Below are 65,055 nucleotides of genomic sequence, written 5' to 3'. Positions count from 1 at the left end.
CACAGTGGACTTTTCTGGACCTTCCCCATCCCTCCCTGCTGGGCTTCAGCTCTGCCTCCAAAGCCCCTCCCTGCAGAGGAGGCTGTTATGCATGCGCAGGCTAACAACAGCAACGTGGCCAGGTAGACAATGGCGTCCACAACGGGACACGAAGGTAACACCACAGACCAATTCTTTAGACTCTTATTGCATTTGAAATGATATTTCACATCTTAAGAGCATCTTCTATACTGTGCTCTCAATTTTTGTGAGTGTGTGGGAGTCTTTTCCATAATGATGGAATTCTTAAAAGATTTAAGAATTCAACAAGTGCATTCGCTTAACATAAATTGTTCTTGTGAAGTTGATCTGGCAAACATGTTAGCAAACTACTCCTTGTTAACACACCCAGCAAACACAGAACAGCATTATCATTCAGTTGGAGTTGCGTTTCTGGCCAACTGGTAAATATAAGTCCAATATTCACTCTCCTTCTATCTCAGTTTTGGTCTCCACCAACTCCTTAGAAAATATATACGGCGAACACAGGCAGCCAGCCATCACTTTGCACAGTGAAGAGGTGGTCTGATGAGGCTTTTAAGGACTCTTCTGATACAACTGCGTGGGAAGACATTGACAGTCTCACACACTGTATGGTGGACCATATCAATTTCTGTGGAGAAGGTCAGGAAATGAGGAGGGGCTGAAGAATGTGCAGAAGGAGCTGAGGAGGAAGATGAGGGAGAAAAAAAAACAGCTAGAAGAGGGAGATGAAGGATCACAGTTGCAGCAGAATAATATCTGGGTAGCCTGGAGGGGACCTTAAGCGGGTGCATTATCTGACTTTTTCTTCGACAGATTTGATCAGTCATCTACCCCCCATCGTCCAGGCCTCCCTGCTGCAGCCTCCATCGTCTGCTCCCCATGAACACCCTGCCCAATCTGTTTCTCACAACAAACCAGGTGAGGAATGCGCTGGGTAGCTCCTTCAGTGACAGGCTGCTCCACCCACGATGCATGAAGGAAAGATGGCACAGGTCCTCCCTTTCTGCTGCTGTCAGACTTTACAACCAACGCTGCTCTCAGTAGACTGCACACATCAGGACCACATGCATCAAACTGACAAATTCACTCATGTGCAATATAAATATTTCCTATGTGAATAACGTCGTATTGGATCTAGCTGCTGAATGCTCCCTTATGCTCACCTGATAGCTGCTAACTTTGTTTTTCTGCTGTTTGTTGCTCAGCAGATTGTGTACAGCTGGTTTATGTTGTTTGGTTTTGTTAAACTGAACTTTGGGTTAAGTAAATGGATGACTGTCTAACTTCCTCAGTGCTATATAACCCTGCGGGTCTGTGAGTGTGTCCAAAAGCACTATTAAATGATACAGTAACATGTCAGAGACAACATCTACTTGAACGCAGATGTTACCGAGGCAGGTCACATAAGAAGGAACTGTTATTTGCAGGGATTGTTTAATACAGCATGAAACTCCTGCCCAATGTGACTGCACACAGCCCAGCAGGAAAACGATTGCTGTGCACCCGCACTACGTCATAAGCAATATGAAGTCCAGATCTGAAAGCACAGGGAATTGGGTAATTCCAATGTTCACACAGCACAGTTGATTTCACAGCATGCAATAACCGGCATTCACACCGCAGTGTTACACACAGGATTATTATTTTCAGGTTGAAGGGCGAGCTGTAAATAAGCTGGTATTTGTAATTCACCTTAGATGCAGCCTTAAATTGAGTTTCACGCCGTGTAGCTGTTGGCAGAGCCTTGTTTTGATTGTCACCATGGGAACAGGCAGTTTCTGACCCATGGTTACGAGAGCAAAGGGATTTGATCGATGAAGCAAGACAACAATACTCTTCTCTCAGTGATATAACAGTCTGCCAGGCTGGGCAGATGAAGATGTTAAACACAAACAATCTGGAAGCGTGGACCGGAAACTTTATTTGCTCTTCATGTGTTAAATTACCTGAATATTCATAAAATGTAACGACCAAAAAAAAAAAAAAAACACCCTTCTGATAGACGGGGAGACAAAACTGAATCGAAAAGTTGAGACAAGACAGAAGACGGCTATCATTTATAAACCCAACCTGTGAGAACGACTATGCACACAAACCATCTGCTTCAGGGTCCAGAGTTCAGTCAGTTGTTGCAGGTGAGCGTGCACAGGGACCACAGAGTGGCAACCACTGTAAATAACACTGGAAGAGCAAAGCAGGGCCAGGCAACTACAGCCACAGGCAGTGAGCCTCTACCTAAATATTGACTCTGTGTACATCCGAGCTCTTCAGCCCTTTTACACGTCAAAGCACAAGGAATGAGTGCATCAGGGCTCACTAAGACTGAAACCTAGTTTGAATGCTTGGTAATAAACAGTTATATGGTCAAGAAACTGTTGACCTTCATGTTGAATGGGCGCTGTTTATTTTTCAAGGTTGAGAAATATATTCAGAAGAATGTTGAAAAGCAGCTTTTAAGTAACATTGAAAGTTGGTTGTTAAGCGTTTGTGCTTCAACATTGGCAGTGTGAGTGAGGGGGAATTATGTATTTTCCACGGAGGATTCAGAGGTAAAAACATGTTTTTCAGCTTCAGCACTGAAGGCATCTGGAGGCAGATTCCCCATGGGAATGCTGCTGTCGGTGTGGCCTTCTGGCTGACCGTGGCTGCAGCAGACAGTAGCTGTTGTAAATACTAATGTCTCCAGATTAGTGCAGGTCTGATCGCAAATGGGAACTTTTTCATAATTGCCTGTACGTGTAACAATTAGTATTATACTCTTGTATTTTGCATTAGTTTTTATTTCTATTCAGTTTTTTCAACTTTTCCTTTTAATTCAATTTACTTTCAGGTAGTTTGCAGAGTGGGTTTGCTTGTTTTTATTGTATAAAATGTTCACTTTAGTTTTTTAGTATTGTCAGTTATTTTATCTATTTATTTACTTATCTATGTACATATTTATTTAGTTATTTAATTAGTTAGTTCCTGTATATTTCTTATTTCATTATTCTAACTAGTTTTGTAAGTACACAATACAGTTTCACTTAGTTTTTGCTTTTTCCTAAAGTCTAATTTTTATTTTTATGTCAGCTGAAAAAATGTTCATTCACACCTAGTTTTAGTTTTTAGATTAGTTTTGGTTAACTGGATTCGATTCTATTATTTGTATTATATTTTGATGATAAATTAAAAAATTGCCATTTTTATTTCTTTTTTCGTAAGTCTGATTAGTGTATTACACAGTGGAACAGAGGTCTTACATTCACCATCAATTTGATCAGTTTATATGTGAATTTCTTGAAGCTCTTCACAGGAAACGTGAATGAGACAGGAAATGAAGGAAGAGAGGGAGCAGGGATGGTGGCAGCTGATGGTGGCTCTGTGGTCGTCAGCAGGGGTTAAATTGGGATGTTTTTCTCCCTGCCTTGCCGTCCACCCATCGCTCTGCCGCCTGTGCTGACTGACAAGTGACTGAGGCCACTGATGTGCTGATGTAGCCTTTAAGGAAACACAGTAACTCCACACCCCCTCAGTTTCAAGCTCGTTGTCTTCAGCACTAACTGTTAATCAGATCTCTACATAAGACTTTCTTCCTCATATGCTGAGTTTCCAAGATCTGTAAACAGACTTTATTTATTGGAAAAAGCAGCGTTTCCTTTTAATATCCCTAAAAATGCACTGTACAATAAAAACATGTGCCTATTAGTATATGGTATGTACTAGTAATGCTGTCTGTGGTCATTTACAGTTTATAACAGAGCTCACTATTCTTTAAGATGTTAATTCAATGATCAAAACAAAACAAATGAAGAAATACACCTATGGCCTTCCATATAAATGTGTTAACACTAACAGAACGTTCCTGCGGGATTCGTTAAAGAGCAAAAATGAAACACAGCACTTAAACTTGGCACAGAAGACACACAAAAAAACAGCCTTGGGTGCTGTTTCTTACTCCTATTACAAAAGTCAGATTCAGTCCTTTATCAACACTTATTATAAGAATCAAAATAGATTCAGTGTCTCTTCCCCCTGTAGAAGGAATGTGCCCATGAGCTGAATGTGAGCTGAATGAGCTGAAATACTGAGGGAAGAGCTCTGAAAACCACGTACTGTCAAGGTCAGATAAAAAGAGGTCAGACGGAGCAGATTTAATTTAAATACTGATGGGAACACCTCAACCCACAACTGCATTTGTAACCTAACCTACTGTGTAAGATTGTTTTCTCTTAGGAGCCACTCGTGCAGAACAAAGGGGTTATTGTCATTTTTTAGAGGAGATTGCAGATAGATGCAGTGAATATTGTTTCAAGGACTGAAGGTTTTGGCCTTTTAATGTGACAATTTGAGAGCAGAGTTCTAGTCACACTGAATTTCCAGCAAGATACGACAAAAAATCCAAGTTAACGTGAAGCTTTTTTATGTTTATCAGACAACAACTTAAGCCATAGTGATGGTCTTTGCTAAAAAGCATCAGCTGTCTTCTCATCATTAAAAAAAAAACCCTTTGCATATGCCACTTTTGGATGACTGACTGTTGTGCTGTTAAACTCAGTTTGTATTCTGTCAAAAACTTGACAGTTTGGGAGACTGTGAGAGTTTATCTGCTTTTCAGCAATCACTGAAGTATTGGGCCAAGATGGCGTCAATGATTGAAAGACAAATTATTCCCAAGGCTGGAGGAAGATTGAAAAGTCTTGTTTTTTAACACAGAGGGTGAGTTTGGAAAAGCTGCAGCATATAAAAGGAGTGAATTTCCTCAATTAACTGCTGAATTGTTCGGTCTATAAAATGATATAAATGGGCAAAAATCACCATCGCAAAGTCTAGAACCCAAAGATATTTGCTTTATATCTTAAAAGAGTGAGGGGATAATCCAGCAAATACTCACATTTAAGAAGCTGGAAACCACCTTTCCAACCATACAAACTATCAGAACTGTTCTGCCATGACTTGTACTGCTGCGATGCCTCTAATTTTGTTTTATTTTTGAACCTTTATTAGTTATAAAGGTGTTTATTCAATTGTGTTTTAGGACATTGTTAATAAGTGTTGTACAGGACAGCATTATCTCCAGAGCTGTTTCTATTATTCTGACTTTTTAATGTCACCACAAACTGAGCATTATCAACTTTGTAATGACTGAATTCATTCAGAGCTGTTGTATTGGACTGCATTGGATTGTACAGGTGTACCTAATAAAACGGTAACGACCACCACAGAGCGTTTATTTCCTTTTTGATTGTGAAAATTAAAGGTCGAGGTGGAAGCACGGCAATTTCCACATAGCAGTTGTGCTTTTGTACATCCCATATTTACGGTGCTATTGCTATATTCTAAAATGAAAGCAATGCTTCCACCTTCCACTTCTAAACAGAGCGCCGAGTTATAACAATCAAAGAATTTCCTAATTATCATTTCACAAGCTGTTGACTCCCTGCTACAGGCACAATGGCATTGATAAAGAAGAAGGATGAAGGTTACAGTCAGCCTGAGCCTGAAGGCAGATAAGAGTAAACAGGACAACAAAAACACTTGTTACTCAGTCTTGACATGTACTGCTGTCACTACTAGAAGGCCAATTCAATAAGGTCTGATAAGAAAACTCAATAATGTTATCTCAGTAATAATCTCAGTAAATCTCTTTGTTATTCAGTAGCTTTAACCTCAATAACGGCCAAATCCTGGACAGGAAATGCAGACACAACACAGGAGCACCATAGACTTCTTTATTGGGATACACACAATGTTTTACAGGTAAGACTTAAATAACTTGCCGTTCTGTACATCATCATCACAGACAAAGTGCGACTTCAATCACCACACGTCACTTAGCCAAGAGGCCACAACACGAAGCACGACGGTAGAATCAAATAACATCGAGGATCAAGTTGGGGTGCGGGGGGGGGACGACACCGTTTCCGTTTACACCAAAACGAACGGCTGATTATTAAAATGGCAAAGACCAATGGACGCACAATGAAAGCTCATCCACGCAGTAATACACAAACACACATGCACAGGGGGAGTTCAGCTTCGGGCTGCCACGGCAGGAGCTTGCTGCTGATCGGTGGACTGGAGCTGTCGTCCCAGGTACTCCCTGTGAAAGAAAGGACAGCATTCAGACGTGAACAGTCCCAACTAAGACACACTTTATGATGGTTTAACTCCCATTCACCTTCCGGCCTTCAATATGCCTTGTTGAGAGGATTGTTAAGGAAATTTGCTTCTCTGCTTCTTTGCCACTCTAATGCCTACAGGCTAAACATGAAGCTACAGCTTGAAACCAATTAGCTTAGCTTAGCATAAAGGCTGGAAACGGGGGGAAACAGCTAGCGCGGCTCCATTCAAAGGTGACAAAATTCAACTATCAAAGCTGTTGAAGCTAATTACATCTCGTTTGTTTGATTCAAAAACTAAATGTAAAAACTTCAAGCAGTATTTCTGACTGTGTGGGCTTGTGCCACACTAGGACTGTGACTATTGATTATTTTCATCATTAATTCATTTGCAGAATCGTTTGTTAGGTTTGCTTAGAGCCAGTCCAGCCCTTTACCCTATTTCAGTTTTTATGCGAACGGACAGAGACGGGGTCAATCATTTCATCTATGTCTCAGCAAGGAAGCATATCAGCATATTTCTAGAAATGTCAAACCAATTTCTTTAATGAAATGCATAGTGGGGTGGAAAGCAGCGCCTTCAGTATCCTTTAAATTCACCGTAAGTGGTAGTTTTAACTGACTGCCTCATTTTTAGAACATAATGGGAGCTTCTTGCGCTCGTTCTGACCCAGACACTGTGTTAGTCTAAGAGTTGAAATATATCTTTTTTTTTTTTTTTTTTTTTTAAAGGTCACACACTCCTTGAGGTTTGCTCTAAGCAGTCATTTCCAGAGATGATATCATGACACTTGACTTCCTGCTAGCAGAAATATCAGATGCCTCTCACAACCTAGAAATGGAAAAGGCTGGCAAACACGGTCTGATGATTGAGATTAGATTCTCTTTGATATTCCTGCAAAGCAACAAAACAAAACTGGATTTCTTTCTGTAACCTTTTCCTACTACTATTTTTAAAGGCTGCCAATTTCCTATATTTACACTAATTTGATCATGACTCACAGTGGTGAGTTAATACAGCAAAATGTGCAGGAGTCACTGGAAGCAGCAAAACAGCCTGTACTAACAACAGTACTTTGACACATTTCCATTTTTGTTTCATGAGCGGTCATCTCATGGAAGCCTCCATGCCTGACCCCAACGTGATGAACAATGAAGCATTTTCCTAACTAATCAAGCAGGTGTACACGATGATTTGAGGGCCAAGAGTCTGTATCAGGATTTCACTGATTAGAATGCAGTGAATTAAAGACGGAAAAACAGCTTTTGTTTAAGGTAGAAATGAAAACCTGCAGACTGTCCACTTCCTCTCAGCTGCTCAATTCAAATCTATGAAACATAACACATTTTAAGCCTCCATCTCTTGATCAATACCCCCCTTTTCCCCACACGAATCTCATCACAGTGCTATAAAGTGCATCTTGAAAAATCTTTAAATTTTCCCCGAGGTTGTCAGTGATAACCTTTAGCTGGTCTGTAAGTGGCAGCTGTACGTTGATTCAGAGAACTGCATGAGGGCTGACAAAGGCAGATGGCAATAATTGGATGAATTATGAAGTCAGAGTCCTGCAGCCAGGGGTCTTTCTGATGTACGTATCTGCAGCTGCTGCATAAATGAATACAGACACAGCAAAATGAGTCCTGGAGGTTAAACAGCACGATACTGGTGGTGGCAGTGCAGGGAAATACAGAACAATCTACCCTAATTTACAGCACATCACACGTGTTGCCTCGTAACTGCAGAGGAAAACACATCTAAACTAGCACATCTAAAACCCCAATTTGTTCTGGTGATAAATTTGCACATACCGTTGTAATAACACAGGGTGCAATTTCAATCTGCTGACATTACGCATCGAGATCAGTTTTCTTGTGTTTCAGGCCTGTGACATTGTATTACACTCACTTCAGACAATAAGTATTGAAACGAGTGCATTCAAACTCAAAGGAACAGGAACACAATGCTGCTACAAGACAAAGTAACAACAATGGTAGAGCCTGTCAGCAGCTGTCGCTTGTCATACGCCTGTACCTAGAAATTGGCACTTTAAACCCAGTTAGCGGTGACATTAGACTGTGTTCTTATAAATTAACGCTAACACCAGTACAAAAGTCAACATGTGGCCTACAGTCTGTGGCGGCACGTGTTTTGCAGTATGGGGAGAGCCTTGTCCCCTCTGCCACAGCAGCACTGAACTGCCTCAGTGACAATGCTGTGTGGAATGAGTGTATTTACGGGAACTCTGTGTGCTGCTGTGTTGAACCCGCTGTGAAAACAAATGTCCCTCTGGGTCAATTAAGTCTTAATCTAAATCTATTTACATTGCCAAATACTCAAACAGCTGTGGGTTTCTGTCGGTGGGTCTTTCCTTTAAACACATCAACTTGCCATAACGTGTCTGACTAATGTCAAGAGTCACTCCTCTCAAATGTGGGACCAATGCTCAAACTGATATTCACCATCAGCTGGTGCTTTTGTAGTGTGAAACTACGTTCTCATTTAAATGTGCGTTGCTGTAATACAAATCATTTTGATGCAATGATTTCTTCACAATCATGAAGATTTATCCGGTTTGGAAATGAGACTCTACCTTCCTTATCTTTTTCACTTGTATTCTATCTATGTTGTTTATCGATCATTGCTGCTGTAATTGTCTCAGGTCCCTTTGGTGATAAACGGCATTTTCATGCCTGACACACAATGTAAAAAAAAAAGCCTCAAGAGTCTAATTTAGATTTTTTTAATCTACAAAGTCTTCACCTAACAAATAGAGCATGTTTTGCTCGTTTTTTAAGAAGCTAAAAAACGCCCGCCCCTGAGGGATAAGCGGTATAGATAATGAATGGATGGATGGATGGATGGATGTACTACAATGATAGAGCACGAAAAAGCAAAATTATATGGAAAATAGACAGCATTCGATCATTGGAGATCAACAAAGAGATTAATGAAATTTTCACTGTATAGAATATTCTATACAGTGAAAATTTCAGTAAAACAGGACTGAAGAGAGGAATATTAATGCAAGAGCTCCCTCCCTCCGGCTTTTTAAAAAGGGGTAAACAGAGGACACATTCGGGTATTTGGTTGAGCCTAATAGCCTTGCTAGTGTATGAAATGCAACCTAATAACATATCATGAAATGTCAACTATAGACTTGTGTAGAAAGGGTCGTGTTTCAGTCTAGACACTGAGTCCAGTAACAGCACATTAACAGAGTGACTGTCAATAGCTGATGGGTTTAAACAACAAATTGCCAATATGGGGCTGAGTGGCAAACATTTTCTATTTCACAGCTGATTCAAGTTCTGGAAACATGCAAAAGAAAACAAGTTTTCAAAGCACATTTAAGGGTACAGGGATAAATAACAATGGTGTCTCAGTTCACACATTCATCGGTGCTGTTGTCATGACAGCAGGGGCCTTCGCTGAGTGGGGACGAGAGGATCTTCGCATGAAAGCGAAAACGACGAGGCAACCCACTCAAGGTGACATGGGCGTGGTCAACATCTTCAACTTGTGCCTGAATGAGACCTCATCTCTTCAAATACATAAATAACGGCACCGCCCTCTGTATTTTCCTCATTCTGCAGCAGCATTCACACATTTCACAAAGTCAATGAGTGTAGGCAGGACATCATTCAATGTGGCGAAACATCCCCCCCCCCCCCCCCCCCCAACAAACACCACAAAGAAAACTGACACAAACAACAATGCTTGTGTCATCGCTCGCTTGTCATCATTCCCTCTTTCTAACCCATTACATTACTACAACACTAAAACAACATCGTGTTGCTACGTCACCACGGCTGAAGTGCAGCTGAAGTTCATCCGAGGGGAAGACGTGGGCAGATTACGTCTTATAAAGAGCAGAAATTGAAGACAACAACAGATGGGTGTCGGATGTGAGTGATGAAATATCCCTTTCCATATAAAATCAAATCAACTTCGTCTTGACTACAGAGGCGTGTGCTAAATTCTGCATCAGTTTTCAACTCCGACTTTAATTCGTATGCAGGTTAAATTCCTGCATTTCCGTTTTTGTAACTAGATATTTGTATGCAGCTCTCGGTTTTTCTTATCTCACCTGCATATTTCATTTTGGTACTTCTTGTTTCTCTTATTTATTTTCCCCTCATTTTTATTCATCAGCATCTCCTCTATGACTTTATCCCTGTTTGCTTATGTTCATTCATCATGGAAAATAAAAGAACACGAGATCCCATTTCTGTGATTCAACCTACGGTCAAATGCTGTACATATTATCTACAACAGGTGTCAAACGGTCAAAGAAATGTCTGGGCTTCAAGCAAACTTCTCAAAACTTCCAGATCATGTCATTTGCCTTTTTGCCGTCTTTCTGCACCGGTTATCAGACCTTTGAGCCTGTAAGATGTTATTATAGATAACAGTGTTCAGTTATCTATAATAACATCTGTTACAGTATTCAAGCTGAGGTGCGGAAAATGCATCTTATTTTCTATTGTATGTTGGATAATGAAAACCTGTTTTTTTTTAAATTCTCACTTCCTGAAGCAAGACTGAAACCTTTTGTGTTGGAGTGAATAAATAAACTTTTGCCCACACTCCAGTGAACATACAGTTTACACGGAACATTATGGTCACTTAGATGGGAAAACAGCCCAACGTTATGATATTAAACACAATACCTCCATCCACAGTTGCTTAGGGAGCAGAGTGTGTTTTAGATAGAGGCAGCAAAACAAACACATTTCCACTTGTTGCTTGTTGATTTTTTTTGTGTTTCCAAGCAGTCCAGCAGACAGAAAAAAAGACAAAAAGATGATGGGCACGTTGAGTGCAGAGAAAATGTGTGGACCAACGTTTCAGTAAAGTAAAGCATTCCGAGTTTGTATTGGTGCTGGAGTTTGAACAGAGGATTTTTAAGGCAGATGATCTGATATTTGGCGTTTTTTTTATAAACGAAAAAAAAAAATAACTCAGAAGAGATTTTTTAAATTGTCAAATATCAAATCAGCATCTGTTCAAACTCCAGCACCAGTACAAACTCTGAATGCTTTACTTTACTGAAGCACTTGTCCATTTTGTTATTAAGTAATTGTGACCAATTTTTTAATTTCTAAATTACTACAAACATATCTTTGGAATTCCTTCACTGACTGTACTTATTATTATTATTGGTCAATATATCGACACAGTCAGTTTGAATTAAAAATGCATGGAAGTTGATGCCAATATCCTTCTAGTTCTGAAAGCAATTTTGTTTGCTGAAATTAAAGTTCCACTATTTAAGGTTGAAACGTGGTCAATAAAGAACTAACCATAATGGAATGTACTCTGCATGGAGTCCACATGGTTCTCATTTCCCATTTTTTTGGAGCTTTTAATTTACTTGCCGACTGACATTTATGCTGCAGAATTATGATCGCCACTTCTAAAATCCTTCCTCCCCTAATTTTTCAGAGGCCATCTATGCAGCGACTGTGTACTTAAGCGAGAGTGAGAGAGCAAACAACAGAAAAGAGTGGAGCAGAGGAAAATGTTAGCAGTAATCTGGTAGTCAATGAACAGCACAGTCTTTTAATAAATGCTGCCGAATCTCAAGATCGACTTAAGTCTCGTCTGTTGTTTCCCCAGCAGCTGGAAAAGTGGAGGGGGTTTGCCTCAGCAAACATCTCCCCGGTGCATCTGACTACAGCCTGTTAGCTGAGCAGATAGAGCCAGTTTCATTGATTATAGTGGAAGTGCAGAGTTGCAGCAGCCACTCCATGTTATGTGTTGTTGATGTGGCTTAGCTGTAACAGTTTTGGCAGCTATGTAACATTAGCAGACAGGTGAAAATGACTTTGTTTTGAAGACACCAGACAAAATGTTTTTTGTTTGTTTGTGTATCAGAAAAAAAGGATAAGGCAGGTGATACTATATTTCTCTTATAGGCAACGCAAACAATGAAAAGACTCAGACTAAGTACAATATTGCCTCTGGAGCTAAAGCCTCTTCGAGCTCCATTGTTCGCCAACATTGTTTGTATCATTTCGAAAGGGTAAAGCTTTGGTTTCGTGTTGGTATTAGAAGTTCATAAGTTGTGTGATGTTGCACTGTGCTGAAATAAATCAATAAAATGTTATGTCTTCTTTTTGGTTTTTCCAACTCTTTCAGAATCATTACCACTTTTGTTGGAGTCATTAACAGACGGTTCACTTTGTGCTGCTGAAAGCCCATTATTTCAGTTTTGTATTTCTCTGTAATGTACCACAATGTTAATTTTAATGTTCTTTCTCAGCCCTGGAACTCAAACCATTTTCTGATGTCCCCCAAAAATACATATTTTAAGAATTAAATCAAAATCAAATATGTCAACGACTTGTCAACTTACTGCTTGATCTACTACTCTGGTTGGGGGCAGCCCAGATAAAGATTAACCAGCAAACAGTTGATTAACACCATCACATCAAAACTTGATGTGTGAAGAACACTAAACACACTAAAATATAAATCTTCAAATTCTTCACACAACCACAAAAAGTCTGTCTTCTACATTTCCCCTTTTGCTTTCTCCATGAACAACATAAAATAATCTGTCTCAAAGCAGCTGGCTAGTTGGTAAGTTGTGACCTGTCAGGTGTCACTTTAACCTTCGAATACCGATGTAATAAATAAATAGTTAAGTATCTCAGGTCATGTTTAAAGGCCTCACCATGGCCCAGCCACACAGGTGATTTCACTTATTTTACTTGATTTGACCTTTTTGGGTTTGACTGACATCTCTGTGAATCTCCTGTTGGAGCAAATTATAATTTTATTCCTCAGTCCTGCTCTTTTATTCTCATCAGTACACAGAGTCCTTTCACCTGTCATACTTCCCAGCATGTCTCCATCAAACTTCAACCCTAGTGGACATCTAATCAGACAAAATGAATGAAAATACCTGCTAGGGTGTGGGCCTTTAATCGTTTGTATGCAAATGCAGATGATGTTATGTCAAAAAGCCTGGTTCAACTAAAATAAACTAAGGGCTAGTTTTCCCTGTGACAACATCTGGGTGATAAATGGTTCACATCAAACAGAACTGCATAACTTCAACGTAGCTACAAATGAGTTTGTACCAGTTATGGACCATGAGCTTCTGTACAGCCAGCAGGGCGTTGTAACGGACTAGCTGGTCCTCGTGGTGCATGTGATTCATCACCAGCTGTTTTCCACCCAGCTGCTCGATCACCCTGAAATGGAAGGAACACAAGGAATAATGGGAGAAAGTCATTATCCACTCAGCCTACAGGTACTATTTTCATATTTAAGGTCATTCAGGGGTCCAGCACCAGGTAATCAAATCCAGACAACCAGACAGCAATTTTCTATGTATCATATAAAGGGTCACTAGCCTTGTAAAAGGATGTGATGCGTTAAAAAGGAAAACAGACCTGGATAATATGTGATAATACAGTGTGACCAGAGCAAACACAAAAGGAACTCTGGGTAAAGAGACCCTTGTGGCCTCTAACGACCAACTCCAAGTGAGAAATGGGTCATTTCAAACCCGAGATCTGACTGCAGGTTAAAGGGATTGATCGGAAAACCATTATTGATGTGCCAATCACACTGTGTATTTAGTGTGTTGAGGGGGACTTAAACAATAAATAAAGAGGAAGAGAACGCATCCACACAACAACTAGAAGCCTCAGAGGATTTAAGAAGTTGGAGGGGACAGACACCCTGAACTATCAGACAGAAACAGACAACGATCCGTCTTATTTCGTGGTGGTTGTGAGCTGGCGAAGCGCAGGCCAATCAGTGTGTTCACATATAAACAAACGTGGCCAACAGCAGTCACAGTATTTTCACCTGTAAATGTGAGCAGGAGTCAAATTCAAAAGCTAGCAAAAAAGTTAGCTCATTTGTTTATCTTGTCTTGTAGTTTGGCTTGTCTGTGCAGAAAACGTTAAAAAAAAAAAAACACATACAGCTTGCTAAACAACACAGCTAATCTCTAGGCCCACTTAAGAAAACATCATTAATTGGGCATATTTCCAAGGGCTGGAAGAAGAGACGCTGAAAAGTATGCTCAAAATGCTCAGGAGGATTGAACCTGTTGACACACATGCAAAAGATGTTGCACACTCTTCCCGTAATCATAAAACTACAAACATGAATTTACTTTAAGTAGATCCAAAACTGAGAAATGGTAAACAGCGAGCATTCTTCCTTTTATAAACCAGCCCCTTCAATAATTGGAACAAGCAGATGCAGATAAGCTACAGACACATCTTAAAGCCACTATGTGTTTAAGTTTCTACTATCTGACCATTAGTCTTTGTTTGTAGAAAAGTGACCTGATCCTGGTGGAATTTGGTGTTGCTTTCACGACATTCATCTGAAGGGCAAACCAACATGGGAAGTGTGGGACGTTTTTGACCTCTGTCAAAAGCCATCATCCCACACAGACTCTGAGATACATGCACGTGTTGTGGGTCACTATGGGACCACCTGTGCTTTTTTTTTTTTAAGTGCTAGTCTTTTTTTCTTCTCTGGCACGCTTACTGAAGCATAATCTCTACAGCAGGGGTGCCCACACTTTTCCCGCTCGTGAGCTACTTTTAAAATGACCAGGTCAAAATGATCTACCTACATTAAAAATGCTAAATTCATTTCTATATATACTGAGTATACTTTAAATATACAATATATGTTGGCATACACTGCAACTAATGTAACCCTTGGTGGTATTACACAGCAGTAATGCACATGGGTGCCAAACAGTGATGGAACCATCAATACTGCACACAAGTAACAAGAGTAATTGGAACATTCAATACATTTGTGGTCACTACCTTACTCTGATCACAGAGTTTTGCGGTAGCTAGCGCGTTTGACAGCGTGCAGGTCCCTGCCTGCGACCCGTAGCAGAGAAGAGATCTCAGACTGGCGTCAATCAAGTCGCAAACTCGACTTTTTTTTTTTTTTTGTTGATGTCACGCGATCTACCCGCACTACCTCCGCGATCGACCGGTAGATCGCGATCGACGTATTGGGCACCCCTGGTCTACAGACAGCTGTTCAAATCACACAAATCTCATGCTGTTTATGTGTTGTAAATGTATTAACTGCACTCAGTGGCCACTTCATTAAATACATCATCTTTATGCTCAGTAGGACCCCTCCTTTTTGTGCTCAGAACAGCCTGAACTCTCTGCTGGTACTCTTTGAGAATCTGGTCCATGTTGATGTGATGGCATCACACAGTCGCTGCAGATCTGTCAGCTGGATATCAATTCTATGAATCCCCTGTCCCACCGCTTCCCAAAGGTGCTCTATTAGTTTGAGATCTGGTGATTGTGGAGGCGCACACTGAACATGTTGACAACCAGCTCGAGATGACATGTGCTCTGTGACATCCTGCTGGTAGTAGCCATTAGAAGATGGTCAGACTGCGGCCATGAAGGAGTGCACATGGTCAGCAGCATTAATCAGGTGGGCTGTGGCATTTAAATGTGTCCCAGTTGGCATTAAGGGGCCTAATGTATGCCAAGAAAATATTCTCCACACCATTACACCATCAACACCAGCCTGGACTGTTGACACAAGGCAGGATGGATCCATGGATTCCCGTTACATCAAATTCTGACCATCTGTATGTCGCAGCAGAGATCAAATGTCAGACGAGGTAACATTTTTCCAATTTTCTACTGTCCAGTTTTGATGAGCCTGTGCCCACAGTGGCCTCAGTTTCCTGTTCTTAGCTGACAGGAGAGGATCCTGCTGTGGTCTTGTGTTGCTGTAGCCCATCCACCTCATTATTTAGTCATTTGAGCTACTATCACCTTCCTGCCAGCTTTAACCAGTCTGGCTGTTTTCTTCTCATTCCTCTCATTAACAAGGCTCACTGGATACTTTCAGTGTTTGGCGTTTCTCTCTCTCTCTATAGACTCTACAGAGTGTTGTGCATGAAAATCCAAGAAAATCTGCAGTTTCTGACATACTCAAAACTACCCTGTCTGGCACTGATAATCATTGTACTGTCAAAGTCATGTAGATCATATTTCTGTTGTCTGTGCAACAACTAAACTTCTTGACCTTGTCTGCATGTTTTTAAGTATTAGGTGATCTGCATGTTTCCCTGACCTGCTCCAGTGGGCAGTGAAAATAAATAGTAAAGAATCAACAAATGAAAACAATGCAGTTTCTTTCCTGTATACTCGAGGTGGAGCTGACTATTCTTATTAACTATGTTTCTGATGTTACTTGGACAGTGTGTTCTCCTGCCGTCCTTTGAGCTCCTCAGGAGCTGCTGCCGCTGACAGAAGAGCTACTTCTGAAGAGAAGGAGGTTGTAGGTGAACGTACTGGATGCTTTAGCAGTACTGACACGCCAGTGCTAGCTCACTTTTGATAGGCATGAAGTAGAATTACAATGAGGTGACAAAGTCAGAAATTCGACACATAGTGGCTATAAGCGTTGCTATGATTTGGTTTTCACATAAAAATGTCTTACCGTTTGCCACGTGGATAATGTCGCACATACTCTCCAATGTCATGAGCTGCCACTGCTATGACTTGAGGATCATCAGACACCTCCAACAGCCTCGTCAAGATCCTATTGAAGAAAGGCAGACAAAAGGGCAGGTATTCAAAAGGGTGATAAGGTGTCTCTGCATCAAAAGGCAGATTCTATCACACTTTATTCACTTTGAAAATCACACATTTCTCTCACATGCCTCTAGGGAAATAATTTTTCTAAGAATAGGGGAAGAAATGCACTGATCTCTCTGGAAGCCTAGTGTCGACTGTTACGAAATGTCAAAGATTTTTCTTTTTAAAATCAATTTGTTGAATGCCATGGAAAATAACACTGAAAATAAACAGTACAGTACATGATTCATCTTACTTCAGGAGCTCATAGTTCTTCTCGTTCAGGCGGACAGCGTTCTCACGCCAGAACTTCTCAGACTTGTGTACTGGACTCCATTCCAGGCGGCCGGACTTGAGTTCTGAGCTATATTCATCAAATGAGCTGTGGATAAAAAAAAAGAGCATAAAATGCTTTTTCACAACAAGTAAAGAGGACAGTCCAAGGATGAACACTATTATTTGTCCCTTGTTGAGGTTGAGGTATAACAAGTATCTGGAGATTACTCAGGTATGTCATAAATGGAGCATTCAACATGAACAGAAATATGCATTTAGAATAAAGACGAGCTTCGTAAAGATTTACCAGATTAATACTCTGCATAGCACTGAAATATCCTCAATTCTTTGAGAGACTCTATTTTCTAGAATATAATGTTCAGTCACTGCTCTCTGTAGCAGAGCTGAAAATGAATGATGGCAACTTATTCAAGAAACCAGTGGGTACCTGAGATCCTGCACACTTTCTCCCAACCTCTCCAGCAGGAACTTAATGTCCTCAGTGATGTCCTCGTCGTCGTACTTCTGCTGCTCGAGGTTCTCGAGTTGCTTCAGCACCTTGCACTGAATCATGGCCAAGGCGTACTCCTGACGAGTCTCCCTCTCTGCGGACTTCTCCAGAAGATTCTGTCAAACAGAACAACATCTGAGTGAGGGACAGATGTTGTGCATAAATTCATTCCACTCATATGTGAGCAATTCGTTTCAGAAATGAAATGTGAAACTGTGATGTGCATTTTTTTCAGAATCAGTATCAGAATTACTTTAATAACCCCCAGGGGGAAATTGCTTTTTGTTACACACAGCTCCAAAAGAATAAGAATAAGAATAAGAATAAACTTCAAACACAAAGTAAAATATAAATATATAAAAGTATGAATAAAAAAATAAAAAAACTATTAACTACAAGTATAAACTAAACCAATAATTCATTAATTAAAAAATGAAAATATACAACAGCAAGGACATCATCAATTGTTCTGACTGGACATGGCTGGATCTAAATAGTACTTTTTTGCAATAGCAACACAAATACTCCAGAGCCTCAGCCATGAATACATTAATCTGAGTAAATAAGAGCTAAGTGCATGGTTTGGCGACGGAGCAGAGGATACAGATATTTCTGTCCAATTATTTTATCCACTTTCATTTTAAATTTACAAAAAGTTGTTCATCATAATATAAAAATCAAACATACTGTGCTAGATAGATTTATCCAAATCACCCCACACATGATAAGAAATAACATAAATACAATTATGACTTTCTTCCAAGATAGATACCTCATTTCAAAATACACATTTTAAACACTGAGGTGTGAAGGGGATGAATGCAGAGCTGTGCAGGAACACGATATGAAGGAATACAAAAGCTCTTTCATGACCAAATTGGCGGACAAAGTTCCAGAAAGTCTGAAAGAAATTTGGTGGAGACATTTTGGAGTGACAGAAAAGAAATGTAACTTCCGCAGCGGGACTGCCTCCACACTCTGACTGAACCCTTTAAGGCGCCACTGAGGGCATCGCTACAGCTAACTAACAAGCATCTAACAAACGCTCTCCTACAAGAACCTGTGATGTGTGCACAACATCCCTCTTAAATCACAGCAAATTTTAGGGGCTTGGTTGCATTAGACTGAAAGAAATTCCATGTTCTCTGAATATGCTTTTAATACCATAGTTCAGTTAGAAAGAACACGTCACAGACACAGCAGTGCTGCCTTTAAGGATGTGTTCAAGGAGTTCCAGCTGGCTGGATAATTTAAGTCGCGCTGCTATTTCCATATGGTGAGCAGAATCATTTGCATAATTAGGACATTTGGGAAAATGCAGAGATATACAAAATATAGAGAACAATGCGGAGTACTTTTGTAAAAGGATTTTGTAGAGAGAGAATTCCTACAACATATAAGAATCACGACTTCCTCAAAATCTGCATGACACACTATAGAGAGTCCTTGGGACTCAACAAAAATATTCTCTATTTGTTGGTGAGGAACAATGTTTTCTCCTTGCTCTGCGTCAACCACACTCACTGTAAGGTAAGATGAATGACTCCAGGGAAAACCCACTCAACGGCAAGACGTTTCAGGGTCTCCCTTCACTGCCCAGCATTGCCATTAATTAGCTGTGATATTGCAGTCAAACTGAGCTACAAAACTTCTCTGACCAATTAAAAACGGAGCCCCCCTTTCCTTTATGTGCGCGTTCACAAGTGCTTGATGTGACAGCTTGGCTGGTATGGAGAGGTGTGATGAATGAGCTTTTGGGGAAATTCAAAGCAGGAACACATGCAGTCCACTGAGGCAAACATAACACAGAGCAGAATGTCCTCTGGAATTTGGTCTCAAACTTCTTTCTTTAAAAGACAACAGAAATGTAGTCCATCAGGAACACAGATGCTTTTTATGGAGATTATAATGACAGAAAAACTGATGAAAACTGGCTGAAAGAGATGTATAAGCTCCTTAAAGTCCGGCTTGAAAATCAGCTTTCCTCCACTGGCGTATGAGCTCATGTTTCAATCATGTAATCAATGCCATTTACCACTCCATTGTGCTCTGAGCAAGGTCGCTGTCTGGCGTTGATGGGTTGGACAAAGCCAGAATATCACTGAAGCTTTTTTTTTTTTTTTTTCTAAATCCAGATTTCTTCTGGGCCATAATTCCTTGACCTGACATGAATGTTTTGTTTGGTGTTTAATATGATGTATGCAGGGTCTGGCCAGGTACTGCAGGCTGTTGATTAGACAAGTGCACTGTGTTATTGCAGAGGATTATAACTGTTAGAATATTAGTTATTATACATACACTAAGTATGTTAACTATGGGAGGAGTGTTCATATAACATGCTTAATACTGGGAACCAAGCAACCATTTGAAACACAATAATGAGCCCTGTGAGGACCTGGATGTTACCACATTGATTTTCAATGTATTTCACAGATATTCCAAGACCTGTGTTAGTGCTGTGTCAGACTCAAGCTCCTCTAGTATAAAAAGCTGAATAATATGGGAAGATAAATTGGACCTCTACCATTAACTTAAGGGCTTAGTATGGGGAATTCATTACCTGGCATAAACAAAAAACAACAGAGCAAGTCCATAACGTAGCTCTTAGGACTACATTAAATATTCAATAGATGTTTTGAGCAATCGCAGCAGGGAGCTGAAAGGGCAGCATGATCATATATCTTATTTATGTATCTTTTATGGACTTGGTTGTTTTAGAAGCTTATCTGTTGCTGTCATTCCAGTTTGTGCTTGTTCTGATAGAGTATACAACCTAAGTAAAGAAAAAAGGTTCAAAGTGCTGTGCAAGATTTTAGGTAATGCACATGGACTGTCTTATACCACCTCAAAAGTTCTGGCGTTAAATTATGACCTGCAGACTTTTGCAAATAATAAATGGCTGATATCCAGCTACATGCAGCTGATGTAAATGTTACCTTGTTCTAGCTGCACCCACTGTTTTAAACAAAGGACCAAAATATGGTGTTTCTGGTATTCAGCCAGTGTGGTCAAAACATTTCAGCGAAGACTGGCATTTTAAAGACACACAATGTGCGAGAAATTCTCCACATACCCTGAAGGCAGCCAGGATGATTCGAGTGACCTTCTCCTTAACAGACTCCTGGAGGATGTCGGACAGGGCTGGCACCACGTTGTAGCGTCTCAATTGCTCACAGAGCTGCGGGCTGAAGGCCAGGAGCCAAACACAGAAGATCATCTGGTACTGGAGCTGGAAGCCACACTTGTTGCTCAGCACCGCTGTGATGCTTTAACAGAAAAAAAAAATCATATAAATGAATAAAAACTAAAATGGGGCATAGTGGTGGCAAAAGGACCCACATCTATATCTACCACCTGTTGACTAATAGAGTAGCTTTCACAGCTGTGTCCTACATGCTTCTCATCCATTATCTCTGATGACAGCTGAGAATGAAATGTTCAGAGAGTCTTCAGATAACAGAAGAGTTGCTCAAAATACAGAGCACTAATGACTGAAGCTACACACCGTGTAGTACATTTGCAGAAATAGCTGTTAAGTGCAAGGATGTGGTGCTCATAGATGTGTAATAATTATCTGAATCAAATCAAAGAGTAAGGCTTGTTTTACAATGCTGCATTAAGAGAGAGAGAGAGAGAGAGAGAGAGAGAGAGAGAGAGAGAGAGAGAGAGAGAGAGAGAGAGAGAGAGAGAGAGAGAGAGAGAGTGAGAGAGAGAAAATGGGAGAAATGGTGGGAATCATTGATAATTTGTACCATAAGAAGGGAATACTGAGCCCCCTATTAGTTTTTTGGACTATTATTCTTCACTCACTGTTCCATTTACATTCTCTCTTCAAAAATGTGGCTGCAGAATATTATGCATACATATAACAAGTGAGCATATGGTATGAATCTTTGAAATAGCAGATTTTCTTGGCCATCTGAACTGCAAACAAAAATTACTGTACATAAAATTCACATCCACAGGGGTATTGTTTGGGTCCACAACACTTTTCTTTTTTGATGTATTTTCAGATGGAGCGCAGTGAAGATATCTTTTCGTAAATTTAGGAAAGATGTGACACGTGAGGGAAAAAAAATCCAAATTTCACAAAAAGTGTTGATTTAATACAGTTTCAATGTTATGAAGCTTACAAGCACACAAAGGGTCATTATGTGTCATGTCAGAGGCAAAGAGAGAGCTCTGGTGATCTCACTGGACTCCCAGCACCCCTTACAAAGTGAGGCTAATCTGTGCCCATCAGGACGGAGGTTTCACCTCTCTAAAGATGGCACTAACAAGTACAAGGTCTTTTATTCCACCAGTAATTGGCTTTTTAAAGAAAATGTAATTTAGCCTGATACTAGCGACGGATCTGGCAGGGTGGTCCTCTAGTGCCTGGTTCTTCCTTTTAATGTCAAGTGATGATGGCAAAAGTGGCTTTGGCGTTGACCTGTTTAACTTCGGTAGTTTTGAGTATTTATTATTGTTTTTTCTTGTGCATGTGAGATGCAAGTTGTACGTTGTGGACATTACAACATTACTCCGTTCATGGCCGCCCACCTAGCTAAGATGCCAACCTTGAACCTCAAAGTCCCAGTTTGAGTTCAGCTCTCTTTCCCTCTTTCTCGCTCATGTCTGTAATAAAAGCACAACTCCCCGCTACAACTCTGTATATAAATTATGACCAACTTACACAGATACTACTGCCTTGCATATATACAATATGCTATAAATGCTGTCAATGAATTACCACAGTTCCCTTCAACATGTCATAATATACCAGATATAAAACAATATGAGCAGCAGGAAATAAGAGGTATAACATAAACGTAATGTAACATAAACATAAACAATTCTAGTCTTTTTGAATCATTTGCCTGGAAAGTATTACATTTTTCTACAAAGTGAAAAATTGTGGGAACCCTGTTTTTAAGGAGTCATTACTCACCAATTGACTCCATCAGCCTCCACCCAGGCAAACCTATACTCATTGACCCTCAGCATGAGCTGAAGGCACCCAGCCACGCACTGGACATACTGAGAGCTCTGCAAAGGACAGGGGCAAACATTTACTCAAACAGAAGCATGAGCCTTAGCGGTGTAATCAGGAAAACAAATAAATTGCTAGAAGGTCAAGTACAATTAGTGCAGTTCTGAAACATGGAGTAGTTGACAAATAGATACAGCACATAGAAGAAGGCCAGTCCAAAACTTGCATTATCGTCACCGATCAAACCTGCGGCATTGCACATGCAGTCTATAGTATTATACTGCACATCAACACATGCTAGATCACAGAAACCAATAGTACAATACAGAGCAATAGCAAGGAAAAGTGTCCCATCACACCTGAGCAGAATAATGTAAATTGAGATTAGAGTGGAGGAAGCTGAGAAGAGGAAATAGATCACACATTAATCTGTTAATTAAAAGGAGGTTGAAGAGAAGCAAAGAAGTCCAGCAGAAAGAACAGGCAGCAGTGACGACAGGAGTGGAGAAGTGAAGGTTACCTGGTTGAAAATGCGGAGGAAAAGATGATGTTCTGTTATTAGATAGCGCTCGTGTCAATAAAATTCTGAGCACACTTCTCAGAATAATGGCGCTATGCTTGATAAATTATGGGATATAAAATGGTAGGATGCTGCTGCTGTGCAAATGCTAATCCAATTTTCTCTTGTTATCCTAATGTACAGGTAAAGCTGTGTTTGTCATGCGGTTTCAGCATTAAGGACAAGTGGCTTACTGCATGCAATTTCCACTTGCACAGTTAAAACCAACCAGTGGCAGCAATCACCATGCTGTCTATATGGACAATTCTTGCTCTAAACACGCTCAGGTCTCCAAAAATCTGCAACTGTCAATGAACAACTGGAGTGCAAGAACAGGATGGGAGAGAAAAAGAGGGGAGAGATAAGATGTGAAAGTCCAGTGACAGCTGACAAACGCCTGCTTGCACATACTCTGCCATTTTCTGTTTTTATTTTGGAAGCGCCATGGTGACCAGAGATGCACTTCACTCATACTCACTTCACTGGGGGAAATAGTTCCTGCTCCAGAGCCTGTTTCTGGACCTGTACCATGTAGGTTCTAATGAGAGATAACACACAAGAAACAGGTGCACAGTTGTTCACAATCCATCGTTTCGAGATAAGTTACAGTGGCACTCGGCTACACAGTTTGTAAGCTTGACCACAATGACAGTGACAGTGGAAGCTCATTGATTTGTTGATTGGCTGTTGAGGAGAGAAATGAATATCAAACACACTTTCAAGACAACAGTTTTAGGAGATATTTTGCAAAGGCTGACAAATCATGGTTCTGGAGGAGCTGGCTATACCTGCATTGAAGAACACCTCCAGGTATTTTAGAAAATACTGGTGTGCAATGCAAAAAGCACAAAAGAAGCTAGGAATCAATATTCAGCTGTTTTATCAGCCCACTCTTCAGTGCATACATCTGCCAAGGCAAAGCCAGCACCTACAGTGCAGCTTTCATCAGACCATCTCAAGGTCTGAACAGTCTGCTCAAACCCAATATGAATAAATACATCACATTCATTCAGACAGGGCTTTCACAATAAGCCCAAACAATAGAATTGAATTAAAGCAATAAGAAACGAGACAAAAAGTAGAAATTACTGGCATTTTAGATGATTAGACTGTCTGAAAAAGGGAATAAATTAAACTCCACGGGAGAAAAAAAGAAGGCAATATCTCTAGAAGCTGATGTCCTAGTATCTAAGAAATGAATGACCCATGGCATGATAGATTTAAAGAAACAGAAAAGTTAATATATTTCAAAACTCAATTACACAGTATAGTGTATATTCACAGACAGACAATTCGATTTGCACATCCATGCTGCCCTCCTACAGCATAACCATCATTATAGACTTTCAATCATATAAATGAGGATCTCAAAACTTTAAAAAAATTAACATGCAATATTTATCTTGAAAATTAATGACCTTGACAAGAACAAATTAAATGATTTTGGTGACAACCCCCCCATCCGCTCATCTTTCTATTACTGCCACTATGAGGTTGTTTCCCCTCACCTTACAGCATAGTACTGTAGTCTGTTAGTCACATAAAACAATCCAAAAAAAGACACACAAAAAATACACTGTAAAATGGCAAAATATTTAAGTCTCTATTTCACATGCAGTTTTTTTATACCCTCAAAAGCAAAGACAAAAATCACTGAAACCCCCTCTGTAATTCAGACATTGAGATAGATAGACTTTTAAATATCACAAGATATTTTAGCAACAAAAGGCTGATTTACATACCTGTGAACTGAGTTGGCTTTTGATCCAGTTGAAGTAGTAGTTCAGATCACTTCCCTCCATCAGATCACGGCCCCAGGCAGCCAGCTTAGCAATGATCCTCGCCGCCTAATAAAGGGAGAGGGACACGACTGAAAGATCACAGTGCAGAATTTATTACCTATTGCTATAGTGGCAGCAATGGCAATTATGTAGACGTTATGAAGCATTTCTTTTAAAACCATAATTTTTAAATCTGCTTTGCTTTCTAAAAGGAGTACTAAGGTAAGGAGGAGCAACAACAAAGCTACAGCTTTATCTATTTGTAGCACTGGCTACGTGATGCATTACAGCACCTTTAGTTTAAATTCAAGGGAAAGGGAGAAATAAATAAGAGAATAAGAGAATTAGGGAAAAGTCTGAGCACAGGGGAATGACAAGTCCTTTGATTTAAAATATCTCATCCTGACACCCCAGCTAACACTGACTGAGTTAAAGTGCTGTGTCACAATTTTGGGGTCACATTCTGCCCACCCGCTGGACACCATCTGGTTGGTACTTTCAATTAAGCTGTAGGTGTCCTATAATGGTACTCAGTTGGGTGGTCAGTGCTGATTTGAAAAGGGTGGCAGGTCGAAATCATTAAATTAATTGCCTCGTTTTTGTGGAACAAGGGTAAGGTTGCTTTGTGAGGAATTATTGATGCCCTGCTATGCTTAGAAGCGAGTCTGTGAAAAAATCGTGGCTGTGAAAAATGGAATACCCTACGTTATCTGTGAAAATCTGATTATGCTTGATTAGCTCACGTCAGCTACTAAAAATACCACACTGTGTTTAAGTTTTAAGCATGGATTATAGTTGTGTCCCCAAATAGTTCACAACTCGCTGTGCACACGTCGCAAACCCATGTTTAGTCTACAGACTGACAATTTTCTACATGATAGTCAACAGCATTTATCCTGGCTTGTGCCATGGCACTAGGCCTGACATGCACCAACTAGTCTGCTGTTACAGGGACAGGTTGAATCATGATGTGTGACAATATCTCACCATGTGGACAGTAAAAAGGTCCTGACGATTCAGCATTGGAAGGAAGTAGGACCAGGCGGTGTTCTTCGTCTTTTTGGCGTAGTCAAAGAAGATGTTCACCCGCTGATGGTTCTCCTGAGTCACAGTTGAGTTATTGTCTTAGATGAGCTCTTGGATTGTAAACGTGGATTCAGATTTATTTGCAGTACAACTGGAATAACTGGTGGACTGTGTGGGACGCAATCAACCTTAACAGGCAACAAATCAATAAGTCATGTAAAAACACTGTTGACGAGGTCTGATGTCGTCATCATTAATCATCAGCTGGAAAGTGCAGCCATTAATGCCAGTCACCCCTCTGTTAAATCAAAGGCTGCTGGGGTCTCAGATTTTTTTTTTATTGCTAGAAAAAGCTCTTACACCCCAGGCCCAGGCATCGAACTAACCCTGTTGAACCCTATCGATGCTTTAGTTTGTCCCAAAGCTCAAATGAATGTCAATTCATGTTTGAATGTTAATTTATAGGTTAATCTGTGTATTGACAAGTCATGCATCAGTATAAAGTAAAACTAAGAAACGGTAGTCATAAACCACTGGGTAACTTTTAAACTGCATATTCACGTTTCAAGTTTTCACTTTTTTACATGTTACTACTGTAAATAGTTTAACAAATATTTCTGTAATACAAATTTATCTTACTACATTTTGTCTCGTCAATACATTCATAGTTGAATCAAAAGTACTGGGTGTATCAATTAAATCCATTTATTAATTCATTTTCTAATACACAAAAATGAAATCAACACTTGTGTGTAAAAATCAATCTCCCGTTTTTAATAGCAATAATTACTAAACACATCTTCAGTTAATCCTAAGGTCCAAGCATAAGGGAGGAACAATTATGTCCTCCCTCCTTGTTTAATTTTTTTTTTTTTTTTAAATAGTGACAACGCCCCAGACTTTGAATGCACACACAACCTAAACCAAAAGTCCTGCTTGTTGGGGGTAACATTATGTGATCCTCAGAGATTTCAAGTTTTCTGACCACGTCCCGCCATCCTCTCAAAATGCCTACATATATATGTAGATGTATGTCCTATTTGTCCACAGTCAGTGGGTCTGTCTGTTTACCTGCAGAGTGTCATCAATCAGAGTCAGGATGTACTGGACTGTCTGCTCCTTGGAGATGTGGGCCATCAGGTTCAGAAAGGTCTTTGCACACTGAGTAAAAACAAAACAGACATATACAAACTTAGACAGAGCACCTATTGAAAAATTGAACAAACAGCTTTTGCTGTTAGTCTGTCTGGTGCCTCTAATAAACAGACACTAATTCAGGTTTGCATAATGTAAGACTGAAGTGAGTTTTAATTAAATTAATTTCAAGGTGACGAGTTATGTTACAACATTAAGGTGATTTCAGGGCAATCCCAGCACTTAAGCAGAACAATGCAAGAGAATGCAATTGGGGTGGGCATGTTAATAATGGGCTCAGGTAAAAATTGAAATGTGAACCAGTAGGTCCAGTTAAATGATGTTTCAAAAGCCAAAACCCAGCAAGTTGTTTAAATTCATTTGAAAAAGAATTGTACAACTTTGGTGCGCTGACAGGAGCTCTCCTGTTTCAATGCTGATATGGTAAATTGTACATTGTGCCAAGATACACGCTCCCACGTATTCTACTTAATACTGTATGTGTATTTATGTGTAGATGTGTAGATAACAAACGAAGATGCCTGTGTTTTTTTGCTGCAATGCCACTTATCTGAAAGGGCCCCAAGACTCTTTCATGCACACAAATGCACTGATAAAATAAAATCCTTGATACCTGATGTCCTTCATTAGTCAGAATGGCTTGTTTCTCCTCAGTGTTCGCCACCTCAAATTTCTTGATGAATTCACAGTCCTCTGCTGAGATCATCTGACTCCTATGAGAGAATTCATCACCAAAATATGTGGAAAATCAGTTGAAGCAATTCATTTTTGACTTGGAGCAACAGGAAGGTCAACAGTACCTTAGCTAATAAAGAGTGATGGTATCTATTGATTCGTCATAGGCATTCAAAACATTTCCTTTACCACTGAAGCAAGACATGAAGGATAAATGTGGACCGCTGACCCCTCTCACTGGAGTCTAGTCTATGCTTTGCCACAAGTACGCTGCTTCTAATTACAAGGGCAGCTTGCACAATAATGACAATTAACCTGGAAATACCGCATGCTCTAGTTAAGACAAAACACACCATGGATGGTCCTCAGGGGTAGGCAGTTACAATGAAAACATGCTTACATTATATCCATACAAGCCGAAACAAGGAATCAAGTCATCAGATGTTTTTTTTTTGTTTTGTTTTTTTTTTGCTTTTTAAATGATGATGTGAGTCATAAGGATGATTAGCTCCATTAAAGCATACAGGCTCAAAGAGGAAGTATCACTCAAGACAGTGAATCACAACACAGGAACCACACCAGAGCTGCTTTTAGATGCATTGATGTATTCAGAAAGATGGCTTAAAAATACTGCTTAAAAAACACAACGGTATCACAACATAATACGCAGCTAACAGAGAGTACATTTTGCAAACATGTGCCCCGCAGAGCGCTGAAGCCTCTCAGTAGCACTGCAGCCAGACCTCCTAGCACAGAGGAGGAATTTATGTAGATAGGGCAGACAGACTATTAGAGATGCATTTCAAAATGATGTAGTCTGGTACAACATCACCACTATACCCTAAATAATAAACATAAAGTAGAATCATTACTTTTTCGAACAAAGTCTACAAAAATGTAAAATTCAGCTGTTGCTGTTTTATTGGACTGCATTAGATTGTATAGGTGTACCTAAACAAACTATCCAGTGAGTGTACATTAACAAGATGTCCTGTTGTAATGTGTACTTACTGCAGGTAGGACTGCCAATTGACGAGATTGGCCCGCACCTCAGCTGCCTTTGCAGCAATGATGTTGGTGGGGACTGCAGCGTCTACAGCCCCGCGGATATCCATCTTGAAATATATCTACTACAGTTATATATACAGGTCAGTGTATATATATATGTATATCGATCTGGGTGAAATTCCAACTCTACCTGGATACAAACATCAGAGTTAACATCAGCACAGTGACTCAACATTAGAGGTTTCCAACATGTCTTTAGCCTGGTTTTGTGTGTTTACTACAAGCTGCAGCCACATCACATGAATCAGTTAAAATTAGTAATGCAATTACCTGAGTTAGTAAGCTATTACGAAGCTGCTACAACGGACAAAGCTATTAGCTGTAAAGAAAATTTAAGCTGCCAATAGCTAATCATTAATACAACGAATATTTCACCATTTGGCCGAAATATTAATCTTACATTTCAGTTCACACGTTTCTTTCTGACGTTAGTTATCGAGCTAACAAACAGGCTATGAGCTGAAGCTAAAACCTAAGCTAGCAGCAGGTCATACTAGATATCTAGCTTAACTTGAACCAATGTCACGACATTTTGTGATGGGTTTTTCCGAGTTAAAGCAACGCGGTGCGCAGCCTATGACATTACACTTTATTAACGCTGTAGCCAAACACGATGCCCACACATAAATTTGTCAAATTATAACGTTGACGGTGGTTCAGGCAACACCGCTAGCGTTAGCTAGTTAAGCGTTACGTGCTCGCAAAATAAGCTGAAGATGCTAACCTAAGCTAGCTGTGCTAACAGCTTCGTATCCGTTCTGTGACCGTGTCAAAACGACAACAGCTACACAGTAAACAACATTAAGAATGACAGAATTAGACAAAGCATATAACTTAATTTTTTTAGTCAACCTGATAATGAATAACGCAGTGAAGAAGTCGGTAAAATTACTCACCCAGCCACAGTCCTGTGTGATCAGCTGACTGACGCTGTGTCATGTGACACTCAGTCACATGAGCCTCAGCTGAAGTGAGGCAGGAACGAGAAACAGAAACGAGCTCCTACTGAATGTCGATGAAACCTGAATCTGAAGCATCATTGCCACAGTGTTTTAGTATAAAAATCTAGACAATGTAACGTTTATGACAACTTACAGAAGATATAAACAAACAGAACCAGAGGCTGCGGGAAATATTTCTATAAAAAGAAGCATATGGATATCAATCAGAAATTAGCAAATCAGAGTAGCCTACATGTCAGCTGTAACAAAAAAAAAAAAGATTTACTGTTTTATATGAACATTCAAGAAATATTACAGCCTGTAAGTGTATAATAACATACAGGATAACTTATTACTTGACAAACGCTTTTACTAACAGTGCTGCATCATCCATTGGAAGGATAGGAATATCACTAAATTTAGGAATTTTGTGTTGTTATTATTATTATTATGAATAATCCAAGACAACATCACAGGGTACAATAGTGTTAGATAATAAGGACTGGTAAAATTAGAAAAAGGCCATCTAGTAGTAGTAAAACTGAGTTTAAAGAAGTCTTTTAGAAGTTACCATTTTTTCACAGAGATGATCAGTCAGGGAATTTCAAAGCTGAAGAGGCCAGACTGAAAAGGCTCGGTCAACATGACACACTACTATTGTCAGTGGCTTTAGTTACTGTACATATAGAAACTGAGCATTCGGGACCTACTTTTACAACAATGTGTTCCTTGACTTTCTAGAACTACAAGTCAGTAATGTAAAAAATATATATGTATATATATATATATATATGTGTGTGTGTTTGCGGTTTGAATTACCATGTGGGAGTTCTAAATCTGGCTGCATGAATGGCTCAGAAACTCTAACCCCCTGTTGTCATTTTAATAATTTATAGCCTTGCCCAAAAACTCAAATAGAAAAAAGTGAAGGCTGCTGCAATGAAACATGAAATTGATACAACCAAGGGAACTGTCTGTGACTCTGCTGGACTGAAAATAGCCCCCCAGAATCAAAACAAACTTTGGAAAGAGAAGGGCAGGCAAAATAACACTGTGATTTTCTGCTCTGTCAGAAATATTTGCAACATCTTGATGAGCTTGAAAATGAGATACACAGCCCATGTGACTCCAGCCAATCAATTACAATCAGCTGTGTTATCACTAGATGGTGTACATTAACTTTGTAGCTTTGTGGGGATGACAGAGAGCTGAAGTCAGTTGATTGGTCACACTGAAGAGCTTTGATCACTGTTTATCCTTGTGAGTCTGTAATGAGCGACAGGACTGAGCACAATGTAAGAGGAGACTGGTAACGCAGTAGAGTGTGCATCTGCTATATTAACGGTGCTGCATGCACATTATGACCATATGTTTCCTCTACAAAGTCCATTTACCAATGTGTTTTAATCCATTGTATTACATGGGAATTCATCAAGGAGCATATACTGTGCAATCACAAATGAATCCACGTCTGTCACTAGTCTTCCTCTCTGTCCGTCTCACTCAGACACTAAGACCTCCTGGCTTAATCTGGCCTAAGCTGGTGAGACGCAGTAAAGCACAGAGGAATCAGGATTGCATCCAGTGGGAACATTGTCCTAATCCCCTTCTGCCCTCTCCTTTGTAAACACTCTTCTCTTCGTCAGGGTCACTGATGCTTTTTTTCCCCCCTTCTCTCTCTCTCTCTCTCTCTCTCTCTGTCAATATGTGCTTCAGGAGATTCGCCGGGAAAACATAGAGGAAAGGAGCGAGGAGCGTGGATTTCTTATGATCTCAAAGAGACTCGGGCCTCACGTGGCGAGTGAGGCCTCATGGTCGTAGCATGCCATGTGCTAGAGTGGTGAGGCAGTGGGAGATCAGGCCCACGTCTGCTCTGTGGGGGATCAGACGCACCAGGGCCCTGATGTGGCAGCGGATACGGGGACTGGCCCGGGCCTGCCGGCATGGTGTGGGATACCCAGTGAACTACAATGACCCGGTCCAAGAGGAACAGGAGATGGTGTGCCTTGAGGTATGGGCATGTTGTAGCTTTTTTTTCTCCAATAAGCACTACTATTTGTGATAATAGCCTTGTTATCATAAACCTATCACTGACTTTTACTCTGGGTGCTAAATTTTCATGAAGCAAAAGCAATCAAAAGTCACCAACTAGACTTTAAAACAACTGTTTACTTTATTTTGCTCAGTGTATATATTCCAGAAACTTTTTGAATGGCAGCGCAATAATGGATGTGTTCCTTGTTTGTTGTTGCACTAATAAGCAGCCATAAATAAGGAAATAAGATGAGTCTGTCGTAAAGAGTGTTGTGTCAAAAATGAGCCTAATTCAACTTGTCAGGTTCAGAATAACAATATGTCTCTACTCATCTTTCAAATGATTCTTATTGCTTATTGCTTGTTATTATTAATCACTGGCAGTCAGTGAAATATTCTTCACACTGTCATTTGTTGTTGTTATTGCAACTACACTTCTCTTGTCTGAGCGTCAGCAGCTCTTTTTTTTGCTTGCCAAACTCTATTTAGGGAAGTACTTCCTGTCTGAACGAGGCTTAAGAAGATTAAAAGAAGAAGATGGTGTGTCTTGAAATAGTGTGATGCCAGTCATTAGAAATCTAAACAAAGTTGTGCAGTCAGTTGCTAAAGATAGTCAAAATACACGACTGCCACCCCAATGCAACATTTAGTGAGAAATGACTAAATTAAGGAGTTGGGAAAACATGCTGTCGTTTCTAAACATGGTCTGAAAATTTGATTTTGCTTGGAGTTTGGAAGCAGAATCAAGCTTAGTAAACTGTGTTACTACTCGCAGGGGGGAAGGGATTGTAGAGAGCCATGAGGAGCTGCTCCCAGAATTTAGTGGGAGGACAGAGGAGTCAGTTCAGGTCATAAACGTTACACAAATTTGTTGCTTGGCCAGGTGTCTGTGAGCAGAACTAAAGCTTGTTGAAGCTGTTGTATCACTAATAGAATTAAAAGTATATGGAGCACAAATGTAAAAGAGTACTCCGCTGATTTAGCGCTGCACTTCAGTAACATTGTCTGACTCACAATCGACAGTTTAAATTAAAGATAAAGAATTAAGATATTGTCTTTCAAACCTGGCATTTACATTACCCACAATGCAACTCAGTCTAGTTAGAGATTCAGGTGTGAACGGACTTTGACGTGTCAAATTGATGGACTTCTCCTTTAACTGGAGAAAACAAAACATTGTGCATATTGATATCAAGACTTTAAATTCAGACAGTGTCTTATTTTTCCTTTTTCGCTGAATACGTTCATCAATCAGTTTGAGGTTCAAAGCGATCGTAGTAGAAAAAGCGCAGACGTAATTAAAAACTCTAATGATAGTTAGTTCTATTAAGTGTCCCAGTGGAAGTGTATAATGTAAAAGATTTTATTGATTACCACACACACACAGACACACCCCCATTCACACCTGGTTTTCTTTATAAGAGATAATGTGATCGGCCGTGCAGTCAGTTCACAAATGTACCTACCTCTGTTAGACCTATAGCTATTTCCATGTGTCATGTTGCACCATAGATTTACATTTATCCACACGTATAATGATAAATGGCACACGCTCACGGGTCACCTTATGTGCCAGTTGTAACTGTTTGACCTTTATGACCCGGTTTAAAGATTATTTGTTATGATGGAATGCAGGAATAATCACAGATGTGAGTCCTTGTCAGTAGAGCAAGACGCCCAAGGTCTCCATCCACTCAGTGACTATTGATGGTCTGATGAGCTCCTGCGCGTGTGAAGAAGAGAACTGTATTGTCAGTGTGTGCAGGTAATTGTAATTATTATACACAGACATATGATACAATACGATACGATCATATTCTGATCCTGAGTCCAGCTTCAGTGCCTCTTGAGCAGTGTGTGTGTGTGTATATGTATGTGTGTGTTTATGTGCGTCAAGAGGTTAGCTCATAGTTTAATAGAGCAGAGGGTATTAAGGATGGCAGAAATGTAATATATCAGCCAGCCTCCACACACTAAAAAAAAGCTTCTTTCCTCAAGTCATCAGGACAGTGAACTCATCTGCCATCTGATCTCTGTGTATCCTCGAACTTGTCTAGCACATTTGCCCCACACATTTGCATATTTGCATTTAAGCATTATGCAATATCTTATTGTGTAGTTTACCTTACACGTGTGACACATGTACATTTTACACAATACACTCAACACACATATACACTGAAAAAGTGTGCAGACCACCCGTATATCTGGCCAATAATCACTTTAGCATTTTAATGCTATTTTATCACACATATTTATATATTTTTTCATATTTGAAATTTTACCCCTATACATATCACACACTAGCACTGTTAGTAGTTTTAAGAATACTCGTCACGCCTTGTATCATTATATTATTTATACTATTATTGTAATACTATAGTTTGTATTGTTTTATATACATGAAATATATATGCTTCATTAATATATACTGATATTCACTGAATCAGGGCCAGAAATCAATGATGGCATTTAGGACTCAACTATCATAAATCTATTATGTATGTGTCGATTGCTGCTTGGTGTGTTTGATGTAGTTTTTTTCCCCCCGTCTGCAATCTGAATCTCCTCTTAAAGGCCAATAAAGAAATAAACGTGACATCAAATCACATTACAATAACAACAACGTCCTTCAATATTTCTAATCATAAATCTCAAGAAAAGAATCATAGAGAAATCACAGCAAAGATACAGTGCAGGCAAAGCTACAAAAATGTTTCTCCTGCATCGTTCTTTGTATAAGTCAGACAGAATTGTGTTTAGCCTTAACTTAACGTAATTTAGACAATCAGTTTGCACGCAGACCTGTCGCCTAGAGTTATGGCGATAATGTGATGTTAAAGTAAAAAACAAAAGAGCAGACGACTGTGTAACTTGGTTACAATGATTAAGGCAGTGATTGCATTCTATTTGACATTTACAGTACAAAGAGCAGCTTGATCAGCACACCGGGGGCAAATCGAGAGAAAATAATTTAAATCAATACTATCAAATGGGATGAAAATCTATATTTCTTATATTTAGTTACCATCTTTGTTGCTATGCTTGGACAGCTCATCTTCACCTTCGAAATGCTCACAGATGCCAGATGATATGTTGAGGTGCCAAGTTGGAAACACATTCCCTCTCCAGTGCCTCTCTGTGTGTTGAGCTCCATTGATTGAATCTACAGTTAAATCTATCTTCCTCCAAGCGTCACAATGCTTTGAATCCCCTTAATCACAAATTGAAAAGACTTTATTCTTCCTGTCACCCAGCTCTGATGCCCTACTCCTGCCTGTGACCTTGTGTGCTCAGACACCCTCCTCCTCTTGGCATTGTGCCCTCAGAGGGAAAAGTCTCAGTGCTCGCAGAATCATGACAGCATAAAGTATCATTCGCAGCTTGCGTGTGTATGTATCAATCTCACGTGGCTATTTGTGGGTCTGTGTTGCGTAACGCGAACACAGGGAAAGGTGTTAAATGAAGTGTTGTAGGGAAAGTCACATGTTCATATCTCTGGAGGGGAATAAAGATGTGTGGATGCTCAGGGCACGCCCCAGTTCAGCACGGTCAGAAAGTAATCTGCAGAGGACGACAAGATAACAGAACAGACGAATGCCTAAGTGGTTCAATAGGCAGTATCAAAGGCAGTACCAGGTCTGCGCGGACACTGCAAGAACAGTTCTCCACTCAGTTCTGTTTTACAGCCACTCACATTTTGCAGAACCTCTTATTACAATGGGGGATTGGTCACATTAACTTCCACAGCATCAAAGAGCGTCTTGATCCACAATGTGAGGCAGACAGGCAACAACAGCACAAGTGTGTTGGTGTACATTAAGTAATTACATAAAATACAGTATGTTGTACTTGACTTCTGCAGAATAGGCAGAGTGCCATCTGGTGTTTGTACAAAGCAAGACATGAAGTGCACCTGAATGCAAAAGTAGGCTTTAAATAAAGGCATACAGCTGAATTGACGCATATGTGTGACAATCACTCACATGTTACCATCTCTAGTTTGAGCCTGTATTAAAAAGCAAGTATGCCACCGCAGGATGACAGTCACACCAGCAGGTAAAATATTAGGGATCATATCAAAGAGATCACGTCTTGTTAACAGTCGCCACATCTTTCACAAACTCGTATGGACATTGAGGCTCCATAAATCCAGTCAATGCTTTACTTATCATGTGCATGGGGGGGCACCGTGTGAGTGCCGTAGCTGGAGCTACCTTCAGATGGCAGTGTTGTCGTCTGCATCATTATTGGTGGCCGGCCTGTGCTGTAGCCTCCAAGTCAGCACAGGGGCCTGGCAGTCATCTGCAAAAGAGAGAACTCAATGCTCACATGCAATGGGCCAGGACGGGCTGTTACTGGACTGTACATAACCTGCCGGGGGGAGAGATGGCGACCCACGATTTGGTCTGATTTTTATTCAACAGCGAGAGTGCAGATAAACTCTGTTGAATATGGAGAAGCAATGCAACAGATATTTCTCCATCAGTTTTTGCTGTTTTTATCTTGAATCTGTTGTATCCATTTGTTGGTTTGTTATTAGTTATTAGATCACAGAAAAACATTATTCACTATCTACTAACTGGATCCATTTCGTTCGTTTAGTTGTTTTAACCTGAATTTTGAGGACTGCTCAGGGATGGATGGCTGCTATTTAGTTATTAGATAGTAAATAATGTTGATCTTTTATCTAATAACTAAATTGCAGCTGCCCTTCCATGAGCAGTCTTTCAAATTCAAGGTCAAAACAACTAAACAAACGAACCAATTCAGGATAAAAACAGCACAGATTAAAAAAAAAAGACTGTGAATGCTCGTGTCTACAGCATGTGTATGAGTGTGTGTGTGTAAATGTGGGTATAAGTGTACAGTATGTGACAAGTGGATTAACGTTCACTGGCTGCAAAAGTGATGCTATTACTGAAAAAGGTTTAGTTGAAACAAGGCTGCGCTCTTATCAGCTGTTGGCTTGGAGGTTTCAGCACCACAGACAGCGACTCCAGGCAAAGGCTCAATGGCGCATGTGCCAACGAAATCCTGACCTTTTGTGGTTGATATATGTGGATATTCCTTGACAGGTTTTGAGTTTTGTAAACAGCTGTGATGTGAGAAGAGCTCAAGTGAAGTTTGTGGATGTTTTTTGGGTTTGTTTGTTTTTTCCTGCCTGGTGGGTTCGTTTTTAAGCTCCAGTTTTGAAGTCCTCTCCCTCTTCTCTGTGATGAACTGACATCACCAAGTCGTTTCCCCGAGTCTCTCACATGTAAAAGGACCTGCACTGTAAATCTGTGCCATACTGTCGGGGTTTACGCTCTTCACTGGTCCACTACGAGTTGGAGAGGAGACGCATGCGTACTGACTTGAAGCAGCCGGTCGGGGAAAAAAAGCCTTATGTGCCATCGGATGTAATCAAGGCAAAGAATTACCTCTTCTCGCTGTGCATACATGGTGAAATTGTAAGTACTGGTGGCAAACCGATGTATCGTTGCAGGGACATTTCGTGAGCGGTGCGTTTGAGGCCGTTTCCCGGCGTTTTAAATGGCATGTCACTATCTCGCTGTACAGTGGGGCTTTTAACAGATGTAGGCAGTGTCTTTTCGGTGGTTGTCCAGGGCGATGAAGCTCTACGGTTCTTCATGGTGGCACTTTCCATTGATGTGATGTGCGAGTTGCTAATGCAGTGGGTTCCTGCCGCTAAATCCTCCAGGAACCATGAAATCCCAGCGTCGTTCACATCTTCGCTACAGTAAGATCGAAGAGGAACGGCGGTTTATTTGGTGTTATCATGATTTATCCTTTGAATGGACACGACCACCCCCACCCCCCATTTAATCGTCTATAGCTGTTGAGTCAAGCCATAGCTTACTGCAATTGTGTCAGCTTTGAAGCACCCGACACCTAACGCGTAAAATATGCCATTTGGCGAGACGCACGATATGTGCAGCTGAAGCCAGCTCTGAATGTGAGTGAAAACCATCCATGGAGCGGATCCATTTTAGAAATGACCAAATGGTATTGTATTCACTGAAAGGCTGTGATAGAGCAATGCTGCGGTTATAGATTTGCAAGCTGCGCCTTCGCCCCCCCCTCCTCTCCCCTCCCTCCCATGTACCAAATCTCCTGACATTTTTTTTTTTTTTAAAGCATCGTTTCTTGTGTCAGGTAGCGGGATGATGCCGTGTGTCGGAAGCGACAGCTTTGTTATATAAATGATCTGACAGGATTTGGCAGTGTCTGACCTGGTGATGACACATTTGTTAAAATTAGACAAGAAGTCATTCTGTGAGCATCGCTTGTCTGTGTGTTCTATAGGCCAACAAACCTTAATGGGGATTCTGTGTAATAAGCTAGAGAGCTGTAGTCACAATTATTAACTCAGCCATTAACATGATGAATGTAGCCTAAAGATGCATGACAAAGTGACACCTGACAAGAAAAAAAAAAAGGAAAAAAAAAGACAGATATTGCTATTATTTTCATGTGTATTTTATTTACTGCTCCACTTGGGCCCAGTGAGCATTGCAAATCCTTTAATGCACTGCTTTTACATTCAGCCTCTCACAAATGTGATGTTTCAAATTTTGGATTATGGACATTGAGCCTGTGATCAACAATCCATGCAGTTAAGAGTGTGTAAGGGAACACGCAGCCAGTTTGAGATTAGAGGGACTGAAATGTGCCCGGCGGGTGCGTATTTGGCAGCAGGAAAAACAAAATCAGTGAATTATTCTTCCATACTTTTGCCCTGAATGGAGCAAACAGCATTCCTTTACTGTGTGACCTCCGGGCATGCCAGCACAGGCTCCCACCACACATAACAAATACATAGGTGTCAACTGGTGAGTGGTAAATTAAATAAATGCAATTAATCGTTACCATGGTGAACGTGATCAAAGTGCTGGTGAAAATGGATGCACCGTCAGGATTTCACTCTGATCTTTGGTCTCATCACAGTACACCCAGTGCTGTCCTTATTATCTCTATTGCACTGGCACTGATTTGCATCACACAAATGTAATACACGTCAGGAGATTTTCTTACCAGAAGATAAAATCTCAGTTAAATACTATTCCTGACGTCTAAAACTCAGTGCCTCTCCCCTCTCCTCTGTCTATAGCCCATGGGATCAGAGCGGATGGAGATGCGAAAGAGGCAGATGTCGGTGCAGCAGGAGTCGGCAGCGGGTGGAACTGCACCGGCCCAGCAGGGCCAGCCGGGCCAGGCCAACCCACGGGGCTCAAATGCATGTTGCTTCTGCTGGTGCTGCTGCTGTAGCTGTTCCTGGTAGGTCTTCGCCTCCCGAGAGTTCACTCATTGTGGCCCAGCGTGGTGGACATTATTGTACACAGGACAGCGCAGTCTCAGCTACTGTGCTGTCCAGCTTATGCTTGTGATATTTTTGCATGCGATCTGTGGATTCGCAGTGTAAAACATGCCTAAATATCAGTTAGCTTTCTACTGTGAATGTGACAAAATGTGAGCTTTTGAAGAATATCTGGTTCAGTAAACTTACTGTGAAATAAATCAAACCAAAATTAGAATCAATATTTTTGGCCTAGGAACAGGATAATAAACGTAAGCAATTAAACATATAGCTATTATAAAGAGGCAAGCGCAGGATTACAGTATATATAACATCTAGACAATATCTATAAAATGTATGTAAAGAGCATTTTCATTATCAAATAATTTGCAGATCATGTTCAGATTAATTGATTAATTTAGTCTATAAAATGTCAGAAAATTATGAAAAATCCCAGACCCAAGGTGACATCCTCTGATTGCTTTCTTGTCTGACAAATAGTCTAAAATCTAAAACCATTCAGTTTGCTATTATAAAAAGCCAGAAAATAATTAGATTTCAGAGTCTGAAACCAGTGAAATTTGACACAAAAAAGTTGCATATTAATTTCTGGGGCAATCAACTGATTGATTAATTGACAATATTTTCAGCTCTATATGTGAGGCAGCGTGGCAAAGGATGACAAAGAAGGCTGAGATAAATTACAGTTACTCTGTTTACAGACGTGGTTTTATGTGCATGTATTGAGAGTGTATGTGCAGCATATAAAGTCTGTTTAGACTTGTGTATCAAAATGGAAATACAGTTTGTATGTGATATCTCATACATTTTTATGTAATGATTGTGTTTCACTGTAGTATAAATAAGACACGTACAGTGGGATGATTAATATAGAACACATTAATAATTAACTCCTTCAGAAAAATGATGATGCTGCATGTGGTGTTTCCATGTCACCATTAGGAACGAAGACCGGGATGATAGAAACCGAAAGGCCTCTTATGACGTCAAGGAAGGGACCTCAGACTGTGAAGACTGGTCAGTTGGTTTCACCGCACAGACACGCCAAATCTTCTTAACATATTCGCAGAAGTTAATGTTCAGATGTCTCACTCCACTGTGGCCCATGCTCTCCTCTGCAGTCCTAAGCCCACGCTGGAGGAGGTGCGCTCATGGGGCCTGTCGTTTGACAAGCTGATGTGTTGCCCAGCGGGGAGGAACTCCTTCCGACAGTTTCTCCGCACAGAGTTCAGCGAGGAGAACATGCTCTTCTGGTTAGCCTGTGAGGAGTTCAGCAATGAGGCCAATAAGAGTGTGATAGAGGAGAAGGCTCGGATCATCTACGAGGACTACATCTCCATTCTCTCGCCTAAAGAGGTCTGACAACCCTCGATTTCACTTTTTTGGTTAAAATATGTGTGATTTTAAGGATGAAACTTCATGATGATTCCCTGACATGAAAAGAATAGTTTGACATTTTGGGAAAAATGCACTAATTAACCTTCTTACAAAGAAAAATGAGAAGATTGATACCACCATCGTGTTTGTCCCATAAATCTGAAGCTAGCAGGCAGATGGTTAGCTTAGCTTAGCATAAAGACTGGAAACAGGGGGAAACAGCTAGCCTCACTCTGTCCAGAGGTAACAAAATCTGGCTACTAACACCTCTAAAGCTCACTAATGAGCACAGATCTGGTTTGTTTAATCCATACAAAACAAAAAAGTATAAAGACAACTATTTCTTGGCTCTGAGCAGCTGCCAGGAAACCAGCGGAGACAAATGGGGGGCTCCAGACAAGAAGTAGCTTAGATGTGAGCTTTAGATGTGCTAGTAGGCAGATTCCGACAGATCTTTTTACTGCCTTTGTGCCTTTGTGCCAAGCTAAGCTAACTGGCGGTAGCCTCATATTTACCGATTTTTGTCAAGCAACTCTCGGTAACGTTACAAATAAGCTTACGTCTCAAAATGTTAAAGTATTTTTTGTGAGAAACCGTTGAGAGGGTGCACTTGCTAATCTTCCCGCCATCTTGACTCCCAGGTGAGCCTTGACTCCCGCGTGCGTGAGTCGATCAACAGGAACATGCTGGAGCCCAACTCACAGACGTTCAACGATGCCCAGTTGCAGATCTACACTCTAATGCAAAGAGACTCGTATCCCCGCTACATGAACTCCCCAGCCTACAAAAACCTGCTCAACACTCTGTCAGAGCAGCCCCCTGAATCTTAGGGTGGTGATGACCTGTGATCTTTTAACCCTCTTTACCCCCTCTCACCCCCCCCCCCCCCTCCCCCCCCCTCCTTAAACCCTTTTTTAAATTTTTCTTTGTATGTTCAGTGTAGGATTACATGAACCAGGCTTCGGGCCTGGCCCCTCCCAGGGATCTCAGCGCTATTGTGATCTGCACCTGACCGAAGACACTCAGGTCTCAAAATCTCCCGAGGGCTCGACATCACAAGTACTGCTACAGATCAACATAGCAAAACAGTCCAAAGGAATATGAATACATTTTGTTTCTGTTTTCTTTCTTTTGATAGAAATAATCTATTTTATTTGTGTTCAGAGTTTTTTATGGTCTGTTGTTTTTTTGTATGATTGTTTGGGGGGAAAATGATTCCTACTGTAGACTATATATTTATGAGTTTGTAAATAGTAAAAATGGAATTGTGGGTATTTTACGTAGAAACGCCTGGTTCTATTTACTGCGTATGAAAATCAAAGCTCAAGTCAAAGGCTACACGTTAGCTCTACTTGCAGGCAGCTTTGTGGGGTACTGTATGATTTTACCTTGGTTTCACCCTGTTTTGTTACCTAACCTCACACTTTGGTACCTGTGACAGTGACTTGGCAACTCCAGTTCATGTAGAAACTGTGCGTGACTGAAACTGCTGTAAGTGTCAGCGAGGTAACAGAAAGTAACAATAGCTCTTGTGTAATTCGTTTCCTTAAGAAACACAAATCAATGATGGAAGGGTATTTTAACTTTCTTTACCCAATCTTAACCACAGAAGATTGCCTATTTTATGACAGTTTTTTTTTTTTTTTAATTCAAGTGTTATTCAACGCACACCTCATAGGTTTAATTTAGTTTTACCAATGTGACATAAGAACTTAAGTAATTGTATTTACCAGATGAAGTATTTTTACTTATTGATATCTATTATTGCCAATACAGAAAAACCAACAGTACAAATTACACTGAAGTCCTACGGTGGAGTAAACTAAACAGTTAGAAGCTGAAGAAATTTGGGGAACACTTCTTTTATGGGCCCATTATTTCCTAATAATTTCTTATAAGTTTCCTAAAAGAACTAATAATTTGGTACAAATTAGATGGAAAATATGAATTTCCTTTGCTTGCTAGTGCAGAGTTGGATGTGGAGATTTATAGCACTCTCACATCTGTATGTTAAATGTTAAACTACAGTACTTAGCTCAGCATAAAGACAGGGAACAGGGAGCCTGACTCTGTCCAAAGGGAACAAAATCCACTCATTACCACCTCTAAAGTTCTTTAACTCATATGTGCTATTTTGTATGTTTAATCCGTCCAAAAACTCAAGTGTAAAACATACAACCAGCGAAGACTTCAGGAAGTTACTGCTTCCAGCCAAGAAACAGTCCGCCACAAAACCACGGCTGTTTTTAGATTTTACACTTTATACTGACTAAACAAACGAGATGTAAAGTGTCACTAAGCTTTGCAGGTGCTGGTAGGAGGATTTTGTTACTGTTGGACAGAGCCTAGCCAGACGTTTCCATGTTTCCAGTCTTTATGCTAAGCCAAGCCAACCAGCTGCTGGCTGTATATTTATCATATGGAAATAAGACTGGATTTTTTTCAATAAGCACATAAACTTTATAAGTTTAATTCTCCATTTATGCTAACTTGTCTGAGAACAAATTTGACATGCTTATCTCACATTTATTAGGGAATTGCAAGTGTATCTGACTGCCCCTATTTTACCAATAATTAGTACTAAGATAAATAATTCTTTTCAGGAAACTTTTTGGAAATTAGCGGGGAATTAAGCATAATTACAGACAGGTAAAATTAAGTGTCATCAGATTATTTGAGATTCACAATTTTTGACAGCAGGTGGAATCGTATTCGTGTATCATCCTGCAAGGTTTTGACTTAAAAATCAGTTTTTAAAAGCCCACCTGCAATATGAACAATATTGACTTCTGATTGAGGTTAGCAGCAACACCAAAGCTACCACGTAAACTGTGTTCGTACGCTTATCGAGAGCGTCTCCATTGACTAAAATTGGAGTTGCCAAGTGTTAAATACTTTTATGTATTCTACTAGTTTTAGTTGAATTACTTTGTTGCCTCACAAACATGTCACTCAAAGACAAGATCCTCACATGGGGAAGTGCCTTGACATTCAATTTTATGACATCTTTCTCATGGGCAACAGTGGTTTTCAGACTCTTGCCGTATGGGTGGCTACTGGAGCACGAGGCCAGTTTACTGGAAATTGTCCCTCTTTTTGGCCAAATTATCGCATGTGTTTTGTCTTGATTCCTTAGTCGTGACTACATCGGCCCACTTTGGTAGCACTACCAATCAGTATGGCGGAGGTTGATGGGAACACGTGTCTTTATTTGCTGAGGACAAACTAAGATCAATGGATAGGGCTGGTTGATCTGAACTTCTTGCCAACCTGTGCTTCACAGTGGCACTTCTACTTGTCTTAGAGTTAACTTTAACTTACTATGTGCAATTTGAGCTGCTGGATACACCACGCAGATCAACCTCAAAACACAATCTAAGCCAATGGTTTGGAGTGATGCCTATAAATGTTGTTTCTTCTTCTGTTTACTATATGAAATGTGTTATTTTGCGCTGAGTTTACTGAAGAATACATTTTTAAAAAACAAATAATGTGAATGTTTACAGTATATGGTTTAGTTTTTTTCTCTGCTACTCTCCAAGAAAATAATGACTTGTGGGCATTTTGATTGAGATAAAATAAAGCACAATAATTTTACTGACTCTGGTGTGATTTGATCACAAAAGCACACAACACAACCATCAAGTGCTAAAACTTTCTAGGCGACATAACAAATCTAAATACTGTTCTGATGGGATTTTCACTCAAATCTCTTTTAATGTATCAGCAGATAAATTAAGATATTAACGAGGACAACAATGAGCAAAATGACTCTTTAGCATCATGAAAATGTAAGTTTGTTTGGTAAAGGATGGCGTTTGACCAAAATATTAGGGACTTTCTCCATCAGGTGAGTTTTGGTATAGAAAATCACCAATTTAAATGATGTTGCTCATGAGATGTGTTAGTGGCATCAAGTGTTATATAAAGGTACAAGTTAATTATGAATGAGATGCTGCTCATCATTCGATAAAACATAATAAGACGTATAGTGAGGCCCTCAACAGACAGTAGAACTGGGATAAAACATACAGCACACAGCTTAGTATTGTATCTAATTAGTAGGTATTAAATGACATTTTAGCCATGCAGCCTAAATCAACTTACACTTGTGCAACTGGTCTGGGTTCAGTTTGTGTGACGGTGAGGCTGCACAAATGCTTGTCAACATAAGAGTGGCTGCACCTGGCGATTAAAAAAAAAAACCTGGAGGAAAGGGAGACAATTGCTCATCTTCCCTGGTTCGGGCCAATGACGTTTTCCTGCCCCTACACGGATTAATATGCATACATCAGCATTCACTTTGATGTGATGAATATTCCACCAGTAACGAATGAATACACCTACACACAAACACACACATACAGTGTTTGTCCTCTCACATCCTTAATTGCATTAGTATAATGTTCAAGACTCACATAAACAGGGGAGACGGAAGACTAATGAAAAGCACTTCTTTTTTTTTTTTTTTTAATCAAATGGATAACACTTTATTGGGAAATTAAATAAAACAATGCAATGTTGTGAGGGGAGAGCAAAACAACATTGTCCAAAGTGTTAAAACTACATATAAAAAAATGCAGATAAAAGAGAATGAGACAAGACTGATCGCATATATCTGACAGTGAGAAACAACTAATAACAATAGTAAAAGATTTGGGGGGAGGGCGTAGAGGAACTGACAATGAGCTCAATCTATGAACGGGATATTTATTCAAACGGTAACCGCAGTGGCATCTTTGTATGGCATGTTGTGCACCATCTACCACAGAATGCAAAGCTCCAATCTGTTGCAGAGAGACAGAACCTGGTCCAGGAATTTTGCTACTTGACGAACTGCCATGGAAATGCCTGCAGACTCAGCAGAACTAGGACACAGAAAACACAAATTAATACCCAGACGCTGGAGTGTTTACATTAAACACTAATGATCATGTTATAAACAAGTAGCTGGTAAAATGTTCCAAATCAATGACGACTAACATTTATATTTACATATTTTTTTATCAAAACCTATATAACCGCAAAGCTGTAGTGTAATCCTGTGTGGGATCACATTTATTTGATACATTTTTCCATTCTTAAGTTGTGTGAGCGACTTCTAAGGAAATAGCCCTGATTAAATGTATAGTGTAAATGCAACACAAAGCATATCATAATCAACTCACCATTTAAACTAGCAATTATTTTGTTCATTATACTGATCAATTATTAGTCTATAAAATGGAGGAAAAAAATGTGGAATGTGAAAAAAATGTGAATGCCCATCACAATGTCACATAGCTCACGTTTGATGCCTTCAAATATCTCATTTTGTGTGACCAACAGTCCAAAACCCCCAAATATTTGCTTAATAATAATATAAAACAAAGAAACGCAGCAAGTCTCCATGTTTGAGACACTAGAGCCAGATAATGTCTTGATTTCTGCTTGAAGAATGACAAAATAATCAGTTATAATAATCATTTTCTGTTGACCGATCAATAGATAAAATGACTCATCATTTCGATTGGCCAAACAGCATTGATGAGTTGAACACGGGTGGGGCTTAAATATAGTGTGCAGATTAGCGGTCTGCAGTGACAGTGGTTAAGGACCAAAGTGGCCTATTTCTTTGGAATTGAAACATCTTATAAAAAGGACTGATTGTTGTACTTTGTGTGGAGACGCAACTCAAACATAAAAGCAGAAGTCAACATCATTCCTCACACAGACCAACTGTGAGCATCGGTCCAGTTAGTTATGACGGGTTCCGCGTCTGAGTCAACAAAGTGCACATTAACCAACATACCTTCCATCTATTTCCGCATTCATTGCAGAAGACAAACGTGGTCATTGGCTCATCAGCACTGCGAGTTTGAACCTGGGAACGACAAAAACATACATAAACCATTTATTACATAAAAAAACTAGAACTCAAAACTGGCTGCTCAACACCATCTTAACCAACCATAAATCATGAAAAACTCAACAATTTGTAGTCAAGATACTTAAAGAGCATGTAGTCATATCAATACTGCAATGCTCTATGTCAATCAAATGGCGCTTTTCCATTACACAGTTTTAGCACTACTCGCCTCTACTCTACTCTGTTTTGGTCTTTGTCCGTTACACTTGCGCACCACCTCAACGCGGTGGGGTGGTCATAGCAAGGCGGCCCGAAACTCCAGTGGTGTAATTTGTATGCGACACAAACACAACACAACTAAGGACATCGAGTGTTTGGTTTGCGTGTAGCCGTTTACCTCATTCACAGAAATAATAAAAACACACGGTCGCTGTTGCCAGGGTTTTAAAAATGGCGGGTTTGATTCTTGTGAACGAGTCGCTCTCATAACTCATCCAGTGACGTCACTCCCTGGAACAATCAGAGGCCTGCGGTCTGTTGACGTCACATTTTCGGCTCGACTCAGCTCACTTGGAACCCCGGCCGAGTAGGTACTAAAAAAGTACCTGGTACCAGGTACTATCACCTAATGGAAAACCCTAAAGACCGAGTCGAGCAGAGTAGGTGCTAGTGGAAAAGCGCCATAGCAAACCATGAAAATGGAGTACATGCAGTTAGGTTAAGGTTAAAATGTGATGTCTGTGCTGGGACTGTTTGTAACTGTGGTGGAAGTGATTATAACCGCACCTGCAACTTTGCACAGACTTTCCAAAGCTGATGTAATTTCCTTTAAAACCTATTTTACCATCAACCGTAACATCCCTGTGCTACTGACACAATTACAGTGAAGCCTAAATGGCACTCCGTACCTGTGTGTAGGTGCAGCATTTGCCCTTGCACTTGCCACAGGTGAATAGATCGGTCTGAGTGCCTCCGGTGGTGGCCATCTGGTGGTCCCTGACAGCCTCTTTGGTCAAATTCTTTCTCATTTCTTTCAGCTCATCACTGGCCATTTCCTGCAGAAAAAGAGGAATATCATTCATGATGCTTTTAAGATCATTTAAATCTGTTAGTGTTGTAATACGAGAAATACACTATATAATCAAGTTATACCAACATGGAAGTAAAAGGTCTAAGAAAAACTACAGCAACTCAGGACAGTGTTGGCATAACTTTACTACTGACTGTGTGCCAGTTCAGGATCTTTAAGATGAACAAACCTCTGCAGTCATCTTGGCTATCCGCTCGGGAGTTACGCTCCCACATAGCACAGTCCTCCTTAAATTCGGGTTCTTCATGTCCTTCAGATTCGAGATTCGGCTCCGCACTCGGTTCTTATATTTCATGTCTGTGTTCTTAAACTCTTGGAAGATGCGTGATAGCAGGTCAAGGAATTCAACTTTTTATGCTTTGTTATAAGAAGCCTTTTTTCCCATTTAGGGGATTAACTGCTTAGCTGCTTGGCTAGAAATTAATCCACAAAAATCTTGATGTTTGATTTAGCATTTCAGTCATTTTTCAAGAAAAACAAAAGCTTAACATTCCCTATTTTCAGCTCTCAAATGTGAGGATTTTACACATTTAATATTTTAAAGATTTAGACAATCAACATTCAATTTAAAGACAATAGATGACAAAATTAATTCAAAAAACTAAAATTTCAGATGATAGAAATTTAGAAGCGAGTAACATCCAGAATCTCACAAGTAACACACGCATCTGCTTAAAGCATATTTTCCATTCAATGTAAAAGGATATATTCCTCAACCTGTGCTCCAAGTTCATCACAATCAGCACCAATAGCAATATAATCATCTGCGGGGGAAGAAACATTTTTTTTGAATATGACTGTAAATAAAGCCAACAGTAGTGACTATGTTGGAAATGTGTTAATATCATAACAGGAAATAACAGGATTACCTCCAGTCTGCAGAGCACTGGCAATCATCTCTCTGCATTTGAGCCTGATGGAGTCACTGGTGCTTGGGGCACGAGGAAAGGTGTTGATTAATGTGTTGGTTGTAACTTCACTGGGCTCGCTCTTGCTGCTGGAGTTACTGCTGGAGCTGCTTTGGGGGCGATAAGAGAGGAAGACGTGAATCAGCTACAGAAGCAAACCACATTTGAAAGATAATTATGATGAACTAGAGAAAAATTGCACTCGGTTTCTACGTCCATATGCTAAAACATTTGCGTTGACCATCGGTGATGCTGAGAGTATCAACAAACGTCATTATCTTTGTTACCTTTCTTCTTTCGCCTCTGGGCTTCCCTGCGATGGAGAAACAACAGGTGTCGTTTGTTCTTTCCTCTTTTCTTCTGAGGGTTTATCTCCACCACCAGGCTCATCTGGAGCACAAGGGACAAAAATCAAGCAGGTAAGAAAACAACATAAGAGAGCAACACAGAGGAAGGTCAGCATTAAGATTAGTTAATATACCTCTGAATTGAGATAAAATAGCCAGCCACAGAGCTTCCCTTTAATGGTTTAATGTAGTGTTGTCTTGTCTTGTGTTTCTTTACAATATCTGTATGGATGAGTGTGAGTGTGATTTCTTTTTTTTTTTTTTGGCATTTTAATCTTCATTACGTGCAGATAGTAGATGCAGAAAGGACAGTGGGTGAGAGAGAGGAAAACGGGGCTGACATGCAACAATAGTACCTGATAGGAATTAAAGCAGGTACACTGATAATATGATATGCAGCCTAACCACCTGGATGCCTACAGAGCAGAGCTGTTATGGCAGAAAATCTATTGAAATTGGAAGCCTCTTTTTAAACCACAGTATTAACAAGTTCAAATTTAATTTTCACAAAAGCAGCAACTTAGCAGCAAAATACTACTGACGCAGAAACAAAGTGATGGGATATACTGACATGTGAGGACGTTTTTTTTTACTTTTTAAAATAATATCTTTACTAACATGCATCTGTTTAGTCATAAAATTACAAAATGAGGTAGTAATAACATTGGTTGTGCTAACCAAATAAGCATAATTGAATGAAATATCAGGCACAACTTAAAACTCAGAGGCTACAATTTGGATATCAAATTGTACGCCTACATTACACAATAATTCACAACCTTTTTCTTTTTTTAACTCCAGTGTTCTCTGGCTGATGTTTGCGCTCAGTGTGGATGTGTTCTCTGAAATCTTCACTGCAACTTCTGGCTGCTGTTCATTTGCTTGTGCTGCTTGAAAACCTCACTTACTCACAACATTGTGGGTTGAGAACAGATGTCAGGGATTGATTTTTTTTTTAAAATCCAGAGCGTGATGTGTTACAATAAGCAGCGGATCAAAATTGGCTTGGGTTTCATCTGTTAGAAAAAAATGCTGTGGTTGTGGTACAATCATGCACAACTGCTTCAGACACCAAAACTAATAATTACCCAAAAGCTTCTTCCATGATTTGATCAAGGACTTGGCTAGGGAGGTCACCTCCTCGTCTGTGCTCTGCTTGCGGATAGCGTTAACGGACATCCCAATTCTGGTAGACTGTGGAGAGACATTCTCAGTCAGCGCACTTCAGGGTTTGAGCACTGCCTGTGTCGATGGCGGGCCTTAAGAGGAAAGGAGCAGTTGCAGAAATGAAATACCTGAAGCAACTCCAGAGTCATGGGGACACTGCGCAGCTCCTTCAATAGGTCCAAAGCTCCAGCCTGCAAAGGAGAGGAGAGCTGATGGAGGGATATTTTCATACACTTCACGCTGAACTCTTCTTGGCCTTTATAATAATAATACATTTTATTTATAATGCACTGAAAGTGCAACAATTAAAAAACACAAGACATCTAAATCATCTTTATATATTTATATTTTCCCCCATGTGCAATAGCCTTTCTATCACCTCATTCTTCACCATACATTATTTTTTTTTGTATATACTGTACATGCAAACATACATATATTTTATATTATTTTATATTTTTTTATTCCCTTTCTTTGTATGTGTGAACTGTATCCTGTTGAATCAGAACTGCTGATGACTCGAAATTTCCCCATTGTGGGATAAATAAAGGAATATCTATCTATCTATCTATCTAAAAAGCAACAGCGTTTAAGAACGCAGCCTAAAAAACAACCTAAAAGCAGATAAAACAACATAAAAGCAGATAAAACAACATAAAAGCAGAGTGCTGTTTCCAAGGAAGGTAGGTCGATTTAGGGGTAAGCCCTCTTACAAAGATGAATTTTTAGATTTCTTTTAAAAGAGTCCACCGTCTGAGGCTTATACTGATTAGTTGTAGATGGACATTAACTACTGCATCAAGTTTAACTTAAATGTGTTTCTGATGAATCTTGAGATATTCTAGACTATACTGTACCGGAGTTAAAGTCTAGTTATTAAGAGTAATACTTCAGATGGAAGTCAGTTGGACAGATGCAATTACTTATGGATTTGTTGCTTAGTTATTATTCTTTTTAAACAAGATTTAAAAAAAATACTGAATGCAAGTTAAATATTAACGATAAGAGATGAAAAAATTAGTCATGTAATGTTAATTGACTAGTCAATTCACAAAAAAAAGAAAAGATCACTCAGGTGAACTCTCGTGCAAACACTGGCTTGTACGAGCTTCTCAGATGTGATGATCTGCTACTTTTCCTTAAAGTAAATTAAAAGTATTTCGTTTCAAGTTTAGTGTCAGTTACACAAGAATAAGACATTTGTCACCATTTAATATTAGTTTAAAGACCAAATGATTGCTAAAGACTAATCGTTAGTTATTGTTTATTAACGTTGTTATGCTAGATTACCTGTTGTACAGTTACAGTAGCTAGGCGGCTAACCGTCAGACGTCCAGAACAGTACGTTAAGGCACTAGAAACTACTTAGCCGAAATCACAAACCCATCTGAAATCTAAATTCAGATTTTGATGTCGGTTATCTAAAAAATGACCACATTCAATATCTTATTGCGCTGCAGGGCACAGAGCTAGTGGGTTGCTATGTGGCTAACTGCTAGCACCCTATTGACCCGCCGTTAACACAAACAGACTTTCAAGCTAGTTATTTGCCGCTAGCCAGTTGACGTTGGTTACAACAGGTATGTTAGCCGGGGAGCTAATTGTTACTGGAGGGGAGTTTTGTTAATTTTGAATTAACTTGCTAGCGGCTCAATTAGCAACACATTAGGCAGCTAACTAACCCCATAACACCCGCTAGCGCCAACATTAGCTAAACATCAACATCAGCCCGATCGGCTAAGCGGCCAGCAGGTAAGGCATTCATTCTTCTCAAGACAGCTCACCCCGTTTTTCTTCTGCGCCATTTTATCCATCTTCTTCGCAATTCTGATGATCTCCTCTTCCTCTTTTTTGCCCATGTTGAGTGATCTGACAGGAATCTAAAAATCAGGAGAAATGGGAAAGAAAATACGCGACAAGGACCACGCCACTGGAGTGAAAGCGGCGGCGTCTACTTGACGAACCGGGACCGCACACTGACCCTCCGCTGTGTAGCAGACCTGAGTAGTCGATGGAGGATGAGCTCAGGGGAGGTTAATCGACACGGATCCCAGGAGTTCTCTGGGGCCTGTCAGAGCACCGAGTACTCATCCCTCAGTGCATTAACGGGGGCACGTCTGTATGAGTACCTAGATACAACTCTATATTTCCTCGAGTCCCTCTCAAACATCTGTCATCACACCACCAAGACAAAGCCGGTATTGTGGTAGTATCGCTGCCTGTCGTTAGATAGCGCCAAAGTGCCACTTGGATCTCTGCTTCAACAATGGACTCTCAGTTCATAAACAAATGTCTGGGTGTTTTTGGGTTTGGGATTGTTGTACAGGCAAAACAAGCCATTTCAAGGACCTAACTTGGGGCCTCGGAAGTAAGACATTTTTCATTTTTTTCTGATTATACACCAACCACTTAGATTAGCCAAGAAAATAACAACCACATACATCAATACTGAAAAGAAAGATTAGCTGCAGCCGTAGTATTGTTCCAAACAAGGGGATAAGAAGTGAACAGCAAATAAAACGCCTCCATGCCTTAGAAAATTATATGTATTATCTTCAGACATTCCTCTGATCTTTGCTTTTTTTACACTCCAGGCCTTATAAAAGTTATGCAAATAAAACATTTTCATGTGTTAAAAGCCAAAAAGGTTAAATAACTACGATTAAGGTTTTTGTTGTTGGAGCATTGGTAGTGTCAGTACTCGTTTGGCACAGTCAACATTTTTTCTGCTTTAATAAGTCAGTTGCAGGTACACAGGGTGTCAAAATATTCATTTTGAACCGAATTGACAGTTATCACTGTATTATTCATTGCAATTAACAGTCAGTGAAAGAGCCTGTGTCTTGCTAAAGGCCTATGGTAGGATTCATGGCCTTTGATGAAGGCATGGCTGTTGTGCAGATCAAACCTGTGACCTTTCAGTAGCAGGATCTATGCCACGATGATGGCACACTGTTGATCTTATACTGCGTTTATGCACTACTGATTGACTCGCTAATTTGGATCTAACTAATCCAAACAACTCAGCATGTGACATTGCCCCCTAGTGATTGAAGGTTAGGTAATCATTTGACACAAAAAAGTCAAAAACTGTGCCAAAGTTCACATTATTTGTCACCTGTTTACAAGATCTAATGGTAACACACTTTTATCTTATGTTTACCCACACTTTGAACACATGATGTAATAAACATATTGGACTTAGCTTGTCCCACACAGGCCCTTCCTCCAATGCCACCACCAGCCAGTCTCCATCTTTCAGGACACTGCACGTGTTAGTGGGAGGTATTAGCTGCTTTTAATCAGTCAGGGGCAGTTGGTAATTGGCACACTGTCTGCAGTATAGTGCAGTATAGTGCCACAGCTTTCACCCTTTGATACAAGTAGTTTATTAGCCACTGGACGACTCTACTGCATGGTACTACCATTTGGATATACTGCTAGCCCTCCAAGTTTGCATGCAAAGCTGCAGTATTTCCACAATTATGGTCACATTTCTTTTAAATTACAATCACCAAAGTATTCAGTAAGTACAAATGTAAACACAAAGTGTCTTCTGAAATCTGATGGTGGATTTCCAATACCTGCTGTGAGGTAAAAGTGCTCTCTAAAGACCTTATTCTGCTTCATGCTGTCAGCAAGTGCGCAAAATCTTTAACCTAATCCCTATTAGGCCAAGACTTCTCAAATCTGATTATGCAGACTGCTTGCTAAGAGTCCTAGCCACCTGTGGTATCTGTTTGCAGCTAATATCATCTGACCTGGAGAGTTCATGTATCTTTCTGAACTTTCACCGCTTCTTTCCTCATTTCCCTTATTATTCGGGTCGTCATTAAGCCTTTTCATGCAAGCTTACATTCAGTTATTTGTCTTTCAGTGCAAATAACAAGTGAGAAATGTATGACTCATGAGGCAGAGACGACTTTTGGAACATTTATTTATTTTCATTTTGATTCAGTCTTAGAGGATACTTTAGCTTAGATGTAAAAAGAAATAATTTGGCCAAATAAAATTGAAGTCTTGTTTAGAAAAACAACACTGTTATCCATTTTTTAATCAATTTTTGATAGAATCTCATATTGAAAGAATCTTATACTGATAAAAGTATGTATTTTCAGTCTATTACTGCGGTACAGTTCCTCTGTGTTTCCTTTATTTGTTACCTTGATATGCTGATTAAGTGTGAGCAAAGATTAAGCAAATTGGCCATGATGTTGCATGTCCCAAAATAGCCCTCGAATGCGGCTGAGAGGCTTTGATGAGCGCTCGGTGGAATAACAGGTGCACACTTTGTGTTGTTTTAGCCGTTAATTTAGGTGAAATGTGAGATATACGGTAAGTCTTACTCATTCCATTTGTTTTGACATGTTTGTTTCTCAGCCAGTCGTTTTTAAGGACCTACAGGGTGTAATTTATCTACTGAGTTGATATGTTTCAGGTGTGTATGGCCTTTGTCCATGTCCACATTCACTGTTACTGCTACACTGACCTGCTGTGTTGTTGCAATAACAATGCAGGTTTTTATTTTTATAATAATTAAGTGGAACTTGTTATGAAACATTGTTGCTCAGACTATGTTCACTTTAATGTTGACCAATGTACAGGTTATGAAACCTCTCAACAACCGAGGCTCTGAGCTTTTCTACTTTGCTATATTTAGGCCTACTGTCATTACCGATGAGAACTGTCAACTGCACTCATCTTGAATTTGTTTATTTGATAAAGGGACAATGCAACTTAACATACTAGTGGTTCCAATACATGAAGAAGCATGAAACTGAGTTCATAGCTTTGGTTAATGTCCAGCTCTGTTTCCTTGTTGGGCTTTTACATGAACAGTGTAATTAAAATATACTTCTATCTCATAACACACTCTATTATTGCATGAATCTACAAAAGACATTCACACATGTATTATTACATGTGTATGTATGTATGCATAATAGCATAAGAATATTACAGTGCATTTAATTGCAACTTACAATATACTGTAGCCTACAATAATACATATAATTTACTTCGACCACACAGTATGACAGCGTTTCTTCAGTGAAAAAATATCATAGTAAATGTACACATTTTACTGTTTAGTTGTGGTTTTGAGGACTCATTTTCATGATAGATCATGATAGAAAAATCTTAAATCTTAAACTATAATATATAAAACTATATAATAATATGTAATAAAGTTATATCTTTACACTTATTTCAGAAGAGTGTAAAGGCGTGTGGGAGCAAAAACTCACACATCACACCACAAAGCCACAAACACATATATAAAATAAGGACAACTCCATGTAAATTTAAGTTCTTTTACTTCATGGGTAGTAGGACATCCCTTGTTCCACGGTTTATGAGCAATGTTATTTATTTATTTCTTTTTTATGTTGCTTTTTATGTAAGTGTTTTACACTACTGCATTTAACAGAAAACATCTCACACGTTGGCTTCATTACATCAGAGAGAAACTGTAGTAATGAACAAAATGGATGAGCTATAAGTCAAACATGGCTGTATTTCACTGTGTACATGCCTCTAAGGGAAAGGACAGCAGCACTAGTTTGAAAAGTTTCAATAGATATTTTAACATTTTTATTTAACATCTTATATGCTTGACTGAATTTTATGTTTAGCACAGCCTCCATGTGAGGGAGCAAAATACAAACTAATATGCCTGCACAAGTGAATGATACTCAAAAGAAAGTTTTTGTACCACATCTAAAGCACAACTTACCATAATTTGGACATAACTGTAGGAACAAATAGTCAGCTTTTTCCCTCTCTCTGCTTTCTTTCCAGGCACCTCCACACATCATGAGCAATACGCCTGTCCAGGAGCCACCTGCCCAGGCTCACTCCCTTGGCAGTGGGCAGACGTTACCCCCACAACCCTTTCAGCCAATCTCTGATCCCTCAGCTTCTAAACGAGTATGTTTCTACAAAAGTGGTGACTATAAATTCAGCGGGCATCGTCTGGTCATCAATGCCCGCACCTTCAAGACATTTGATGCTCTACTGGATGCTCTGTCCAAGAAAGTACCTCTGCCATTCGGAGTGAGGACCATCACCACACCACGTGGGATCCACATGGTTAAGGCTTTGGATGACTTACATGATGGGGCGTCATATGTGTGTTCTGATCGGAAACGGGTGAAGCCACTGAACCTGGATGAAGTGAACCGGCGGCAGGTACCGTGGAATACCACCAGACCCTTCAGTGCAGGGCGACGAAGGCATCATGGACTCCAGTTTGGCACAACGAATCAAGTCACCAACAGACCAGCAAAGGTCACTGACAGGGTGGCAGTACGGACGCCAAAGAGGCTTGTGGTCATCAAGAATAGAGATCCCACTCTTAAACGAACAATTGTGTTGCAGAGAAGAACAGCACCGACATTTGATGCTTTACTGGATTACCTTTCACAAATCCTGCAGTTCCCAGTGCTGAAACTCTTCTCAACAGATGGCAGGAGAGTAAGTATTTGACAAAATGAAAATTGAGAATGATTGTAGATTAATGCTAATTTAATCTGAAAATATACTAATAATAATACTGATAATATTTGGTTTATGTTAGCATTACGAATAGATTAAAGTGACTGCTTTCAGGACAAAGGTGAGATGACCGAAGAGAATTGAGATTGATTTTGTTACAAAAACAATACTCAAAAAAGATTTAGCATGCAACAAGATATAAATGATCAAATAACGCCAAGACACAAGATCAGATTTCACTGTATGTTCAAGTGTTAAAATGAGCAACATGCCATGTAAATCCATGGCACCTCTGCTGTTTTAAAAATATATGTTCTACCTGGGAACACCTAATGCTATATTAAGCAAAGTCAAACAGATAGTATAGTCTGTCCATGTAAGGCTAAAGAAAGCTGTAGACACAAACACAGCTCGGTGTAGTGGCTGTGCACCATTTCTTCATGTAGACATTCACTTTTCTGAATTTGAAAGGCGTCACTCTTGATCTTAGACATAGCAGCCTCACTCATGGAAATGTGGATGTTCAAACTTTCCATCACTCTAAGCGCCTTTGGGGCTTCTTGTTTCTCTTAGCTTAAAAGTTTATCTTAAGAGTAGCTTAATTTAAGAGTTTGACAATCAATTGTTTTGATAAAACAATCTTAGCTCAAGGTCCACTTTTTTCCCCCAAAGCTTTCACGTTTGTTTTCAAAGTCTATAAAGGCATCAAGATTTGGATGTTATCAAGAAACAATTGATGGAATTGACAATTAATTGTGGTGGAACCATTGCATGTCTGACTGAGCTTTTACTAAAGTGAATTTTGATTTAATCTCAGTTTTGAATGCAAAACACCTGACAAATAAAGAAATTGTGTGATGAGTGCACAACACGCAACAGATGCTAGGTTCTTGGTTTGGGAGATACCATATCCTTGTGCACAAAACTGCACAACTAAAGTAAATAACTGTCATGGGCTTAATTTTCACCGTAACTTCTCTTACAGGAATTAGGAATCAAGGCTTTTACCTTGTTACTTTACACATTATAAGCATTATAAGCACTTCCAAGAAGTGCTAAGAGGTGCTATCAAAATCTCTACCCCCTGGTGAGTTATCACTCTGTAATCCCTTTTCACGTGGACTTTAATGTGTCAGGGACCTTTAAATGGATCTTAATTCTCTAGAGCTGCCATATCATTCCTGGTATGTTTTAGGATAATGCACGGCCCAAAGAGATATCAAATGTACACGCAATATTTGATACCGGAAATTGAAAGTCTCTTTTCAGTTTACGTGTATCTATGAGTGTGATACATAAAGTGTAATGAAAAGTGTTTCTGCTCCTCTTTCAGGTTGATGGTCTCGCAGCACTTATTCTGTGCTCTGGAGTTGTTGTGGCAGCGGGCAACGAGCCATTCAGATTAGGAAACTACAGTTGTCACAGAACGGGCCAGATGGCACAAGTGATGTACGTGGACACAGTGGAACCATCTATGTTGCAAGCCAGAGCTCGTAAGTGTTAATCGGTACTACTGTAAACTACTAAATGTAACTGTCCCCATAAAGAAAGAGTGAAGCATTTTGGAAAATACTTTACACAATACATTTGCTTTCTTGCTGAGAGTCAGATAAGAAGATGGATACCACTCTTATATCTGTTTGCTAAGAATTATACTAGAGATAGGAAAGGCTTAGCTTACCACCACAACTGGAAGAAAGGACAAACAGCTAGCCTGGTCCTGTCCTGTCCTGTCCTGTATCCTTTGGACAGAGCCAGGCTAGCTGTTCCCCCTATTTCAGGTCTTTATGCTAAACTAAGATAACTGGCTGCAGCTTAATTTTTAAGAGATACATAGTATGTGCAATAATTCTTATCATCTAAGTCTCAGCTTGAAAATTATTCCTTTAAATAGTCATACCAAACCAATAACAACACTCCATTATACTTTTATACTTACATTATACTTTTATAATGTCCTTCAATATTTTTATTTTTATTTTTTCTCTTTATCTCTACCCTTCCATTTCATGAACACCTGCATGTTCATCAAAAACCACCGACAAAAGAGAACAACAAATCTTCATCAAGTGGAAGAGGCTCAAGGAACTTTTCCTTATCATCAGAGAGACACATTGTCAACCAGATAATCCAGTCTCGAAATGGAAGCAGGGATGGCCACCTGCATCACCACAATGGACCATTTGAAACAGAGGTCAACCATCGTCACACATCCATAGAGACATCTGCAACTGGGAGGGTAGATAATGATCATGATGCTTGTATTGTACCTCAGGACGATGACATTGAAAAGTCTTTCTGTGTGAATCAAGACGGCAGCATGACAGTGGAGATGAAAGTTCATCTGACCATTAAAGAGGAGGAGTTACTCCATTGGACGACCACACTCAGCCGCTCCAGCCTTAGCAAGAGGACAGCTTGTGCCTCGATTTCTGAGTCAGGCAACAGCTCACCTGACTCAAACAACGCCTTTGCCAAAGAATCCTCTAGCATCAGTGAAGATGAAACGAAAGAGGAGAACCACCCCGCTAGAGCTGGAAAGGGTGTCGGCTTTAACAACGAGCGAGCATATGAGGGCTACGCCTCCTCGGCCTTGGGAAAAGCAAAAGCAAAAACAGGTTTAAAACGCACGCCTACGCCAGGTCCTCGGCATGTTAAGAAGGCGTCCATTGAGAGTGTGAAGACGGTGACAGAGTCGGAGGTTCGAGAGAGCACCCTGGGACATTATTCCTACATGGAGAGGATGACTGACGGTGAGACAACTGAGGAATACTGCATTGTCAGACACAGCAGCAGCAGCAGGCCAGTCCCCAAACCTCGGAAAACAGCGTCTGCAGGGGCGACCAACAAAGGCTCCCATTCCTCCATCAGGCCCTCAGGAGTAGCTGAGGTCCTTCAGATACAGAATAATGGGATGGAGGTTACAGAGACTGTGATGCATATTTATGAGAGTCAAGGCTGCTATGACAACTATTTTGCAAACGAGGAATACAGCGCAGACAGTGTACCTTTGAACGATTCCACTCCAGCGCCAGAGAGCAAACCGTCCACTGACTCAGGGGCGCGTTCATCCAGCAATGATTGTGACATAGATTGTAGCTGGCAGCCACCCACTACTGACTCACTACAAAGACAGAAAGAGGAGATGTTATCATTGTCATCAGATCCAATAACTTCAACGCATGACATTATAAACAATCTGTCTTCGGTGACTGAGAATGAGCCCCAAACTGCAACAAACTCCCAAATACAGGAGAGAGTAAGAAAAGATAAAACTCCTAAAAGTGAGAAGAAGAAAAAGATGGTTCTACCTGCTAGGAATAAGAAGAGTTCAACTTCAACAAGCAGTTCAGATAGAAAGCAAAAGGGAAGCACAGTAAACCCCTCAAAAAATAGCAAACATTCATCTATAGACAAGCTCAGCAGCAATACCAGTGTGGGAAAAAAGAATCTAAGTTCATCAGAAAGTGCTAAAAGTGGTCTAATGAGTAGAGGAGCGCAAAAGCCTCATATTAAGAAAGTGGATAAGGATGAAAAGCCCAGGAAAGAGCAAGCCTTATTAGTTAACACTGAAAATGTGAGAAAGACCCCAGCTAAGACGCAAAACATGACTAAAGCAGCTGCTAAAGATAATGGCCATAACGTAAATAGTCCAAGTGGAAGGCCTCAAATGAAAAAGAACATGTTAGGCATTTTGCAACCCAAAAAGTCACTTTTGCCAGGCAAAAAGCCAATTAACAAGCCCAAATCTGTGACTGAAATCACAGTATCATCACCTAAAAGGTCTTTAGATTTGAATGAGAGTTTCTCTATGCCATCTCTCAATCCTTCGCCCTCTGATATCCACCAATATGTTGAGAACTGGTTGGAGAAGGCCAGCCCAGAGTCAGACCCAGTGCCATACACTGAGGAGGTGACCATGGTTGAGTCAGAGCCACGGGCAAAGGTTGTGTTTAAGATAGGTGGTGATTCTGAATCGGATGAAAAGACTGAAGCTCAGACTAATCTAGATGAATATTATGCATCGCCCAGTGATGCACTCAAGAAATCCTCTTCTTGTCTATCTGTACCTCTTTCTCATGAACAGCGAGCTATATCTCTGGTGCAGAATGAGCAATATATGAGGGGTTTATGTGTTTCAATGCCGACTGTCAGAGTTGATCCCGTACAGCAGCAGAACACTCTGAGGTCACACAAGTCTGCAGAGGCCATTGGTCCAGCTATCAATGAACCATCTTTGTCTACGTCCAACATTTTAAGTCCCAAAGCAAAGATAACCCCTGTTATGCGGCACCTTTGTTCATCAGTTCAGTGCATCAGAGGAGTGTCTGACACCAACACAGCATCCAATCTTGAGAAGTCCAACAGCCTTCCTGATTTCCCAACACAAGTGGCTTCGGTGTTCGGCTCATCATGTAAAGCCTTCCTGTCTTTCCTATCAGTGATGACTCTACGAGACACTATAACAGGATCTGCGCTGGGAGATGGCAACCAATCAGGAAGCCCATCCGAGGCAATGTTAATGATGGAATCGCTGCAGAAAATCTCTGCCGTCGATGACGAGGAAGAGCAGCGGGCAAGTTTGACGGATCTGCGAAGCAGAGCATCTTCTCAGTTCAGAGAACGCTGGAAGGATTTCCAGATTCTGAGGGAAAGGCTCGAAAGTGAACCGCTGTCTCCCAGAGTTTCTGAAACAGAATTTGCACTGGATGTTGTTTCCGAAGGGGGTGATGTATTTGAGGATCAGCATTTGGTTATTGATGAGCTGATGGAGGAACTGAATATGCCGCAAGATCTCAGAGCAGAGATTTCTTCAACAATCCAACAAGCTAGAAGTTTTTACCCTGTAGAGGAGAGCACTTTTGTAGAAACTGAAAGAAACCAGTCGGACTCAGAGGAAGATGTGGAAAAATTTGTTGAACAATGCAGCAATGAAACAAAACAATCACCAGAGCCCAATAGTTGCTGTATAGCTGAGGACATTACTCAAACAGAACAGGATGATGATAATGTAGAGATAGATAGCCTAAAGAAAACACAAACTGTGTATTCTGAACAGACCAAGATGATGACAGACTCAGACAATGAAATGGATGAAAAGGAACGAGAAGCAGTAGAAGAGGATAGAGAGGATGTAAATGACAGAGAGGATGGAGATACAAAAGAGATAGATGATGACGATGGTGAAGAGACTGAAAAGGCAGACAATGAAAGGGAGGAAGAGGCAGAAGAGGGGGCACTGACAGAAGAGAGAATGGACCAGGAGGAATGGGAAGCGGAAAAGGGGAGTGGAGACGAGGAGGGATCTGTTGTGAAAGTAGAGGAAGGGACAGAGGGAGAGGTGACAGTGGACGAGGAGGAAGAGGGGGATGAATTAGAAGAAGGAGAGAAAGACTTGGTTAAGGAGACAGAGGAAGGATTAATGGATGAAGAAGTTCAAGAAGCCAGAGAGCATCAAAGTGTTGAAGACACAGATGAGAGAGAGGGTGTTGAGGAGACAGAGGAGGAAGGAGAAGGGGAGGATGAGGTTGATGAGGAGGAAGATGAGGAAGAAAAGGGAGAGGAAGGAGAAACTGAGGAGAAGCAAAGGGAGGAGATTAAAGAAGCGGTAGATGAGGTAGAGGTTGATGAAGGAGAGGAAGAAGAAAATACTGAAGAAAGGGAGCAGGAGGAGGCAGAGGAAGCAGATGCTCTTACTGAGGACGAAGAGGAGGAAGCAGAGGTAGGTTTCAAGGTTACTGAGGAAAACAGTGAGGAAGAGGATATGAATGAAACTGTTGAGAAGAAAGATGAGAGGGAGGAGGTAGAAAGTGTGATGGATGAGATGGAGGAGGAGGAGGAGGAAGAAAAAGATGTGGAGAAGGAGGTTACTGAGGACGATGAGGAGGAAATGGAAGATGTTATTGAGAAGGACGATGTAAAAAATGCGATTGCAGAAATGGAGGAAGAGGCAGAGGAGGAGGAGGAGGAGGAGGAGGAGGAGGAAACAGATGCGGCTGCTGAGAAAGAGGTTATTGAGGACGAGGAAGAGGAACTGGAGGAGGTTATTGAGGAGAGAAATGAGGGCCATGTAGAAGATGTTGAGGAAAAAGATGAGGAGGAGGCCAAAACTGCAGTGTCTAGGAAGGAAAACAGTGAGGAGGAAGATGAGGAGGAGGAAGAAGAGAAAGAACAAGAGGAGGAGGACGATGGTGAAGATGCTGAGGTTAAAAGTATGGAAGGAAAAGTGATGACAGATGAGGAAGAGGAAGGTGAAGAAACAGACAAGAATGTGGAGGAGGAGGAGGAGGAGAAGAGTGATGGGGGTGAAGAGAGCGGGAAAGAACAGGAGAAAACTGGAAACAGTCTGGAGGAGGACTCACTGGAAGAGGGAGAAGCTGTAGAGGAGAGGGAGGAGGATGAAGAAAATGAAAGCGATGGGTTAAATGAGGAGGTGGACCAGGTGGAAGAACCAAAGGATGAGGTAGAGGAGGAGAATGCTAGTGGAGATGCAGACAGTGTTGCTGATGGAACGGACTGTAAAAACCTGCTCGCAGAGGCCTCGTATTTGCAGCAGCAGAGTAGCTGTGAAGAGGAAGCAAATGCAGAAAGGAAAGCAGCAGAGCATGACACTGAATCACCGACCAAATATTCCTCCGAGGGTCAGTGTGTGGACGACAAGGGTAATGGAACAGACACCGTTAATGAATTTGAAACAGACAAGGAAGGGGAGCAGCACGAGGAAGGACGCGGCAGTCTACCACATCCAGTGGAGATATCACAGGAATTACTTGACTTTGTTAACTCTGCCCTACAGTCCTCTTCACTTATATTCATATATGATGCTCAAGGGAATGTCAGGATAGAGCCAGATAACGCTCGAGTTATACAAACCAAACAAATTGTTATTCCAAAAAGTAGAGAGGATAGTTCGTATGGATTAAAGCAACTCCCGAGCCCCAGCACCTCAGATTTGTCTGATTACAGGCCGGAGACATCTGAGAGTGGTGGATACAAAACTCAGGATTCTGTGGATATTGTCACAGAGAGCGGAGAAGAGGCTTCCTCTCCTGTCTGCAGACACAAGACTGATGGGATAGCAAATGCGGAGCGAGCTAACTCCAAACCGTCCGTCGGAAGTAACTCAGAAGTCTTGCAAAGTTCCAGAGCAAAAAGCGGGGTGAGTAAGTCTTCTTCGGGCACTAAAGCCTCAAAGGAGGATCTGTCTTATTTCAGCGCTGGAAGCTCACAGAAGTTAGAGTCCGAAGCTCCCACGGAGACCAAACGGTGCGTTTCTCAAGACTTAACTGATGGGGTTTTGATCGACCAAGGTAGATGGCTGCTCAAGGAAAATCACCTCATCAGAAAATCTCCTCCAGTCTCCCTGGGAATGTACGACAACGTAGACACCACATCTGTCGATACAGGTCAGGAGAACAATAGCGATGATTCACAGTCTCATTCTAAAACCCAGCACAACCCTCTTGCAGCCATATCCTCATCAGAGCTCGAGGAGATGGCGAAGCCTCAAACTCCAAAGTGCACCTACTACAACATGCCACATGGAAGCGATTCGGACCCCTTTTTGGATGATGCCAGTGTCAAAAGCGGGAAAAAAGAAGCAAGCGGGGCCAAAGGGAGAGGCGTCAGGGTGTCACCTATGATTGATACTTCCAAAACATGGGCAAATAAAAATGGCAGCATGTCTTCATTTGCATCAGTTGAGTTTAAAATACCAGACAGAAAAGTGCACCCTGAGGGGGAGTCCTCAGCTGTGACACAGCCAAGACGGACATCTAGTGGAGGAGGGCGTGCACTGCAAGCACAAGACTCCCTGGACGCCCTTCATGTGAGATGTGGCCAATACTGCCCCATACTGTAAAAGCAGGACATGTTGTTTCACAGAAATATCCACACATGCTGGTACTGAATGTGCTATTAGTCTTGGCTATATTGTGATAATGCAGCCACAAATGTTTTGTGTTTCATCAAATAATCATGAACACAAACATTTGTTACAGATCTACACACGTGCAGTGAATGAGGAGTTGTGCCTCTTATTTACGTTTGAATGTAGTCAAAAAAGTAAGTTTACACACATTAACTTCAGTGCTGTCTTTTAAGTAATTACAAAATCAAAAGTGTAATATAACAATATCGGAAAGTAAGAAGTTGTTTTAACTGATTCAGTGCTCCTGACTGTACTTCACTTTGTTATTTGATACAAGCCATTGGTTTCCTATTGATTATGATGCAATACATTGGAGAAATCTGCCGAGGAAAGCAGGTTTTATTGCTTGAGATGTTTTATTTATTGCTAATGTGCAGTGCGTGTTCAGTGAGTACTTCTTACTAGGACAGCTGTCAGCTGACAGCTCTCAGGGTTTTAATAAAGGACTACTGCATGTAAATTAAGAACTTATGAGGATGTAAGACCCGATTATTCTGTGAAAACAAAATTCTTAAATTCATTATGAGGCAGCTTCTGACAAAATGTTACTTCTTGGCTGTAAGAATATGGCTGCTTATTGAATATTCAATAAACCATGTTTCATTTTTTTTTAACTGTGTTTATAATTGCCATGCTAAAATTACAGGGGTACCTCTGTGATTTAGTATTGACCTTTTCTAAAGTTGGAGGACGTGCATGGGACAGATTAGAAACAGAAAAGTCAAAACTGACGCAGCAGAGGTCAAACCCGCCTTAGTTTTATAGTACAGGTCATCCTCCAATACACTGCAACACTCCATGCTCCAAGTTTGACAGGTTCTCTATTACAAATCTGAAGAACCCA

At 40.3% G+C, this 65,055-nt stretch overlaps 4 protein-coding genes across 6 annotated transcripts; 2 read left to right on the top strand and 2 right to left on the bottom strand.

Moving 5' to 3' along the window:
• Positions 1–5,718: 5,718 nt before the first annotated feature.
• Positions 5,719–29,667, bottom strand: atp6v1h (ATPase H+ transporting V1 subunit H). Of its 2 annotated transcripts, none has more exons than XM_070845581.1 (14): positions 29,650–29,667; positions 28,697–28,815; positions 27,624–27,723; positions 26,927–27,016; positions 25,817–25,930; positions 24,791–24,895; positions 23,527–23,586; positions 22,448–22,545; positions 20,591–20,783; positions 17,455–17,633; positions 16,987–17,112; positions 16,594–16,695; positions 13,212–13,325; positions 5,719–6,103 (listed from the first exon to the last, which is right to left on the bottom strand). In XM_070845581.1, the coding sequence occupies exons 2-14, from the start codon at positions 28,798–28,800 to the stop codon at positions 6,034–6,036; spliced, it is 1,455 nt and encodes a 484-aa protein (XP_070701682.1). In that variant the 5' UTR covers positions 28,801–28,815; positions 29,650–29,667; the 3' UTR covers positions 5,719–6,033. The 2 variants fall into 2 exon arrangements, with proteins under 2 accessions (XP_070701682.1, XP_070701681.1); XM_070845580.1 differs by lacking the exon at positions 29,650–29,667 and adding an exon at positions 29,478–29,604 and having other exon boundaries at positions 28,697–28,883.
• A 1,849-nt stretch (positions 29,668–31,516) lies between these two features.
• rgs20 (regulator of G protein signaling 20) lies at positions 31,517–41,256 on the top strand. Its single transcript, XM_070845577.1, has 5 exons — positions 31,517–31,705; positions 38,843–39,009; positions 39,992–40,066; positions 40,171–40,405; positions 41,068–41,256. Exons 1-5 carry the CDS (start codon positions 31,517–31,519, stop codon positions 41,254–41,256), a joined length of 855 nt encoding a protein of 284 aa, XP_070701678.1.
• A 3,661-nt stretch (positions 41,257–44,917) lies between these two features.
• Positions 44,918–51,806, bottom strand: tcea1 (transcription elongation factor A (SII), 1). 2 transcript variants are annotated; one of them, XM_070845089.1, is made up of 10 exons: positions 51,571–51,806; positions 49,915–49,977; positions 49,708–49,813; positions 48,560–48,662; positions 48,234–48,379; positions 48,072–48,128; positions 47,534–47,688; positions 47,183–47,329; positions 46,218–46,289; positions 44,918–45,294 (listed from the first exon to the last, which is right to left on the bottom strand). In XM_070845089.1, the coding sequence occupies exons 1-10, from the start codon at positions 51,643–51,645 to the stop codon at positions 45,286–45,288; spliced, it is 933 nt and encodes a 310-aa protein (XP_070701190.1). In that variant the 5' UTR covers positions 51,646–51,806; the 3' UTR covers positions 44,918–45,285. The 2 variants fall into 2 exon arrangements, with proteins under 2 accessions (XP_070701190.1, XP_070701189.1); XM_070845088.1 differs by having other exon boundaries at positions 48,234–48,382; positions 51,571–51,804.
• Positions 51,807–55,600: 3,794 nt separating this feature from the next.
• LOC139214852 (oxygen-regulated protein 1) lies at positions 55,601–64,142 on the top strand. The gene is made up of 6 exons (XM_070845782.1): positions 55,601–56,260; positions 57,615–57,774; positions 58,330–61,964; positions 62,067–62,360; positions 62,433–62,472; positions 62,518–64,142. The coding sequence occupies exons 1-6, from the start codon at positions 55,601–55,603 to the stop codon at positions 64,140–64,142; spliced, it is 6,414 nt and encodes a 2,137-aa protein (XP_070701883.1).
• The last annotated feature ends 913 nt before the right edge of the window (positions 64,143–65,055 follow it).

Source organism: Pempheris klunzingeri, chromosome 15 (genome assembly GCF_042242105.1).
Source record: "Pempheris klunzingeri isolate RE-2024b chromosome 15, fPemKlu1.hap1, whole genome shotgun sequence".
In the NCBI taxonomy this organism is placed as follows: Eukaryota; Metazoa; Chordata; class Actinopteri; order Acropomatiformes; family Pempheridae; genus Pempheris; species Pempheris klunzingeri.
This window is presented reverse-complemented; position numbering and strand designations above follow the sequence as displayed.

Coding starts and splice junctions, on each gene's coding strand:
- atp6v1h (XM_070845581.1), bottom strand. CDS start 28,800: ATGGATATCCGCGGGGCTGTAGACGCTGCAGTCCCCACCAACATCATT. Junction 22,546..23,526: donor GAACTATTTCCCCCAGTGAA/GTGAGTATGAGT, acceptor TGTCCTTTGCAG/AGCTCTCAGTATGTCCAGTG. Junction 16,696..16,986: donor AAGAACTATGAGCTCCTGAA/GTAAGATGAATC, acceptor TTTCTTCAATAG/GATCTTGACGAGGCTGTTGG.
- rgs20 (XM_070845577.1), top strand. CDS start 31,517: ATGCCATGTGCTAGAGTGGTGAGGCAGTGGGAGATCAGGCCCACGTCT. Junction 31,706..38,842: donor AGGAGATGGTGTGCCTTGAG/GTATGGGCATGT, acceptor CTCTGTCTATAG/CCCATGGGATCAGAGCGGAT. Junction 40,406..41,067: donor CCATTCTCTCGCCTAAAGAG/GTCTGACAACCC, acceptor CTTGACTCCCAG/GTGAGCCTTGACTCCCGCGT.
- tcea1 (XM_070845088.1), bottom strand. CDS start 51,645: ATGGGCAAAAAAGAGGAAGAGGAGATCATCAGAATTGCGAAGAAGATG. Junction 48,129..48,233: donor CAGTGCTCTGCAGACTGGAG/GTAATCCTGTTA, acceptor CTTCCCCCGCAG/ATGATTATATTGCTATTGGT. Junction 47,330..47,533: donor TAGCCAAGATGACTGCAGAG/GTTTGTTCATCT, acceptor CTTTTTCTGCAG/GAAATGGCCAGTGATGAGCT.
- LOC139214852 (XM_070845782.1), top strand. CDS start 55,601: ATGAGCAATACGCCTGTCCAGGAGCCACCTGCCCAGGCTCACTCCCTT. Junction 56,261..57,614: donor TCTCAACAGATGGCAGGAGA/GTAAGTATTTGA, acceptor CTCCTCTTTCAG/GTTGATGGTCTCGCAGCACT. Junction 57,775..58,329: donor TATGTTGCAAGCCAGAGCTC/GTAAGTGTTAAT, acceptor CACCGACAAAAG/AGAACAACAAATCTTCATCA.